The sequence below is a fragment of the Aulonocara stuartgranti genome (assembly GCF_965226115.1).
Source record: "Aulonocara stuartgranti genome assembly, chromosome: 5".
Taxonomy (NCBI): domain Eukaryota; kingdom Metazoa; phylum Chordata; class Actinopteri; order Cichliformes; family Cichlidae; genus Aulonocara; species Aulonocara stuartgranti.
The window spans coordinates 4,861,466-4,933,554 of record NC_138943.1 but is presented as its reverse complement, the minus strand read 5'-3'; the positions used below and the strand labels follow the sequence as shown (position 1 = coordinate 4,933,554).

At 39.6% G+C, this 72,089-nt stretch overlaps 3 protein-coding genes across 4 annotated transcripts; 1 reads left to right on the top strand and 2 right to left on the bottom strand.

Annotated features, from left to right (window-relative positions):
• Nucleotides 1–13,458: 13,458 nt before the first annotated feature.
• LOC309707122 (cytochrome c oxidase subunit NDUFA4) lies at nt 13,459–22,449 on the top strand. The gene is made up of 4 exons (XM_082534253.1): nt 13,459–13,678; nt 16,831–16,916; nt 19,268–19,331; nt 22,262–22,449. The coding sequence occupies exons 1-4, from the start codon at nt 13,637–13,639 to the stop codon at nt 22,316–22,318; spliced, it is 249 nt and encodes an 82-aa protein (XP_082390379.1). The 5' UTR covers nt 13,459–13,636; the 3' UTR covers nt 22,319–22,449.
• A 2,233-nt stretch (nt 22,450–24,682) lies between these two features.
• LOC309707121 (uncharacterized protein) lies at nt 24,683–37,894 on the bottom strand. Of its 2 annotated transcripts, XM_082534252.1 has the most exons (3): nt 36,166–36,186; nt 35,788–35,869; nt 24,683–25,112 (listed from the first exon to the last, which is right to left on the bottom strand). In XM_082534252.1, the coding sequence occupies exons 1-3, from the start codon at nt 36,179–36,181 to the stop codon at nt 24,845–24,847; spliced, it is 366 nt and encodes a 121-aa protein (XP_082390378.1). In that variant the 5' UTR covers nt 36,182–36,186; the 3' UTR covers nt 24,683–24,844. The 2 variants fall into 2 exon arrangements, 1 of the variants encoding a protein (XP_082390378.1); XR_014276918.1 differs by lacking the exon at nt 24,683–25,112 and having other exon boundaries at nt 35,786–35,869; nt 35,957–37,894.
• A 935-nt stretch (nt 37,895–38,829) lies between these two features.
• shmt2 (serine hydroxymethyltransferase 2 (mitochondrial)) lies at nt 38,830–67,899 on the bottom strand. The gene is made up of 12 exons (XM_082534242.1): nt 67,802–67,899; nt 57,865–58,056; nt 55,485–55,561; nt 52,755–52,955; nt 52,443–52,524; nt 49,527–49,649; nt 44,893–45,032; nt 44,608–44,770; nt 44,301–44,400; nt 40,968–41,123; nt 40,229–40,336; nt 38,830–39,969 (listed from the first exon to the last, which is right to left on the bottom strand). Exons 1-12 carry the CDS (start codon nt 67,832–67,834, stop codon nt 39,842–39,844), a joined length of 1,503 nt encoding a protein of 500 aa, XP_082390368.1. The 5' UTR covers nt 67,835–67,899; the 3' UTR covers nt 38,830–39,841.
• Between the last annotated feature and the right edge of the window lie 4,190 nt (nt 67,900–72,089).

Below are 72,089 nucleotides of genomic sequence, written 5' to 3'. Positions count from 1 at the left end.
ATTTTTGAACAGTGGTTAAAGGTTGGGTGTCTGCCAGGAAACCAAGCAATTTAAATAACCTTTATCAATTCTGCGAGGAAGAGCGGTCAAATATCCACAACCTTGTGTGGCTTTAATATGTATGCTGTATAATCATTCAACTCTGGAAAAATAACAGTTCAAATATAAATCATTAAACGCACTGTAAACGATGCACACTAGGTCCGACCACATCTAAGCGCTTTTCAGGACTCGTTAACACTTTACTTTATCAAGGTTGCTGTTCACAACAATACTCACGACTGCAGCTTTCCAGCTCACAGCCACCCATGCACCACCACCACGAAGACCCGATGACCCAGTTCACTGGTTTTAAGCTGGTGAGGCGTGATTGGGGATGCCACTCAGGTGCAGATGCCGCTTGGGTGCATCCGCCTACCCCGCAGCCACGCCGCAGACCACACCCCGGCACAAGCACCAAATTACAATGACATCCATCAGTCATGACTGTTTACTTCGGAATATGACACACACACACACACACACACACCTGTAAACATTAAGTAAAAGTGCTGATTAGGAATAAAATATTATATTTTTTAAATGTTGTCACTATGTTACTATACTTGACGCATGCTCAATATTCCAGGTAAATTAATCCCAGAATGTCGATTCTGTTCATCTGGATGTGGGATTGGGAGAAATGTTTCGTCCCTCATCAGCTCAGGTCAGGTGACTTCTTCAGTCTTAGCTGACTGCAGGTTTCCCCAACCTTATAAACAGGATACTTTTATAATGACTGAAAATGGCACCACTGACTAACAATGAGCTGTGAGTTTTCTTTTAATGATCGTGAAATTAATGTCCAAGAAAAAACAAACAAACATGCAGTCAGAACAGACTCAGCCTTTTGAAATATGCTGTTACTACTTGTGGACCCATGGACAGTTGGCATTTCACTGTGGAATTTAAAGGCGTCAACAGGACAACTTCACCAATCAATAACATGCAAATCAATGTATAACTTTTATGTAATGTGTTTTTTGTTTGATATTCTGTCTCTCTACATTACAATGAAACTACCATAAAAACGAGACATTGCTCACTTACAAAGAAATGAACAAACTTACAAATTTACAGGGGGTCAATTATTTTCCCCCTTGTAGCAATGTTTTGTGTTGGGCCTGTAATCATTAAAAATGTTTAATGATTTATAATTACTATTTTTTATTTTTACATTTCTAATTTTCCCCCAGAAGTTCCAAATTAAAAGAAGAAAACTAATAACATATAAGAAAGTGTCCATTCCATTTGGCTATTATATAAACTATTAATTCATTTGATTTATCTATATTATAATACATATCGTTATTGGGATTTGAACCTTTGATTGCAAGCCATAGCTCTATACGCTTCTCTGCTTGGCAATCCCACGACTGACCTCTGGTGGCAGTGCTGTGCACGACAAATTCTGTTGGCTCCTGTACTTTGATCTAAGGCGAGGGGTTGTATATTTTTAATGGTATTGAAAATAATTGTTTTTTCAATTAACCTCAACTACGCTTTTTGGGGTGGTTGTAACTCATGAGGTAGAGCAGGTCATCTGCTAATCAGAGGGTTGGTGTTTGATAAACGTGTGAGGTGCAAATATTAAGTGGCATGGACATTTCTCATACACTCAAGTACAAGTAACTCAAAATTGCATTTTAATTTATCCTGCATGCATTTATCCTAAGCAAAGAAGAGAAGATGAACCAATATAAAGAAAATACCGTTAGATGCCACTTTAGAAGAATGGACATAAAAGCAATGCTGATAACAACAACAAAGAAAAATAATCTGAGGTGTGCTTTCCATCAAACACTGATGTATGGCAGATCTCCGGGCGACCGGTTGTTGATGAGGAAAGAAACAAAGTTGCTTTGTCATACAAAGAAATATTAACTACAAGTAAACACGGGACAAGAAGACATTGATTTTACAATTCAAGCTTCAATCAAAGAGAATTATGGATGGCAATATTACTGTGATTTTCCTGTGCTGCTCATTAAACTTAACATCCATAGTGTACGTCTCCCTTCAGGGGATGTAGGAAAAGGATTTACTAGGTAGGTTAAATACAGTTCAATACTTCAGAAGTGAAGTCACATGACTGGGTAGACAGAGAGTGGGAGAAAGGAAGAGGAAGTAGGACAGTCAGAAAGGGAGAAAAGAAAGGAGGATTCACATAAATACAAGGATAGAGAGGAAGAGAGAGAAAGAAACTCCTTTATTATAGCCTCAACAGATAAACTATGCATCAAAGTGTAGCGTTTATTGAAAAACCATTTTTATGTGTGCTTTGAGGGCATGAAAATGAGAGCCCTATGGTTCAAACACATCAATACAACACTGCAGAAGCCGATGTATTTTCCCCCCCTTTTTCCTTTTTTTTCCCGCTTTTGCTGCAAGATTCCCAATCAGATCTTGTGGCTCCCTGCAGGCTTTTATGCCAGCCACAAATGGTGTGACTGCCAGACTGACAAACATGCAATCAGTCAGAGTGGAGAAGGAAAAAAAAAATCCAGCCTCTCTCTCACCCAGCCTCCTATCACAAAGGCACTTTTAATAAGCCCCATGAAAAAGAGCAAGTAATCCTTTGTAATGATTTCATTAAATGCCCTCATCACACCTGGAGATAATTCCATTATGATTGTGGCAATAAAATTAGGTTTTCATCAAGACCTGCAGACAGAAGGAGGGAAAGCTATTATTCCTCTCATATTCATATATGACGTTGCCTCTAATATTATGATATTAGGCTATTTGGCAGAATTTATGACGCTTCAGTCAATCCATAATGCTAGTGGAGAGTTTTCCCCTCTGACAAAAACTAGACACACTAAAAGTGCTTTATGTTGAATCTGCAGTAGAGGAAAAAAGAAAAAAAAACTTAAGTCTTATCAATCACATGAAATAGAGAAACTGCTGCATTTGTTGGTACTGCATATTTTCAACATTTTGAGAATATTTGGCAGTAAAGTCACATATCATTTCTTTTGCTTTTTCCTCCTTGTTCACCTCTGATTCAGGTGTTTTTGCCTTAACACCCTCAAAATAAGAGTTAAACACATGCTGTTGATGAAACTGCAAGCTAAAGCAAAATTTATCAAAATAAATGTTACAAACATCTTCTCTTTGGAAGTGTAAATGGAACAAGGGAAGTGAGGACACATCTGACACTTTTTCCTTCCTTTCGTTCATCGCCACATTATTGTGGTGGAGGGGTTTGTACGCCTGAGTGATCCCAGCAGCTATGTTGTCCAGGGCATTAGCCCCGGTAGGGTCTCCCATTGCAAAGTGTTTCCTGGTGAGGGGCTAGACAAAGTGGGATTCAGAAGACTCCAGTAAAGAAGAGACCAAAGAGCTGTGTTACCTGTCTGATTTCAGGGCTTTTGTTGGATCAATCCTGGCAGACGAAACTGGTTCTTTAGGCTTTGAATGTCACCTTTTTTGTTGGGGAAGGAGCCTGAAGAGCAAGTGCATACATAGATATAGTCCGATTCACCTTAACATACAGCTCAACCACTCTCCTGGAAAGAGGCTGGAGTGTATCCCACATTGTAGATACCCTAAGTAAAAGGAATAGATGGGTATATTTGTATCACCCTTGCTCTGTGTCTGTAGTTTGGGGCACAAACAAGTACCTCATCTACCCGCGCTTGTTCTGCTGGCACCAATCTGCTTCCATAAGGTGCCTGTTGTGGGAGCAACCCAAGACCCAAATGATGGACACAAGATGTGAAGGAAGCCATTAGGCTAAGGAAGTAATCTTACCAGGTACTGGCAGTAATTGAAGCAAAGACTCAGGTAAAGGTGGAGTTCAGCTTTCAGTTAGCCTTGAAGTGATTTTGGCAAACTGTCAGGTGACTCATAAGGAGCAGTCCTTCCTGCCCACACGCTATAAAGTGGGGAGTGAATGCTGCTGACCTCCACAGAAGACATAGTTAGGGGGGAAACCCAATGACACTCTCTGACACCCTGCCTATCTGCCCTATCACTGTGGCAGAGTGATAAAGGTGGTTTAAAAGAAAAAAGGTAAGACCCCTGGGGTGGATGCCCCACCTTTGCCAAAGCTCTGAAAGCTGTGTTGCTGTTTTGTTTGACATGCCTCAGTAGCATTGTGTGGAAGGGGCAGTGAACTCCCCCTTTTCTTTTAGAAGGTCCAGAAGGCTGTCGATTGTTCTTACACAAGCTGTAAATGTTATTATTGTCACGGTTCTGGGTCCGTTGGACCCAGTATTTTGAGTTTCTTATGTTTTGGTTTATTTTGCATTATGGATTAGTTATTCTCTGGTGATACTGTTTTGATTACAATTATATTCTGATTCTTTAGTTATCTGATGATGTTGATGATGATTATTTCTGGTTTAGGTTTTGTTATCTTGCCCTTATGTTTGGTTTAGGTTGCCTGTGCTTAGTCTTCTCTGCCCGTATGTCCCTCTGTTTGTCCATGACGTCATTATGCCTGTTTACGAGTCTGTCTCTGTCTGGCGTGTGCTTCCTGTTTTATTTTGTAGGTCTGTGCCCTTTGTCAGTGCGTTCAGCTTTGTGCTCTCCCTGTCTCGTCAGTGTAATCAACGTCAGCCGTGTCTCCCAGCTGTTTCCTCTTTGCTCCGTTCACCTCTTGTATTTAGTGTCTGTGTCTTCCCCTACTCGGTGTCGCATCGTTAACGTCTGTTTACCCTCGCTTCCTCCGTGTGCTCCGTTTGCCAGCCAGCCTTCCTGCCTACTCATTCCGTTCTTCCAGTTTAGTTAGTGTTTTTCTGTTCTGCTTCTTACCAGCAATAAAGCTGTGTGTTTTGAATTACTTCCGCCTCAGTGAGTCCTGCATTTTGGGTCCTCTCTTCCTGCCGGCCCACACTCAGACATGACAATTATGTCATCTAAATAGAAATAACACGCAACCCCCCCTATTAGAAATGTGCGATTTATTTATTTGTTATATTTTTAAATTCTTAAACACTTGATCTGTTTTTTGAGTGAGCAGAAAATCAGCATCACGAGGTGTGCACACACCAGAGCTTTTATAATCTGAGATATGAGCTGACATTCAGAGGTCTGGAGCCAGGTCAGTCCTGTGCAGGTAGAATAATTAGTCTTTTTTATTTTTTAAAAAAAATTGCTTTAAGAGCAGGATTTGTAAGCTACATAAAGATAATTAATTCAGATATGCTTTATGCAGCAGTTTCGTCTCCTAATTAATTAACTGCAAATAATAAGTTAATGATCAAGGCAATATTAAATAAATTCTACTGCTTAGAAGTATCAGACACATTAATGTTAATAAAATGAACAGTATGCAGGTATTTCAAATGCATTTTTTGGATGGATTTGGATAAACATCTAAAATCAAGAGTAAGAAAGCAAAGAAAAAGGGAGGGGGGGGGGGGGGGGGGAAGTTATTCCAAAGTGTACCAAACAGGACTTCACCATTGCCAATATTCTGTCAGCTGGCTGTGGGGAGGTAGAGTATAGTACAGTATGGGGTCTCTGCAGAACTATTATTATTACAAGGATTTTGGTACAGCAAAGAAAACGTGACAAAGGAGAAACAGTGAGGATACTGTGTGCTGTGTGGAGGAATGGGAAGCTATGTGTTTTTGGCATTCATGTCACAGCCCTTTTGAAAAATGCATCAAAGCAATTGCAGAACTCGAGGGACTCAGTTTGGGCACACAAAGTCGTGACCACCATCCAAACCTCAGTGGTAAGGATGGGGGGAGGAGGAGAGGGGTGCTGCTTATGGTTGAGGGTTTAAAATTCCTGCCGCTTAATATTAAAAACGAGCTCTCCACCATACCATGGCAACACAAATTCCCGTAATTTCTGTGGATGTGCCTCTTAAGTTCCAAGATGTGTGTACGTGTGTGCATGCACATGCCTGCTGTGCTATACAGTGTACTGAAACAATTTGTCAGTGGCAGTGGCTTGTATATTTTATGCCTCCTGAAAAACTTGGAAACAGATTGTGTTGTTTTTCATGCTTACATTCACACATGGCTATTAGCCGAAATGCCTTCTGCTTTAAGAAGAACTCTCTCTTCCACCTTCTGCTCGGAGAAATCACAAATAACGATGGCCCCAGTCTAACTATGACTTTCTTACATGTGCACTGACTGTTAGAAATTGAAATGAGATCACTCGCAGATGGATAATTCCCTGCAGATGTCGTACTCCCCACTTATCTTCTGCTTTGCAATTCTTGGCCAAGACTAAAAAGAAAAATAAGTTCATCTCTCTGTATGGTTAAAAAGAAGCAAAGATCATGCTGTTATAGTTACAGCTTCCATAAAAGTCACAAGTTGGATTTCAGTCAACATGTGGAGATAGGTCACATGTTAAAGTGACTGGAACTGAAGCCTCACTGGTTTCTTATCAATGCTGGTGTTTATCCCAAAAGATTATGATTTTTTTTTTTAGATGCAAAAAAAAAAAAAAAAAGAATTTTTTTTTGCTTCTGGCTTTATTGGACAATAAGTGTAGATGGACAAGAAAGCATTTCGAGAGTTGAGAAAGTCGAAGATCCACTCTCTCTGGGTCGGTGCTCGAGCCTGGACCGGTGCATTCTTGCCATACAGCACACAGCCACCGCCTCACCCACTGCACTAAACCAGCACCCCAGAACAGACTGTCATTTGTCCAACAGTCAAAACTCTGAGCTGCTGATTAACTTCCCCTCAATTAATCCAAAATTTGCTCGTATTTCAGATGCAAAGTCAATTAACAGAATCCTGTTGTGTCCTGAATGTTTTGACATTCCTGTACTGTAATCGTTTTATTAACTGCTGACCAGTAAGTCCATAACAAAATTTTAATTACTGATACATACTATCCCAAAAGTATAATATCCCAACCTGAGACAAACAGCAGTGATATGAACTGGGTTAAGCCTCAGTCACAAAGACCTATAGACTGGTCAACGATTGCCTGGCAACCACAGGTCATTTGGGAAAACTGTGTTTTCTCTGACTGGTTGTAAAGAGGTTTTGATAATGGCAAGGTGAAAAAAAAAAAAAAGGTGTTGCACCAAACAGTTTGCATGGACGACATGCAAATAAAGGTGACTGTGGTAACCCAGTAACCTAGTTTTTTGGAGCAGCATTGTATGCCTCTTTGTGACCAGTGTCATACTAGCAGCTGCCTGTAACCTCCCACAACCACTCTGAAACCAGTTGCAGAATGCACATTTTTCCCCGGGATGCCAAATGACTGCTGACCGCCACCTGTTCAAACTATCATGGAGTTAGAAACACCGTAGTTCATTGCAGCACTAAAACAGAGAGACTAATTAACCCTCAAATTCACTCTAAAATTTATACATATGATTAATTTTGAATTACTGAATAACTAACTTAACAACATAGCTAGGCTCCAGCCCTCCAACCCCCGATCCCAAATTGGATAAGCAGAAGAGAAATGATGGATTTGGATAGTGGAAAGAAACAGGAGTACCAGACAATTATAGAGCAGCAGAGTCCAAACACAGTCCTAAACACTGCACCAAAGAAGAGTAAGAAAAACTACAAAATGCAGACATGCGTCCAGGTTGAACTCAAGCCGCCATCACCACACCCTCCACCTCTGTTGGAAGTCTTAGCTGTTTGGCTCTGTTCTTTATGTTTACCTTGGTTTTCTTGATAATCCCACTGCAGAAACTCACAGTACTCCAACATGTTAAACTGCCACGGGGAGCTTTACACATCCATTGGTGTGCAGTATGCAGAGCTGCAGATGCACCTGTCAGGATCTGAATGTCAGTGACTTCTTACTGAACCTGAATAAAACAGAAAAAGCAAACAAAAATAATGTTAATCAAAAACAGTTTTGTGTTTTTAGAAAATATATTCAGTTGCCTGTGTTTGACATAACCAAGCTACTTTTTCAGCGTAGTAGATCCTCAAAGCCAGCAAATATAGATTTTACAGGTTTTTCTGAAAGACACCCCCCCTCCCCCCCGACAAAGAAACTGTAATCCTTAGCCCCCATAAGAAGTAATATTTGATGTGCATATTATGTTTTATCTAAGCACACAGGATTAGGTGCATGATTCTGACAGCCAAACATTCTTGGTTGATATCCAATTTAATTTCCCCAGATATGACACCGGAACATAAAGCATCTTACGGTGCACCATGTCTTTGTGTTGTTGTAGTGTGGAAAAGAACAGAAATTCTCTTTTGGGTTTCACACAACTATGTGACACTGCACCATGCTGAAAATCTAAAGTGTCAGGAATATTTACCCTTAGAAATTACAGCAGGAAAAAGTCACTGTTAATTACAATTATTCATGAGAGAGCTTTAAGGGGAAAAGAGTTGCAAAATGAAACTAGAAAGCTAAGATTATTATCACAGAGTACATTCAATGTCAATTATATGCATTAGAGAAGAGCGTCTGCCTCACTTTCCTATGTGTAAAATTCAATAGCGGCATTGCAGTACTAGAAATGGGTCAAATTTTTAAATAAACAGTGTCACAGTCAATCTCTGTTCAATAATGTGCTACAATCACAGGAAAGGAATCACTAACACAGCCATCTATTATTCGGACACTATCCTGCAGGGATCACATGTACGGGTCGCCACTTATTTGTACATGTTCAGGCTTATAGTTTGGAAAAGGCTCGCGCGTTCCCTGAACGTGTCACACTTGTGACTCATGACTGCCCTCTACACTCAGAAATGAAAGGAAAACATGTTGAAAATTTATAGGGGTTCTGAGTGTGTGCCAGGTCACCAGGTGGATTTCGAGCATGCGTCAAGTTACATGACCTTACTGCAGTATGGTGTGTATTTCTCCAAGTGTGTTTGTTTGTGAGAGGCAGCGGTGGAAAGAGCAAAGCACTGAGAAAAGTAGTGAGTTTCCAAATGTATTAAACCATGTGTAAAATGATGGGACAATTTATTACATGACAAACTTTCTTTTTTATTTGTTTTTGACATTGTAGATGTTCCACTTCAAATTTGAACAGATGCATGGCTTCATTTTTGCTCCAGGTTCATATCTAACCAGACTGATTGCACATATATACTTGTTTTAATATACATGATTCACATACATACACGGCTCGACGACAACATTATAACCATCTGATTAATGTTGAGTAGGACCCCTTTACTCCAAAGAAGCTTAGTGTGGTGTTTTTGGTTAATCCTTTAGGCCATGGGAGTTTGTAGGCTGGGTCAGTGTCTTGGTTCCTCCAACCATACCTAAGCTGATTGTGCGATACGGTGCAAGGCATTATCTCGCTGGGGGATTATCTGCAGTTACTGTCAGTGTGCAGCTATGCCGAAGTTTGGCGGTTTGTGGAAATGATTCATGTTTTTCACTTAACCTGTCAGTGTTTTTAATGTCATGGCCAGCCAGACAGTGTATATCTATATCTACTGCACATACTGCACAAAAGACAGTCTAACATCTATCTCACCACACATGGAGGAGTGGCACCTTGTGATTTGAGTGTAGTGGGTGGGTAGCCTGTAGATTTGCATCTCGGGCCTCAGTCACATGAGCAAGAACAATCAGCACCAATCTGGCAACCGCCAATCATGAGGAAAAAAAAAAAAAAAGCACATTCCCTGACTGATAGGGATGCGATTCTTGGAGATCACAGTCCATTGCCAGGTTGCAAAGAGCGTACTGTGTTCGCCTTGCTATGGTCGCTTGGAGATTTCTCATTTAAAAAACAAACAAACAAAAAAACGTTTGCTTTCAAAGAAAAAGTTCCAACTTTCGCTTTGAAGGTAAAATTCTCCATTTCCAGTTTGTGTTGCACTTTTCACAGTCCCTACAGTTCAGTTGCTGCAGAAAAGTTGGACTCTTCCATGGAAAATACACAGGAGCTTCCATCGTCTTTCAGCAACCATTTGCCAACTGGTCAAGAAATACATATTTTTCCCTCATGATGATTGGTTGCCACATGATTACCCATACCTCTAGTCCTCTATGACTGGGACTTTAACCTTTTATTTTTGCAACAAATAGACAGCAGATGTTATGAAGAACTTTATGGATATGTGCCAGTATTTTTCTCTACAAAAATAAATTTTTCTTTTTGCCATTTTTCTAGAAATACAGACACAAGATTCACATCCAGCATTGTGCAGGGTCAAAACTGGAGTCAGACCCATCCCACTGTATCCATTCTTACAAAGAAAATCTCATTAAAAGCCACCCTTTCTCTTAGCTACATATCACCAGTGAGAAACATTTGGATATTGCAGTCTGCCTCTTATTATAAACACTCGGCTTGCAATCTGTTAGGGGGAACAATGGAAGAGACTGATAAGGGAGGGGGAGTATGTATTGACTTTTTCTCTCACCTCTTTCGTCTTAATGCATCTCATTTTCCCCCCCAACATCTTTTTGTTCAACACCTTTCCTTCCCCATCAACCTTCATCAATCTCTCTATCCTTGCTGGGTGAAAAATTGCACCCATTACCTTTGTCATGTGGTATACAGAAATAGCATTCTTTTCCACTGACAAGCATCAGGTAAAACAACTTAGGGTGACTCACAAGACTCCAGGACGAAAGCACAAGAGCATAAATCAATCCCAGATATTTCACAACTTTGATGCAGTAAACATGTTAAAAGTTCAGGAAATGGGGGCAAATTATGCAGCGTCCAAGCCGAGCCGTGACACGTGGATGGAAGGATCTGTTATCCTTGTTTCTTTTAGATGCACTGATACAGAATTTCAGGACGAATTAAAACTATAATAACAACATCTGTATTCTTCCTCCAACCAGGTTCCAACTCTCATTCTGTTCTTGAGTTAATGAATAATGAACAGAAAAATGTTTTTGAATAGTGTGTTACAGTGTTCTTGACCTTTAACCACCAAATTATCATCAGGCCAGCCTTGAGTCCAAGTGGATGTTTGTCTCAAACATAATATAAATAAGAAAGAAAATCAGGATGGCTTTGAGGTCTCAGTTACCCTGACCCATGTCCACCACAAATCTACATTTGAAGAAATTCCCCTCAAGATAAATCACATTCACATAGATGAATGGGTGAAAAGACAGGTGAACAACCCTGTGGCTGGTGAAGTACGGCAGCTATAATATTTATCCTATAGGTTAATTAAAAGAGTTTTCCAATGCTCAGAAAACCTTCAATGCTGCAAGCATTCAGCTAATTCTGAGACAAAGGGCCCATCGAGCTCAATTTGAGTACTTGGACTTGAGTAAGAAAAATAAATAAATAATGGGGTGGTTTCCCAGACTGGTGTTAAATCAGAAGCCACTTAAACCAGCTTTCTTAGTTGTGGCTTGAAGTAGTATCATAAGAGGGCTGGACCAGTAAAGCTGCCCTTTCTGTCAGTATAAAGACATTTAACTAAACATTTAATTCCTGAGATATTTTAATATCAGAAAAAGAAGAAAAAAAGAATTTAAACAGAAAGTCTCAGTTTCTCTACAATGCAGGCCGATTCCGGCCCCCAGGCCTTATGTTTGACATCCGTTACCTAGACTTAACCTAGTCCTGGATTATTTAAACAGATTTCCTGAAGACAAATTGGAGCTACTCCAGGACTAAATTAAACCTCCAGGAGTTAAGTTTAATTTTAGATTAACGTCATTTGTCAAAGAAGATCAATGAGTTACTTGCACTATATTAATGACGATCAGTGAGCATCACCAGCCAGACAAATTCTTCCTGACATTTTTATGCAATTTGATTAAATGAGTTCTTATTCGTTAAAGATGCTGCATTGTCATTATCACAACAGCTGTTTTACCGTCAGCAGTGTGGATGCCAAGCTCCCGCGGCAGCAGTCTGATAATCCAGATGTATTAATGAGTTGCATACAGAGATGATTTTGTAGAATTAGTTAAAAGTAGAACATATTTCATATCAGATGACACAGGAGCAACTGAAAGTTTGCATTTTCTTTTTTTATTTTCAAAGTTGAAAGTTTTCATATACTTAGTGTAAGTGCGTATGATGCCTGATCTGATCATCATCGTCATCATCTGTTATGTTCTTCAAGGCTGCTGATTCTCTTTCCTTATTTGTAGGTCCTTCATCAGTTTTAGACTGTTCATGAATCAGCAGCAGTTTTTTTTAATTCATTGTTATATTCTTCCTCAACATATGTGCAGGACCTCTACTATCATGCCATCTCAGCGATTTCACAAAAAAGTAACAAGATGAAGCCAACAAATGTTACCTGAAATCAATGAATTCTTCCCATAGATTCTATAGATTTCGACAGTTTTTTCAGAGCAGAGCTTATCCGGTGCCATCGTTTTCATTGCCTTTACTGTTCCAAACGGTTTTAAGCTTTTAGAGTGTAACTCTGTCCAACCTCAGTCCAGCTCATTCAGATTAGCACAGGTGGTTTTAAGTCCAAGACTCCGTAGTCCAGGTTTTAGTAATCAGCAATTAACCTGTGTTTGGGAAAGCTACCTTTTAGGCCTGAATGAACTAATGTGTATCCAGGCCTACTGTTAACATATGAACAAAAACTCATGCTTGTCCTTTCAATTCTGTGTTGACCAGAAATACTATTTCAAAATAAATCATCTGGCAATTATGAATGTTTCTATCAAATTTCACCGAAATCAAAAAATTAATTATCCGGACATCTCAAACCAACCTCATGAGGGTGGTCTAAGTTAGAACTGATATAAAACAGTGCTGAGATGCTTCTTTATGTAGCATAGTGGTAGATCCACTGACCAACATATTAGTCTGGCATTACAATAATGACACTAATGTGGCTTAAAATGCAACCACTTTGCTGTATCGCATGATAAATAGCACCTTAAGTAGGTAATTGCAATGACCTGTACATTTTGCAGTGCACAGCATTTTGATGTTAATTAAATTAGGTCGGAAAATGCTGTTAAGAAACCTGTAAGGTCTGCAAGTGCTGCATCGCCGACTAATCAATTGCCATTATCATGTCCGGGACAAAGGTCTCGACCCGAGGGACGTGTTGGATTCTGCCGTTTCTCTCCTCTTCGCACAGAACAAGGTGCTCTGCAAAAGCAGCACAATTTTATGGCCACCGAGGGATGATTTTACAGTTTAAGAGTAACGGCTACCCATAAAAATAGTGGCTCATCGTTTCAGAAATGACAATACATTGTGAAACTAGCCAGCACAATGGCTGTATTGTTGGTGTGCTGTCTAAACATGAATCTATTATAGCAACACTACTGCTGCACCTTCAGGAGGAAATGTCTGGGTAAATGTCTCTATCTGTTGCATCAAAAAAAAAAAAAAGTGTTCAGAATCTGCAGTTTTGTTGTTGTACAACAAAACACTTTAGGACACAGAGTACTCAGTGAGCCTCAGTGGAAACATACAGTGTCCTCAACAGATGTCATTATGTGGATTAGGACTGTCTCTCCCGCTCTGCTCCCCTCCTCCCACTCGCCTCTGACCCTCTCATTTATCCAACACGAGGGCGGGTGGGGGGGTGGAGAGACGGGATAGACTGGCAACAGGTTTCGCCACACTGGCCAACATACTGTACTTAAGCTAGCAAGCACCTCTTTGTAATAATCTGCAGAGATAGAGAGTCTCTTATATGGATATCTTCATCAGCCTTTAACTGTCTTTTTTTTTGGTGGATTTGTTTGTGGAAGACTTATAAAGATGATTAAAACCATGTTTCAACATGCGAAGAAACATCCAGGGGTAGGTTCCGTCATTCATTTATCTTTTATATAGTCAGAGATTTATAAACAAGGCCTAAACAGCTGACTGTAATTTTAGACTGGTGTTTGCTAACAGTTGCACTTCTAAACTGCAAGTCACTGAAAAAGAGACACAAAACTGAAAACATGACAGTGAAGAATGATAGAAGAAGATACATTTGAAGCCAACCGTGTAAATGGCATGAATAATGTGCAACACTGCCTCGACGCCGCTGAGAGCAATATGTTACTGTGCAGCTTAAAGCGTGGCACTAGAATACCAATTTGCAACTACAACTTATGTCTTAAAAATGCAGTAAAATACTGTCTACAAGACATACTAATGTTATTAATTAGTAACTGAGTCCCTTTCAATTTCACAATGACAGCTCAGAGATTACAGAAAGCTTCAGAAAACTAATAAGTGGACCTTAAAGTCTGGATTCTTTTGTTACAACAATTATAACTCCTTTCCTGATCAACTTGTTTGAAACAAGTACTGTGGCAGTGTATAATTACGCTGGCATCTTAATTTGCTTTACCAACATAATAAAATGAAAGCAGAAGAAAGACACAGAAGCTGTCTTTTTTTCTGCTTCAAAGCTGTGCTGGGCTGACCCAAATTTGAGGATTGACGTTGTTGGCTTGGCAGTGCACCAGAAAAGTAATAAGGGCAGCGTCAGTATCGAACCCCAGCGAGCATAAAACATTTCCTATATCGGTCAGGCTGATGGTGAAAGGTGAAACCCTCTGCTGCGTGGCTCGACATGAAGAGATCAGCACCCGGGGATTGGACAGCTCCCGGCACACGACAGTCTTCATTATTTTCTTGGTGTTTGTTTGAGTGTCAGCGATCAAAGCTGACCTGCTTTGTTTGTGTTTATATGTGCTGCCGCTTCAGTGATGATCTAAGCGAGGCATCTGCAGTAAGATACAGTGTGTGTGCAGTGCACAGCGTGAACCTTTTTTCAAGGTTATGCCAAGTTCATCGAGATCTTACTTGGAGAAAAAGCAAACAAAAAACATGCAGCGTGGGCACACTGTGCAGTACACGAGTAAGACAACATGTGCTAGATACACAAGGAAAAAGTCTGTTTTAGTTGATGAAAACTGACTACAATCCTACTGACGCTCAGTTGTGATTAAAAAAAACAAAACTGGAAATACTCACTGGTTTCAGCTCGTTAGCTTACAAATGCAAATCAGCATCTTTAGGTTTCAGGCTATTGATGATCAAACAAGAAATATGGAGATAATTAAGATGAAACACATTTGACAACGTGTTGACAAGGATAATAAAGAAAGGTGAGAAATCATTTAATCTTAATTGATAACGCATGCAGACGACTAGTTTCATGTTAGTGCATAATTTCTTAATTATTATGATATTTGGTTAATTGGCACCTTGGATTCTGGGTGATATTTAACATGAATTAAGACAAAATATTAATAACACAAGCAGGAAAATAATCTGCAGATTACCATTTGTATTAACTAACTGCTGGCTGCAAAACTATTCAAACTTCATTTTGACACATGGACATGAGGACCAAAAGTCTATAAAAATGCTCTGAATGAAAACGAGAGCGTAGCCACGGTGATGTCACTCCTGATTTTGAATGACACCAATACTGTTAAACTATAAAGGCAGCTTATGTAGGGGAGAGCAGTGTGTCATGATTTATGAGAGGAATCATCATCAATTTGCAAATGCTGAACACACTTTAATGACCACTAAATCACTGTGAATTTTGCTTTCCGCAATAATTAGTTGATACAACAAAACACATCTTTCAGCTTTTCAAACTTTTTTTTGGGAGACCTGTAATTTTAATGTGGCTGTCTTCTGTTCTTTAAATGTTCTATAGGCTGTAAACAAAATAGGCGTGACAGTCAACACAAAATATATTTTTTGTGACATTTTTCATAGTGCATAGGTATAGTTTTTCCATTTCAAAAAGATTTATTTCTTACAGTTCTGTGAGATACATACTGGACTTGCAGGATAGAAAGAAAGTATCAATATGATACCGGCTGCCGGCTTTGGTATCAATTCTACTGATATTTGGATTTAAAACTTAAAACTAGTACCTGAAACCATGAAAGTCTTTACTGAGATCACAAATCGAGTCAGCACTGGATTCGTTTTCTCAGACTTTTATACAACGGCACTTCATTTTGAAACCAGAACTGTCAAATCCTGCTAACTAAAGCCCTTTTAAAGGAACTTCTGCAATAACTTCCCAAGTCTATCTATCATATAGTCTATGCTTTAAAGTAGAAAATATCAAAGTTTTATCATCACCAGACTTTCTCCTAATCAACAACAAGGCAAGTGGCAACGCAATCAGACAAGACAGATGTCGAGATACAGCTGAGCAGAGACATCCTTCAGTTCAACCTGATCAAACTGTCATCTCTCTACAGCTTGACTAGATCTGTGTGGGCTGCGAACAGCTGTTCGCCAGTGGTGTGACTCTCCCTCTCCATCTTGTATACACAGTATCACACAGTAATATTAGGAAAGTTATGCCTATGTAGTGCTGATAAATAGATGCGCCATGGTGAAGGGATTGTCACACCTAAGCTTTGGGTGTTTAGGATGACATCACATTTCCTCCCCCTTCCCCTTAATGTACTTTTTAAAATGTTTAAATCCCATCATCATCACCTCTCAGGATATCAGATAAATGTGTCTGCATAAACACATTCATGACTGTGCGTCTGAGAGCACCCACTGGGTGTGTAAGCTCATTTTTGTGCACATTTGTGTGAGTGTATGCGTTAGGTGTGCCTCCGCCTCAGTGTGTGTTTGTGTTTCTGTCACTCACTGTGACAGGTATAGCGTTATAGGAGGAGAGGCTGGCACACAGAGACGCGGCAGCTCTCTCTTCCACTGCGTCCTTGCCTGTTCAACCCAGGCTGACAGTGAGCTGCCTCACACATGGCCTGGGTCTCATGCATATGGAGGAGGGCAGGGAGAGGGAAAACAGGAATAACAACTACCAGTATATGTGTGTGTATTTCACACGGGCGTATGTTCATGGTACATATCACAGCCAACCACTTGATGGAATGTGTTTGTTTACCACCTTCTGTCTCTGTGCTCTGGGACTAATGCAACCCTCCTCTCCTCTACTGTCCTTTCCTCAGTTAATCCCTCAATTTTTCTTCATGACTCTGGGCATCACAGGGGCCTCTCTCTACCTGATCCGTCTGGCAAGAGGGCCGCATGTCACGTAAGTTTTCATATTGTTTGTCTGCACACCGTAGGATTCTTCCACTTTGCTATTGCTAGTGTGAGTTTACAGGTTTTGAAACGTTGGCTGATTAAAGCTTGATATCAAACTGCCTGGACGGTTTGGTTTCAATAGCTGGTCCCAGTTTTGATCTGGGTCTCTGCTGACATGACATACTCTATTTTAAAACATAAAATCAGAAAGATTTGGAGTCAGCAAGTGGATGGAATACATAAAACGCTATCACCTCTGAACCCCAATGTCACTTGTATAGATGTGTTAATTTCTAAAGTAAAAAGAACCAAATGTAACCCCTGCTTCTCTTTAAATGTTAATTCGCTACTACTTTCTGCTGCTGAACTCTCTTAAAGTCATTATGGATTTGGTAAGACCCCTAAAAAGTTCGAGAATAATTCAGTCAGCTAAGTATTCAAAAATTGGCAAAAATTGTGGCGATAACAACAAAGAGGTTCTTAACCACCAAGGATCTGAAAATTAGGTCCAAATTACTGCGACATAGTCAGACAGTCAGAGTCGATCTTCTACCAAAGCCAATGTTCCATATCACAATTTGAAATAAAGTGATAAAAGATCAGAAACAACATTTTTTCAGTTTTCAGTTTTACTTGTCATATGCAAGTTAGCACAGGGTCAACATCGCAATGAAATGTATTTGACGAGCAGAAGACAGTCACTCAGCAGAATGGTACAGTAGAAGAAAAAAACCAGGTACCATCTTTGCTCATGCTTCTCCAAATTTCATGACAATCAATTCAGTAGCTGAAATTTACTCCCGTCTCAGCTACTTGTTGAAGCCAAACTACGATTGACAATGTCTTCATGCTTTTAATTTTCACAGTCCAAAATCTGATAAATCCCACATGATCATTACAAAAATCAGTGTCTGAAGGGTAGACAAATAAAACAAATAATTTGTGTCACAGAGGAAACACTCCACAGCTGGAAGGAATAGTGGATTAAAATACCAGGATCAGAGTCATCTTCAAGCCTGATGAAGGACACAAGCCATCTGTTGGTCAAGTAAAACAGTTGTTCTACATACGACCAGTGTTGTTGGAGTTTTGACTTTTCCAACTAGTCACCATCAGCTTGCAACCATTGGAGAGCTGGTCAAACTTGGAATTACTTTGGTTTTAACAACTATGAAACCTGTAGGCCAACAGACCTAAAGAGCCCCTCCTCATGCAGCCTCTAAATTAACAAAGTTCAAAGACCAGAGTTCTTATTCTTTCACTTAGTCACAGCCACAAAAGACCCAAATTCAACTCTAACTGCCCAGTTCCTTCTAACATGAGTCTTAGACAATTAAAGTTCATGACACAACATGGCCTATTAAACAAAACAGAAGTTCTCACTTCAGCATCATTAAAATCCAGCCACACATGTTTAAACATGCTTTCCATGCAAGTTTAAAGTATCTTAGAACTTGAAGTGATTGAACAAAATTGTCTGAAATTACCTTAATCAAGACTACAAACTCTCTCAGCTGAATACAAAGGAGCATTTGCTAAAAAGCAAGTTCTTAAGCAGCGACTTTGTATGGTTAATGCCTATTTGCTGGATGGCTTGTGTTTATTTCCAACTTTAAAAACCAAAAGGATATTTTGCCGAGTGGTGCTGAAAACACAGAACTGTGAGTATGCACTGATTTCAATACGAGTATCAAAACAAGGCGTAAACACTAAGAATAAGACAATTTAATCAGGTAGCAGCATTAAACTGTCATGTTTTAGAACTGCACTAACCGCACTGAACTCGGTGACCGCTCACATACAGTAAATGTTCACTGCTCGTGTCCTACTTTGAGCTACACAAACCCACTTGTTCTGAGGGTCAGCCATAAAGCCTGACCTCATCACCAGCTGCAGACACTACTGTTGGTGGTAATGGAAAGCGAGGAGGGGAGATATGCTTTCTCTGCCATCGGTCTCTCTGTCTCTTTGTTTGTGCTTTGGCGGTGTGACGTGTTGCCGGAGGGGAGGAGGAGGAGGGATGGACAGTCACAGAAGAGTGCTGTGAAATCCAGACTTTGGTTAATGAACAGAGGAGAACTGCCAAGTCACTGGGATGAGTTCACCTTATCTCATAATCACTCTCTCTTCTCCCCCAACTTCTGTCTCCATTCGGCATCCACATATTTATCTTCTTTTGTCTCCGTCCTTCTGTTGCTCTGTCTTTCTTTCCCTTGTTATTTGTTGCATCGTGGTCTGTTACCCTTGTTTAAGTCTTTTTCTCTTTACCTGCCTTGCTTTATGCTTATGTTCTGTCTTTTTTCTCCTTTGTCCTGCTCCTCTTTATCCTGCATGCCATGAATCTCTGCACATTTGCAGCCTCTGGGATAAGAACAACAACCCGGAGCCCTGGAGCAAGCTCGACCCAACCTACCAATACAAGGTGACTATAATCCCATCACACACCAAGACCACATTTGCACCAATCATGCCAGAATAGTAATCTAGACAAGAATGGCATTGTTTCACTCATTCACTGAAAATCTCACATTTATCATCAGCTTAAAAATGACCAAAATAGATTCTGACAAATCAGTTCTGGCAAAATGTCAAATACATGACGCTGCTTCCTGGCTTTCTTCACATCTGCTCAAACAAAGGAAAACAAAGTGTCTCTCAAAAACAAATTAAAGCAGATGGAACCAGGAGCTTTTAGTGGTTGGTAATAATTTGCCTTACCTCTGAACAAGGCCAGAGCTCCAAACAAACTAAAGAAAATATAAACAAAACTGACCCAAAATAAAGCAGAAAAACAGCCACTTGACAGGACCCACTAAAGAACATTTGGATGATATTTTTCAGAGAAAAAGAGTGTTTTCTTGGGGCTTGAAGGCTGCGTTGCACGCTAGTGGAATGAAAGTCCCTGCAGACAAAAGGTCAGGACATGGCATGTTTAATTCTCGATAGGAAGGCAAAGGTCTCGCATCGAAATTCTACTGAAGTCCAAACAATGATCATAATGAGGAGGGTGAAGTGAGAAGGGATGAGGGGGGAGGTGAGGGTTTTAGTGGCAGACCAATCAAGAAAAATACATGTGGAGAAAATAATCACTGCCAGTGATTTCACGGCTGGAGGTCTGAGAAGCGTGCAGGACACACACATGCACTCGCACAGTATTTATTATCCATGGCATATGCAAACTAAGGGTCGACCGATTAGTTTTATCAGGGCCAACGCCAGTAGCAGTTAATAATCCAGAGAATGATAACTGATATTTGGAATTTAAATCAATTTGCAGTGAATGAACATTTCGGTGTTCGGTGAACAACACAAAATTTTATTGGTATTTACAGTAAAAACTGCAAACTTTTTTTATTCTGGACGAAGTTGTTAAGAATGGATTATGTTGCCAAAACTGTTTATTTTATCTGAGGAAAAGGTCTCGCTGCAAAGTCTATTTTATAGTTTTCTTATACTACATTAGCCACGTTTGCCAGATCATGCAGAGACAAAAAGGCAGTGCAGGATGTGTATGAGCAAAGAAAGATGGTGGTGAGATATGTGGTAGTGACAGATGGCTTCACATCAGGAATTAGGGGGTGGGATTACATCAGGTACTGGCTCTTAGCTAATTTTTGTTTGCAGTGGTGATGGACAGGTTGACAGATGAGGTCAGGTCAGAGTTCCCATGAACTATGATGTTTAAAGATGACCTCATGATTGTAGTGAGGGTAGGGAGCAGCTGGAAGAGAGTCTGGAGACATGAAGGTATGTGCTGGAAACAAGAGGAATTAAAGTCAGAAGATGCAAGATAGAATATGTGTGAGAATGAGAAGGAAACAGGTGTAACACTGAAAATGCAAGGAGCAGAGGTAGTGAAGGTGCATGAGTTTAAATACCTGTGGTCAACCATCCAAAGCAAAGGACAGCAGATGAGAGGTGAAGAAGAGAGTGCAGATGGGGTGGAGTGGGTGAAGAAGAGCATAAGGCTGGGATTTGGTACAGAAGGACAGCAGAAGTGAAAGGCAAGGTTTGGCGATGGAGATGGAGGAACTAACAAAGAGACAGGAGACCAAACTGGAGATGGGAGGTTTGACAAGATTAGGTGTGAGCACATCAGAAGGACAGGATGAGTGGTTTGGAGACAAAAATTACAGAGGCAAGGCTGAGATGGTTTGATCATGCGGAGCGGTGATGGTGGGTATATTAGACAAAGGATACTGAAGACGGAGCTTCGAGTCAGGAGAAAAAGAAAGACCACAGAGAAGATTGAAGATCCATGGATGTAATGAAGAGCAGAGGATTGGTGTGACAGAGGAGGATGCTAAAGATGTTGTGAGATGGAGGCAGATGCTTCACTGTAGCAAACCCTAAAGGAAGCAGTCGAAAGTAGAAGAAAAATCCAAGCAACAATGACAGCGTTGGGGTGCATGTAGCCCATGAACGAAAGTCAAGGGAGTTTCACACCCTTAATTTAAAAAAAATAAAATAAAAACAAAACAAACATATCCGCTTCTGATCACTCACCAGAACTGCTTCACAGAGCTTATCTTGCATAGTTCCCATTTCTGTATAGCTGTATATCTCAGATTTCTGTAAAGTTATTTATTTATAAATACAGAATATTTATTTCATATTCTGTATAGTTTTTCATATTTATATCCTGTTCATATCCTGTACATAGCTTGTACTCACTACAGCCTGTACATACTTATAGTTATAGAATATTCACAACATACCTCATACCGTGTATATTATAACATAATAGACCCATTTCTGTAATATACTTACATAACTATATTATTGCTAATATATATTGTAATATATCTATATCACTAAAGCACTTCTGGATGGATGCAAACTGCATTTCGTTGCCCTGTACCTGTGCATGTGCAATGACAATAAAGTTGAATTCTATTCTATTCTATTCTATTATCTGTGACGTAACCTGCAGTGCTCATTGGTTACACAGCACTCTGATTGGACAGTGGAATGGAGAGACATGTTTCTCAAGAGCACAGATTGGCTGTGATATACCCACCTCTCAAAGAACCATGCCTTTAAGTTGATTTACTTTATGTGGAACTCGGCCTCAAAACTTAAAGAAAAATGATTTGGCCAGGGCAATAATCTGCCAACCCCTACAGCAAACTGTTGTCCTAAAAGCATCAGTGGGATGAAAATATAAGAAAAAAAAATAGACAGAGGTCACAGTACATGGTAGTGTTTGTTTATACTAGAGGGTGAGAAGTTCTAGGCTTTTTTTGGTTTTTATATTCCCCTCTGTTTTTGTAAAATGCTATCCTAAAGACGACACTGATGAATTTAATTTAAGCAAAACAGATTTAAATGTATTCCTCCTTCCTTCCGCAGTTTGTGGCCATCAACACAGACTACAAGAACCTGAAAAAAGAGGGACCTGACTTCTAAAAGGTCCTCCAGGCAACTCCAGGGGCACCAAGTTTAGCAGGACCTCCTGCTGTTATCTCACTGATGTGAAACTTCTTTCTGATGCTCTCTAATATACACTGTGAACAAAAATAAATAAAGATCACATGAGACAGATGACTGGATTTTTAGTGTTGTCATAAAAAGTGTTGGTTTATCCAACTGACATACACAGCATTAAAAAAAATCTTTCAGTGGACTCTAAATATAAACATTAAGTTTTTTATTCTTAAACGGCTTAAATAATAAGCACGAATCAATCTGTGATAGTTTTATCATTTTTCTTTCTTGTAAGGGCACTTTAACTAGGAGGTCAAAGGTCAGGGTCTTACTCTGAAATTCATCTCTGAGGCTGGAAGTGATCCAGCCTATTTTCTCAAAGCTGCACATATCACACATTTGCAATGTTGATATGTGCAGCTTCATGACTTCTCACCCTACTCTGCATTACAACATAAACATGCTTGAGACATAAACAATTAAGCAAGTGTGTGTTTCATGCCTTCTAACCTTTCTAACACACTAACTTAATGATGTGATATAAAGTAAAGTAACATAATGCCAAGCTGTTATCTTCTTTTTTACCAAGTGCTTTGCATCATGCTTATTGTGTTTATGCAGATGTATTTCACATCATGAAATGGAATAACACACCAAAAAACACAGGATCAGCAACTTCCTACTACTTAAAACACACACACGCAAATAACAATAGGGAGCTTCTGTCAAACAAAGACCTTATGATGGCAACAAGAATTATTTATAATAATAATAAAAATAATAATAATAAACAGATGAGCAATTTACACTTTATTATGCACCAGGGTTTCATAGATGAGAAACAATGGAGCCAAAAGTAGATGGAAAAAACAAGAAACAGTGGACATGAGCGCCCTAAACCTGCATTCTTTCTAGTGGCCAGCAGGAGGAGAGGTCCGGGGTTAGTTATTTAGTTATTAAGCAGAAGATTTTAAGAACAGCATCCGCATATAGGAAAAATTTAACACAGAATTCCACTCACGCTGTTGGTGTTAATTAAACGGTTTGTAAAATTGTTACATACACTATAAGCTTCTAATATTTGTAGCTGACTTTTCTATTGAACTTTTTCATATTCTATAAAAACAAAAAAACAAAAAAACAACAACCTCCAGACAAAAAATAATATTAGGCTCATCACTTCACAAATCTGCGGCTGATTGGATAAGTAAGCCACACATGGACACATGCTGAGAAATGAACTTGCAGATAAAGAGGACAGAAATAGAATCAATCATGAGAGACTAATGTTTGTGTGGGTTACTGAGCTCTTAAACCAAGTTTCTGTCCCAGAAAGATGCCGTCCAAAGACACAAAACTGTTTGATCACTGCGTGTCTTTTAAAGACCAAAACCACATTTTTTTTCAAGGTATGGAGCAGGAAAAGGACACTCAGAAGCATTCGTTTCTACAAATATGTCTCCTGCTGGCACAATTCTCCCCTCTTGGAGAGTTCATTGAATGATGAATGTTGTGTGTCTGTGTGAGTCTACATGTGCGCGCGCCCTCGCTCAGTATCACTGGCCACCTGACAACATAAAATCCCGCTCTAATGGCACACAACCTGTCTCAATGACAGACCCCTGGGTTCTTCTAATACACTGCTTAATAGACAATCTATGTTCCAGACCCTGCATGGGTCCATTTATGTGAGTGTGTCTGTGTGTGTGCAGCTTTTAAACAGTAATATGCTTTCTCCAACAATGTGGTGACCTGCCCTGTGGGTATTGTCTGTTGCTGGGTATTGTGTGTGTGTTTGTGTCAGATGCACAAAACCTGCTGACAGGTAATCAGCTGGGCCAAAGTATCACACTGGGGCATAATCGCAAGGTCACACACACAGACACACACAGGGGGGACAGTTATTACCCAACCTGAACAGCTTCACAGGTCGCCGTGATTGCACTGCCTCTTTGCGGTAATATAAAACTAACACACAGAGGCGAGAGCAGCTCACTATGAAACAACTTACTAATTAGGAGTAAAAGCTTCCTTTTATAATCTATTCTGATGCCATTCACTCCCTCCTTATTTACTTCAAATATGACTTTTCAAAAACATCACCTGCACCCTGTTCCTTCACAAACATCATTTTTAAGCTCTCGTAGTCTAATAATACGCTTTCCTTGACTGCTTTTTAGCTATTTTCTAAACTCAACAGAAGTCAAGGCAACACTGCTATTTAAGGAGGACTATAGAGCTGAATTAGTATATTCATACGGCTTCAAAACTCAGTGTGTCACGGCCCAGCGGCACGAGGGAACAAAGATGGACACAGGTGCAGAAACCAACCCGGAAGCGAGACGGTAGGGAACAAATGATTTATTTCCGCCCACAGGCAAACAAAAGCAAAAGCAAAGCGGCGCCACCACACTCGTGGCGCGTAGGATTATTTACGATAAAGAGGGCGACCTAGACACCTCTAGGAGACGGCTGAACAGCAGAGGCAGCGGGGAGGTAGAAACAGGACTAGGCAGGGGCCGGGGCACTGGAATAAGAGGAGATCACGGTCAGTGGGATCCAGCAGACAATCAACGATCCTCCACAGTTGAATTGAGTTGCCTTACTTGGTTTCAGGTGGAGGTGACAGGTGGGGCGGAAGCCCGGAAGCGGTCGAAGCGTGGGGAGGCAGGCAAGTGAGTGGTGGGCCGGCAGGCCACGTCGTGTTAGCAGCAGGCGGCCCAGGTCCAGGAAGGCGGGAGTGAGGGAGACAAGATCTCCACTCCAGGTGCTACCTCTGAGGACAAGAAAAACAAGTAAGACATCACACAGCGTCTGACAGAGTTATGATGCTCCACTCGACTGACATGGGGATAGCAGATACTCAGGCGATGAATGGTTGAGAGCGCAGGTCTGATATACTGCTGGCATGATTGCTCACAGGTGGTCAGCCAGGGAGGAGCAACCGAACTCCGCCCAAAGGAGGAGGGGCCACTGTCGGAGACCTGCAGGTGCCCACCCAGACCATGACACCGTGTCAACAAACCCAGGCAATCCTTTTCCATAACTGCAAACATGAATGCAGACATGCAGCCCCAATCAGACTTCAGAAGGCAATGAACTATGGCAGCGTGTGATTAAGATCTCTGCTTCACAAACACAGGTAGTGCTGCTTTTCCATTACATAAGTTGATGTGAGAGCTCTCATCAGCGAAGCAGAATGAGACAGACTTATGAAGACCATCTCCTCCTCGATTAAATCGTCTCTGAGCAGATATTTTTAGAAGAGGATTAATTTTAATGGCTGAGATAAGAAGTAAGTTGTGGGTGGAGAAGGGACAAATAAATAAGTAAATAGGACATGCCGCAAAACAGGAGGCATCGGTGGTGGTGGTGGAGGGTAATGTGGCAGTTGTTGCGAGGCCCTGGGCAGATCCACTGATCTAGCAGAGATAGAGAGGCCTTTCATGTTTTCTCCCAGAGCTGGAGTGATGTAAAAATCAAAGAGAAAACCAATGTTTGTCTTTAACGCCTCTCCCTCATGACCTTTCATAAAGGAACAGGTTGTCAGTTTAAATGCTGCATTTCTACTTTTTTTAGTTTCTAAAAAAAAAATGGCCAAAAGGTGAATAGAAAAAGGATATAAATTAGATTAAAATTAAATGGGTTATGTAATTCCGATTTTTATTAAATTTAACTACAGACAGACCTTTTTATAGCAGAGATCTTTACCAATACTCGAATGCATCCAACTTTATAACAAGTATCATATTGTCTGCAATCATACCAGCATAATTGTTATGTAATAATATCATTATTATAGTAATACCATCCGTTTTTGCTCCCCAGTGTGCACAACAACAATCAAACCCAGGCATGTCTGAGAGTAAGAGCCTCATAACAGCCTTTGATGACAATTTAGGACCTAAAAAGGAGCCACTTCAACAACCTCTAACAAATCTCAGTACTTCAGGTCTCCACCCAGCAGTCCTCGTAAAATGTGAAAATATGTTGATGGTGTCATCAAACTGCGCCTGTTTTGGAAGACTGTTGCGACGTCGGTCATATGCACCTGCAGTTGAATGTTAGCTGTTTTAATTTTTTCAGAAATCTCTCAGTCAGAACATGCTATATCATGTTTAGGTGGAAGCTAGCAAGCTAACTTCCTGCTAACTTTGGATGCCTGGATGTTAAACTTAATTGTTACATCTTGTAAAGCAGCAAAGCTGACCATTTTATTAAAGATTAAAGAATTTAGACAGTTTTTAACTCTCAGTGATGCCACAGTGTTCGTTAGACTTTGGGAGCTGAAGCAAATGGAGTTTTGGACCCAGATTACTTCCCGAGGCTCCTGACTACGGTAGCCATAATGATCCGAAACCCCATCAAGCGGTGCAGCCATTCGTAGCGTACCAAAGTTGTACTAAAAGATTTGACAGATTTTTTTTAGCATAAGGTGCACCAAATTATAAGGTGCACTGTCGATCTTTGAGAAAATCAAAGAATTTTAAGTGCGCCTTATGGTGTGAAAAATACGGTTTACAGAAGAAAATAATAATAATAATAATGGATACTTTATTGATCCCCATGGGGAAATTACTTGTTTTTCTCTGCATTTGACCCATTCACTCAGTGAAGCAGTGGGCAGCCCACTAAGCAGGCGCCCGGGGAGCAGTGTGTAGGGACGGTACCTTGCTCAGGGGTACCTCAGGGTAGCCGTTAAGTGGATTCGAACCGCCGACCTTCCGATCATGGGGCGACCACTTTACCTACTGAGCTATCCCTGAATATATCACAATATATATTGTTACTGCACATGCTTCAAATTACATTGCAATATGGATTTTAGGCCATATCGCCCAGCCCTACCCACATGCAAACAAAAAACACCACTTGAAACCTCAATAAGATGTTCTGATTGCTCTAATCAGAGCTGCACAGATACAGATGAAGATCCACTTCAAGAACTGAATGTTTATTTCCAGGTGTCATTGACTTTAATGTTGTGACTGATGAATTTATACAGAGTTTTTATACAGCCTATACTGAGTTTTCATATGACTATCATCAGTAAATAGAAGGAGAAAAAAGTTGTATTTATCAACTTCACAAAACAATACCAGTAAGATCGAGTATTATTAAATAAACTGTAAGTGTTTATAGAGACACAATGTTTTGAAATAATTTTGTCTAAAGGCAAAGAAAGCTTCCCTGCAAAAATCAACAAAAACAGGATTTTATTTTAATGTAAAGGAACCAATACAGTTAAACCTTTAAGCATTTTATTCACACGCATCAGCTGGTGATATATACACATGATTTTGTATTCCAGTCTTTCATATGTTATAAGAACATCGCCTACAATGATGCGTTATTGAGAAGTGTGCAGAGCTGACCTTTATAACATCACAAAACCACAACACAGTCGAGCTGCTTGTGAACAAAGCTGAAAAGAAAAAGCAGAAAATGGCACATCCCACCAAAAATACAACAATGCACAGGTAACATCCGCTCTATATGAAACTCTGAATATGCCAGCAGCAACTTTATAATGTGGTGTATGAGAATAGCTCCCACTGTGTGAAAAGCAGGACAAAGAATTATGCTGCATTGGCAGTCTGGCTCCTTGAATCCCTCTTCACTTTAGGAATGAGAACAGCTTCCACTGCGGTAAGGGTGAAAACAAAAACAAAAACAGGTTTCAATTACTGGCTCCCTGCTGCAGGTGTGGGAAAATATTTGTTTATTTAAGGTCAAGGTAAAAAGGAGAAAATCTGTGTGTAAATCAAGTGTAACTGGCTCACTTAGAGAGCACTCACTGCCACACGGACACACGAACAGAGGTTACATGAAGAGGAAGTCATAGACAATAACTCTCTGCCTTGCTTTTTAGACTAGCTCAACTGATCCTTTGTATCTGTTTTCTGAAAAAAATAACACAGTTTTACTCTTAATTAATAGAGCACCAATTCAGTGCACTCACTGTATTGTCATCAGGGTCATTCAGTGTCAATTGACCAAATGCTTACAGCTTGACCATCTCTGATTTCGTTGATCTTGATGCTTTGATGTACAGTAAGATAGTGAAATAAAATTATAGTAAATGCATTTCATCTCTTGTGGTGTTTTATTATTTCTGCAGCAAAAGACTGTTACTTTATGGTAGATCTGAGAGGTCAAACAGACTGCAAATTAAGAACGCACTAGCAAATCAAAATACATAAAAGATGCTGAATAAAACAACAAAAGTAGAAAAAAGGCTCACAAAACACAACAGAAGTGCTTCTACGGACACAATAATGTGATGGACCAGTGTGGAAGTGACAAAAATCAAAAAAATGCAAAGGATTGCCCTGAGACACGCTTATAAGAAGCAGAAGGTTCTTTAACTTTTGTGGGTTTTTTCTATTTCTGTTGTGTTTTTGCTTCCTGTATATTGCAGTACATTTAGCCTCTCAGGGTCACCATAGTACAAGTGCATATATAATTTAGCCAAGTCCAAAATACATATTACAAAATAATCTGGACAAGGCAGGAAGTAGGAACTTATGAACTAGGTTCACACAAGGGAACCTGGAACTCACAGAGAACAGGGCAAGAGCGACGCAACCTAGAGGGACAATGCGACAAAGGGCAAGGGAAAGATGAGACAAAATATACACACACAGGATAATGTGGGGACAGACCACAGATGGAACGTAGAACAGAACCAAAAAACAGAACAATGAGTCCAAGTCCAAACAAACAGAAAGACTGGTAAGTCAGGAGGACAATTTCCTGAGGTGAAGCCAATCAGGAGGCCAGCTGGGTGGCCAACGACTGAGATGGAGGCTTTTGTTATTGCCTGTAAACAAAAATATAAATAACTCAAATATTCATATTGGGAAAGTGACACAGAACACTTTCATAAGTTCTGATACTACCAGACACCAAATCTATCAATGAAAGTGAAATTTAAGTTGTTAGATGCAATTTTTTTAATTACAATGTTTTTGCAGGATACTCTTTCCCCCCCACCAATTTCCTAGGTTAATGTCTTTGTAATATTCAAATCAGATGAACGGTCTCAAAGTACCATTTTATGGTACTGGGTACACGTCATATATGGTAATCTGTGCTACACATTTCAACAGCTTTTCAAAAATTCTAGTGTAGGCTGTACTGTCAAATTTTCAAGCAAATTCAAGCTCCCACAATTTTATGCAGAATTTCAATTACACTTTTGAAATTCCATAGTCCTAAAGTCACAGTTTGGCCTAAAACACTTCAATGACATACCTTTAGTAGGTTGTACTAACTAATATGGAATGACCCATTATTATAATTGGCTATAGGTTAACAACTGTATAAGTTGTTTTTTTTATGTTGTTACTATATCATATGACTATCATTTGTAAGTGGACACAGCAGAAGTCAAAAAGAAAAACAGATCACAAAGCGTATAAAAATGTACTTTAAGAAGTGATTTGAAGGAAGTCAATGATTATGCAGCTTCATTTCCTTTGGTATGCTGTACCAAAGTCTAGGGGCCCTGATGGCCTAATCCTTGAAACACCCTGAAGGGCCAAACCTAATTACCTAAGGCCTCGAATTAGCTCAAAGGAATCAACTTTTATTCCATTTAGCTTGGGGCCAAACTCATATGTATGAGCAGAAATTTGTGCCATCAGAAACTGAATTTGAAAAAGTTAAATTTGAATTGCTTGGATTGAATCTGAATTGTAACTTGAATAAGTGCTTTTAAAAAACTGAATACGAATTAGCCTAATTTGAAATTCAATTTATTGGTTTGAAAATGATCATCACTAAATTGAAATTGAATTTTATTTTTGAAAATGAATTCATTTGCTTTGAAACTGTATTTCATCCTTTAAAAATTTAGCTCTCAAATAATTTCAGATTCACTTCTCACCATTCAGTTTCAAACGTAGTTCCAAAATTCAGTTTTTTGGGACTTACATCCGGTTCCGGTTCAAGAGTAATGAGCGCAGATTAATAGAACTACGTTTTACTAGAGGACCGAAAGTGTTACTGACGGGAATCTACAGTGTCTTGAGCTGAATTAAGACTTCAGAAGTCATTCGTCATGTCGAATGACCAGCGGATAAACTCTCAAGTTGGTAATAAATGTATTACATGTATAAGAACAAGCGTCATGTTAACAAATGATACCGCACAGTAACTTTTATGCTTATTGTAGCTGTTAGCTAAAAATGCTAATTTTGCGTAGTTTCCCCTGAATTCATCTTTGACAAACAAATATGATCAACTGTTTCTAGTAGAATTCCAAAGTTGTCATCTTGGACCCTCTCAGAGCCCTGTATGCTTGCAGAGACCCCTACAGTAGGGAAACATGCAAAACGGTGTCCAAACCTTTGTATTTTAGCTTTATTTATGTCTTACACAGCATCCCAACTCTTTAGCTAACTTAATAACTTTAGCTAAAGTGAATAGTTAGTCTAATTCATTAGTGCAGCATTACTGGATCACCTCTGTTTGAAGTGATATAATATGATATACAACTATCACTGAAACAGCAAACTTTGTAAGTTTATCTCTTTATAAGAGATCAGGAAAATAGCAGAGAAGGACTCAGTAGAGCAGGAGCTGGTTGATATGATGCCATCTGTAAAAAAACAAAAAAAAAACAAAAAAAAACAAAAACACAAAGGAAGAAAAAAAAAAAGCAGAGATGACCTGTAGCTATGATTCTCTTGTAATTGTTACTCGTAGCACTGATCAAAAAAAGTTGTCTCAGGTTACTTTAAAAAGGGGTGTCTGATATGACGACAGGTTGTTTCCACTCATGTCTAAATCTGTGTTTCACGTTTGTTAGGTACAGCTGGCAGAAAGATAAACTCCATGCTATGCAGGACTTTGTTAGGTTGTGCATTGTTGGTGCAGGGGATTCGATAAAGGGTCACGTTTGACTATGATTATCAGCACTAGCAGCAGCAGCATTTGAGGTAGCATGAAAGGATTAGGAGCCGGATTAGGATTACTGTACAGACCAGCATCATCCATGTGCTCTGATGTGATGCCACTGACACTATGAGAAGCACTCATGGAATAATTACAACGCATTAGTGTGGCTTGGATGTATAAATATGACTTGTAACATGGTTACATCCAGACAGACAGACAGCTCCTCCTGTTTATATTTAGATCATTTTATGGTCGTATCAACTTCTGCCAGGTTTAATCATGACAGGTGTTGAAGTGACAAAGGTACATTCATGCATACTGTGAGGCACACTCATACCGTCTCTCTCTCTCTCTCACACACACACACACACACACACACGCATGCACGCACGCACACACACACAGCTCCACAGACATGACAGGCTGAAGATGCATTTCTAATTAATTGCTGACACTGTCATTTATCCCTCTCCTCATTAAAAGGACATGATTTATTGTCAGATCAGCTACCAAGGGAATTAAATTTTATCATCCTTTCATTTTAAACTGTGTGCGTGTCTCGGTGTGTGTGTGTGTATGTGTGTCTCAGTGTGTGTTTGCTTCTGTTTTTACAGCAGAGGGCAGATCAGAGGGAGTTTTAAGGCTATGATATATGACCGGCATTATGAGGAAATGTACCAGATGGGTAATACTGTGTACGATTATGACAATTACAACTGAAGAGTACTTTTTCATTGCACTTTTTCTTGCTTGTGAACCCATTCCTTTTACAGAGTGATTTTATGATCTGTTCTGCTGGTAAAACATATAACTCATCTGCTGTGCTTCTACAGAACGGAACAATGAAAATATTGTGGTAACTCCTGCAAGGGATTAAGAGCAAGCTGCGTTACGTAAGACGTCCAACAAAAAACAAATACTTTTTTTTTAAGGACGGAACCATTAGTGCTGACTGAAAGGTTTCTCACCAAGTTGTTTGTATGTGCGTGTGCGCGCGTGTGCATGTGTAAAGCAGTTTCCAAAACCTACTATGCAGGTGTGCAGTGTTGTTTTCAGTATTTTCTGATGTAAAACTGAGTTAAATTTTGGTTGCAGAAGAATAGTTACTGGTGTCAGTAGTCACACACATCACTCTTTATGTAGCTGTAATGCACAGCAGGTAACCTCGGCTTTGTAGGCATTAAGTAATAACAAACTCATAGAAGAAAAATACCATGACCACAGAATGAAGACCACCTGAGTGGATACCAACAAAATTAATATTCCCAAACTATACCTGAATATATTTATAACTGCAGGTATGAATTACTGTCACTCATTGAATTCGAGACCCCATAAATTGGCAGATTAAGGTTTTCTGAGTACTCCGGCAAAAGTGACCAACACTCTGCTGTCTCATTAACTGCAGACCCCCAAACGTCTAGCGTTAACCTCAACACAAAACCTCTGTACTCTGAGCTTTGTGTCATGGGCTTCCATGTTGGAGCAGTTCCTGTAAGTACAATGTTTCTATACTGCTTTTCTACTCTGAGCACTAGAAACTGACAGTACATTACTATAGTCATATTTTGTCACACACATCATCTGGAGACAAGTAAGGTACAGGCGCAATTTGCTTTTCATGATTCCTACAAATCAGTCTGCTTGTTAAAAGCACCTGCCTAATATTTGGCAGGTCAGCTTTCTGCTTCAAAAATAACTTGCTGGCATGGCATAGACTTGCCAAGACTTGTGAAGAGCAACATGAACATGTATCAGCATAAATGCCAGGAAAAAAGGTTTCCCACCTGAACGGCAAACCCAGAGCCTCTTGCAGCCATCTTAGACTGAAAAAACCCAAACAAAGCTTTATTCATTATCCCACCTCTAAAGACACGTCGTTATCACAAAATAATCAATGCTACTTTTTCACCTCTCACTGGTTTTATTGTCGTGGCTGGCTGATACACAAAAAAAATGTTCAGATTTTCCAAAAAAACCCATTTCAAATTGTTTAACTTACATATTTAACTTACATATTCAACAATGCACATAAGCTGTTATCGTTTAAATTCAAAGTAAAGGAAAGTATGACATAAATGTACCCTTAGTCAATTCTATTTTGTCATGGTTCAGTAGTGTGGATCCTAATGCACGATTCAACAAGATCACAGTTTTTGTGGGCCAATCGTGGCTCAAGATGATGAATGGATGTGTAAAGCGCTTTGGGGTCCTTAGGGACTAGTAAAGCGCTATACAAATACAGGCCATTTTTACCATTTTTGTGCTGGTATTCCAAAGGAAAAAACCCCCAAAAGCATCTGAGGAACAACTTAGAGAAAAACAGGGCAATGGAATACACTACCATGGGAAGAACAGCAGAGACTTCTAAAATAAATACACACCAGGTAATATATGGGGGGGGACACAGCTGTAACAAATCACGTCAATCAACTAAGCAGAGAAGCTAAAACTCAGAACGAAGTACATGAAACACAGGACTATCAAAATAAAACAGGAACTAACACATACCCTGAGACCCAGACTAAGACTTATGAACTTGATACAGATGATAAACAAGCACAGTGACCAGATAGAAGTAACAGAATGAAAGAGGAAACCAGACAACCATGCAAACAGGAGACAGAGAGACCAGACAGAAAGGGGGGCATGACTGGGAACACAGAAAGGGATCACAAAAGACGATAACTAAATATTGCATAACCAAAAAGATAAACTAGAATACAAACAGAGGATATAATAAATGGCAAAGAAATATAGAAGCCTGACTAAAATTGCAAAAGAGCCAAATTAAAACAAGTGACCCTCAAAACCACAAGGATTCACTAAATCCACAGAGAAACACAAAGCCTTGGGTTCAAGACCCAGAAACCATGACACATTTTACACGAGTGAATTTAAAGAAGTGTTTCTTGTTACGCATTGAAACCAACTTGAATGTGCCACCTCATGCTCAGACATGTAAATCCACAGATTTAATATGCATATCTACACATCACATAACATGCATAGCTGAAATATCAGGGACTCTGACTTGATCAGTCCTGCAAGCAGGAACCTGGCACAACACATGTTCACGCAAACAAAAGACTCCTCCACAAAAATACAATCCCGGCGCCAGCTTTAATGCATCTCTGTAAATCCTGCTGAGGTCAAATGGTCTGTGATGACTCGCTGCACAAGGACCAGTCCACAGCTCCGAAAAGATTCAGACACATCTAAACACTGCCACAGGTGTTCTTATTAATTTAATTAAAATGACAATAAAAATGTCTTCATAGATATGACATGAATAATCAACACAAAACAGCTGATAACCTAACAGTGGACAGTGGCAAAGGCTGAATGAACACTGGTTCCACTGAAATATTTTTTCTTGTCCTACTCCTGAAATTAAGTGAAATATGTGAATGTTTGCATTTAATATTCACTTTTCAATGCCAATATTTTCTGACACTGATAGCAAGCCTATAGGAAACCTCCAAAACAACAGCACCCTGTCTACAGGGAAATGCTAAACAACTCAGCCCAACACTGGCACAAAAATAGTGTCACAATACGGCTGTGTGCAGGCAAGAGTAGGACCCAAACGCAAACTCACAGAGTCAAAAGGTAAACTCAAAAAACACAGCTTTATTGCTGGCGTGAAGTGGGACACGAAAAACAATACAAAATAAACTAAACTGGGAAAACTAAAGCACAAGGAGCCACAGGGAAAAATCACACAGCTATGAGGGAGGACGCAACACTGACAAAGAGAAACATGGGGCTTAAATACACTGAGGGATAACGAGGGGGAATGAGCCACAGGAGGAGAGCATAGCTGAGAGTAATTAAGCAGGACGAGGCAAGGGGAGCAAAACTAGAAACATTAACATAGAACAGACTGTGAAAGTAAAACAGGAAACACACTGACGGAACTCAAGACATGTGAACTTAACAGACTGGGGGAGACAGAACATAGGGACCTGAAACATGGAACAGAAAGGCACAGTAGATCAACATGAACATAACAACGCCACAGGGGAAGAGTAAAACTGAACACGATGAACACAGAAACACCAGACCTCTTCACAATAAAACAGGAAACATAATGAGACGTAGACATGACAACCCGAACTTCACAATGTAAGACACAGACATGAAACACATGAAGAGCAGGGGAGATTTACCATAGTTGGAAACACGAGGGGAAAATAATAAGAACTAGAAACACTTAAGCATGATAACAAATGAACTTAGGAACCTGAAGGGCTTACATAAACTAAAACATCAAAATGAACTAAAACTCAAAACACTGGGTCATAAGACCCAGGATCGTGACAAATAGTCCCAAATGCCATTCTACTTTATGCAAATTAGCCAACTGGTATCGTCATACAAACAGCTCAGCAAGAGAAAACAACCTCATGCAAACGTTTAAAAAAATAGATGGATTCTATTGCATGCAGTGGTTAGATGTTACAATATAAGGCAGTAGCAGTAAATAGAGAGAAGACTTCAGCCTCTGTTGGACATATTAGCACAAGCAGCAAACAAAAACCTACCTGTGGATGCAGCCAACTGACATTAGCAGATGAACCTTTTTCGTAGAGTGGGAAAGGCGTGAGTTGTCCGGTGCAACTCTTCCTATTGGAAACGAGCAAAGGAAAAGTATTTATGTTTATGAAAGTAACTATTATAAAACCAAAAACAACTTTTAGCAAGTTTGCTTACTTTCATGGTAAATGAGTGCCAGGTATTCACACCCACTGTTAAGCAGTCAGCAGGTAAGAGAACAGCCGAACGGTGGGCGGGGCATAACAATTTAAGTATAAAAAAAAAGAGCATTGAGGCACGGGCAGTGTGCCACATGAAGGAACCAGCTCTAAAAATGTCCTTTTAGCAAATTGCAGTTCATTTTCCAGCCACTATGATAGACTCACCTGCTAGTGCAAACATTTTCTTGGCAGCAACGATTGTATTGGGGCAGGGATAGCTCAGTAGGTAAAGTGGTCGCCCCATGATCGGAAGGTCGGCGGTTCGAATCCACTTAACGGCTACCCTGAGGTACCCCTGAGCAAGGTACCGTCCCTACACACTGCTCCCCGGGCGCCTGTTTAGTGGGCTGCCCACTGCTTCACTGAGTGAATGGGTCAAATGCAGAGAAAAAACAAGTAATTTCCCCATGGGGATCAATAAAGTATCCATTATTATTTAGGCACGTTGACATGGTCAAGATAATCTGCTGCCGTTCTGACCAAGCTGACTTTGAATGTGGTTGTTTGTTCCAGAAGGGCCGGACTGAGTGTTTTGGGAACAACTGATCTACTCTGATTTTCTAACACAACCATATCTGGGATTTAAAAGAAATATATCCAGTAGGGGTGGGCGATATAAACGATATACGATAGACAGGATATAAATTTGACCAACGATAGAGATTTTGATCTATCGCGATAGCGCATGTTGATGATGTCATCAAGCTGCGCCTGTTTTGGTCGAAAGCATCGCAGCGGCTACAATCAAATTATGCCGGTGAACAGATGTTAACAGAGATGAAGCACTTTTGAAATATGGGGAAAGCCAAAAACTGCGCTTCCTCCACTTCTATAACATTGATTCATTAATATTGAATTCTCTCTCAGCTCTTCTATTCCCATATTGTTGCAGTATATTAATAACTAACCTCTTATTGTGGATGAATAATCTCAGTTGTTCTCCTGACTGAAGTTTGCCCCGTGTATAGCATCCTGCTATGCGATTGCATTTGTCCCTAACCACCAGAATCCCTCACGTTAACTTTTATCATCGAGTGGAAAAAAAGTTGGCGTTCATCCTCCAGCTTCACTGTGCTAATGTTATGCTAACATAGCTGTGTTGCTAGCAATCACGTAGCACAACATTATATACCAGGTAGTCCAACTTCATTAACCCTGCAAACGCCACTGCTGTTTAGTTGTCTGTCTTCATTTATGTTGGAAGTGGTAGCAGAGCTGTACGTTTTAATTAGTTTCAAAAATCTCTCAGAACATGGTATGTCATGTTTAGGTGGAAACTAGCGAGCTAACTTCCTGTTAACTTGTAACTCCGTTAAATTTAATAACTTCTGTTTTCATGGATGTTAAACTTAATTGTTGCACCTGGTAAAGCAGCAACGCTGATGATTTTATTAAAGATGAAATAATTTAGACCGTTTTTAACTCTCAGTGTTCGTTTGACTTTGGGACCTGAAGTCGATGGAGTTTTGGACCCAGATTACTCCGCGAAGCTCCTCACCACAGCAGCCGTAATGCTCTGACAATCCATCAAGCAGTGCAGCTTACCAAAGTTGTACTAAAACATTTTTAACAGATTTTTGCACGCCAAGATCGGTTCGAGGTCAGTAAGCACAACCAGAATTCATACATAAGGCACACTCTCGATTTTTGAGAAAATTAAAGGATTTTAAGTGTGCCTTATAGTGTGGAAAATATGTTATACAGAAGAAAAGAATATATCGCGATATATATCGTTACCGCTCGTGCTTCAAATTATACCATGATATGGATTTTAGGCCATATCGCCCAGCCCTAATATCCAAATACCTCAAAAAAAAAAAAAAAAGGCTACATTTCACTGTGTGTTATACTTGTATAACTATGCATGTGACAAATAAAGAACCTTGAACCTTGAACAGTGAACGGCAGTTCTCTGAGTTTTGATTGTTAATGTACTGACAATGAAGTACAACTTTTTCAAACTCTATCTTCTCTATATCATGGTCAACATGTTGACCAAGGATGGTTAACAGGAGAAAACCTTTCTGGTACAATGATAAATCACAGAAACTCATTTACTTGCTAATGCTAGCTGGAGCTTGCAAGGAAGCGCAGATCGTAACTGATCTCAGAGCTGTGAAAGCAGGGCCAGTGGCAGCATGCCTGCTGTCTTGGTTTCCCTTAGTTTACTGTCAAAGACATGAATGTTATCTACAATGGCCATGCGCAAACCACCAGTCACCCTGTTCCAATCAGTGTTAAGGTGAGACGGGCACACCTTCAGAGACACCTTGCTATGAGATTGAAATAAGCGTAGCTTTGAGGGGCAAAAAAACAAGTGAACAGATGCACATATTAAATGAGATGAGTTTTTAATTCATGGTTTGTCCTGAAGAAATATTACTGTGAGGTGTACCAACCAAATGGCCAGTGAGTGTAACAGGCTGACTTGTGGAAAACCAACCAAACTGCAAAAAAATGTTATAAGGAAAAACTTTTTCATACTTATTTTATAAACCAACACTTTTTTGTAAAACGGTTTGTAAAAAGTTTTCTTCTTGAAAACCAGAAATGAGGTATCATGAAATTAAAAAATTCAAGTGTAATTATATGAGTATGCATGTAAGTGGAGCTGTAGAAAATCTGTACTGTTTAGGAAACTTTCATCTGCAAACTCTGCCAGGTAAATGCCACCAACAATGTTATGTCAATATCAAATAGATGCATGCATTCACATTTTTTTTCTATATATTTTGACTAAATTAGTTTTTCAAAGCTTAAGATTTCTGTTTTAATCCTCTGCAAATACGTTAAACATAACAATATAACAGAATTACACAACACAGACCATACTTTCATTACTGGGGTTTATTAGAATGGCACTACTAAAATGAACACAAACATGAAAAAGATTGGTTCAAACCAGCAGTTGTCAGTTAAAAAAAAAAATCAGAGACTTCTGAACACTATAGTAAAATATGTTTTGACTGAGTTGTGATGTAGACAGTTTATTCGCATTTGTTGAAACCATGTGCACTGTGGAGGAGCAGAATGAGCACATGAGAACAGAAAGGGCCTCCAGCAGGCCACTAGTGTGAATGTCTCTGACCAAAGATTAAGAGACAGACTTCATGAAGGTGGCTGGGGCCTGACATCCTCCAGTGCGCCCTGTGCGTATTACCTGGCACCTTTTAGCATTCGCCATAGAATACCAGAATTGTCACTAGCCTTGTGCTTTTCAGTGATGAGAGCAGGTACACACATTAAAGGGTAAATGGTAAACTGACTGGAACTTATATAGCACTTTTTTTTTCTATGCTCTTTCTATTTAACATTCACACGCATTCATACTCTGATAGAGAGCAATTTGGTGTTCGTATCTTGCAAAAGCCTGCCCAGCCAAAGATATTTGGCATGCACACTGGAGCAGATAGGGATCGAAACACCAACCTTCCAGTTAGTAGGTGACTGTGAGTAAACATATCCAGTATGATTTTTCTTTTTCATTGAGATCACAGACACTATGACACCGACTTTTGCTAATTATTTCTTCCACACACTTTTGTTAAGAAATCATGTGAAGAAGAAAATCTTCACACACACAATAGAAAATATGTTGTTCTGCTCTAGAAAATCTGTCACATTTGATTGTTTCTTTAACTCAAAATGGAAGCTATGTTTCTACCCAAACAGATGACTCGTGACTGCAAAGCAGTATAAAAATTGTTTCCCGTATATGATTGAAAAAGTGAATTGAAGCCATTTCAGTTCACAGGCTCCAGCCACATTTCACTCCATCCACACTTCTGCCCTGCCGGCTCTCTGCCATCTGGCTGTGATAGACCCGTGAGTCCACAGTGGGCTAATGGTCGGAGAACCCTGGCATGGGAAAGGGCCTGGCAAAAGCTTCAACACGGTGGCGCAGATCTGCGATGCGAGCCACCGTTTCTGGGTCCTGAAGAAGGAAGTTCTTGAAGTCCTGGAGCTTTCCTGCAAACAACAACAGAAAAGAGAAATGCTCAGATGTTTATTCTTAGCTTCCTCTGTTTCACTACCACTGGGCATTTTGTCTTCTCTCATGCAGCAATTTTAAAGACCGTGCACTATATTTGACTTTATAAATTCACTAATGCTATTACAGTTAATAATGAACAGTTTCAAACTGTGCTTTGGTAAAAAGAATTTCAACATGTTTTAGGCATCCACTGAGCTACAGATTAATCTGCCCCCCTCCTCACAGCAGGCTCACCTGTCTTTTTCGTGACATCCAAGGCAATCTTCAAACCCTCATCCATGAACTCGACAACTTGCACAAAGTCAGCTTCTTTGAACTGTCTCGAGGTCAGGGCTGGAGCACCTGACAGAGAAGAACACATCACTCAGGTTGAAATAGACTATGAACTATATACTTCCTTTTGTACTTTTCCAGTTTTACGTTTTTTAAATTCTTGTTCTTGCTTTTTTTCTGCTAATTTTGCCATATAGTTTTTAAAAATTGTATAGACTTGGAGCTTCTTAAAAGGTCAGTAATTAATCTATACAGATTCGACTACACAAATACTAATGGCTGCCACAGTGCAGGACAAAAGAGAAAGTAATAAGTGCAGTGCATTGGATTACAGGTACGAAATATTGCCTTAAGATAATGCTAAAAATGAGGGAGTGTAGATGAGAAGCTCTTGAACTTCCTGAAAGATGATTAAAAAGCCAAACAAGTTTAATTAATCATGAACAGCTCAGTGCTTGTGGCTTAATTTGTGGCTGACTAATTTCCATATGCAGAACTACATTTTTAAAAAAGCAACACAGATTAATTGAAGAAGGTGGTGAATGTAAAATAAATCTGACAAAAAAAACTTTATAACATTGCTGGACAACTGATCGGTTTCTTTTAACATTCAAAATGAATATACAGGGAAGCGCATGGTTTCACAACACCCCTGGTGTGTGTTCGGCCAAACACAGTGTGATGTGAAGCTGCTTCTTACCTAGTCTGAGGCCACCAGGCGCCAGGGCGCTCTTGTCTCCAGGGCAGGTAGTCTTATTGGTGGAGATTGACGCAAGCTCAAGTAACCTCTCAGTCCGAGCCCCGTCAACACCCCTGGGCCGCAGGTCCACGAGGACCAGGTGGGTGTCGGTCCCACCTGGAATTTTTAATGAGGACAGAAGCATGTTGTTTTGTAGACACACAAACCTCGCTGTGAAGCATTTGATCACAGCACCTTGTCACACCAATGTATGAAACACAGATATTAGATTTAGCTTAAGAAGGAGTACTGCTTGACATTTTCTCCTCTTTTATGTGCTTATCTGATTCATGCTATTTATACATTTCACAACGCTGAAACCAAAAAAGCCAAATTAGATTTTGTTCATTTAATAAGATTTAAGTGTGAAGGAGACAAATAGATCATTTATTTAGATCCCCGTTAGCTTCCACAAGAGTAAATGCACATGTTCCTGGAATACAGGCCGTCAAAATGCACTTTTTTAAGCAGGACACGTAAAAGTCTAACCAATAATAGTGACAACCACCAAAGGTATTATAAATATCTTTATTCTAGACATAATAAACCAAAAAACCCACAATAATCCGAGCTGCTGGATGACTGTGTGAGGCAGTTTTTTGTTTTCCTTTTGTTTTCTTTCTTTTTTTTAAGTGAGGACTCACTAAATTGCTGATTTTGGGACATGAGTGGATAATTATGTGTTCAGAGTATCAATGGAAGTACCTGATAATGTTGCTTTCTTTAAAAACATGGATAAGTCATTACACAACCTGTCAGCTAGTTTACCTTGCCTGGGCTGCAGGATTTGCTCATTAGTTCACAAATTTGTTGGTTATGGACAAGATGACTTTTATACTGATGCTTTTTTATCTTGGTGCTCCTTACATCAACTATACAAAGGCAGCTCTCCACAGCACTTCATTTAATAGTTAAACATTATGAAAATCTATCAGAGTAGCCCATGTGCAACTGTGTGTAATTCTACTACTCTGGAATTATCATTTACAAGTTCATAATGTACAGAGTTCAATTTTCAAGATGGCTGACCATTAAAATAGAGAACTCTACAACATAAATCTCAAAAATCACCCCCAAAGAGAATGACAGTGAGGAGATTAATGGGATAGAGTAAATCACAGGCCAAGCGTGTTCTGGACTGCGTTTTCTTTTTCTTTTTTTTGCTTGTTTGTTTTCTTAAGCACACATTATGTCTGAAGATTGCTGCTAATTAGACAACATTTAGGAACTGACAGCATTATTTATAACCTGTGGTGGAACAAGAACATTTTAGGCCTCTTCCCACTTTGGTAATGACGCTCTCCATTAGCTGAGACTATGGAAGGTAGTTGTACAGTGTACCTCCTAGTAATTAGATCGTATGAACTTATTCTAGCTTTGTACTGAGAAAATGCAACTGGGAGATGTTAACTAATTAGATTCCACTTCCAGTTTACAAAGGTTTTAAGAGTCATCCAAACGTTATAAGATACGATATTATTGGTCTCTGTGATAGTTTGTCACCTGAAGGGAACTTAATCAGGAAAGTCAGACAGGAATTGTCTTTAAAACATTTCAAACAACTGTTTCCAGATGAAAATATTATACCTAAACAGCATTATTTACTGCATCTTCCTTCTCAGATTAAGGCTCTTGGTCCTACAGTGAGGCATATGTGTATGCGTTTTGAGTCAAAACATTGTTTCTTCAAGCAGTGGGCTCTGAAAAGTAGTTTTAAGAATATTTGTAAATCTCTTGTGAAGCACAACCAACTTTATGAATGTAGTCAGAACGTGCATGAGAAACATCCCATTTTTTCAAGTGAAGTCGACATGGGTCCAGCCAAAGAGGTGAAAAATGTTCATTATGTAGAAGGCAAGATTAAAGACTTCATTGAGCAAGTTGAACATGTAGTTTCTGTACAGTGGATTATGCTACATGGAAATATACATTCATGTGAAAAATCTTTGGTTATTTCTGATGTCATAAATGATGCTCCAGAGTTTGCACTTGTTAAAAACATCTATATTGTAAATGCATCTGTGTATTGTTTTGAATGCCAGCCTCTCTCTACAGTTGGGTGGAATGATCAATATTTAGCTTATGAGGTAGAAGTTCCCTGTCTAGCTCAGGCAAATATTTTTGTGGATGCTGGAAATCTTGTTGATTATACAGCATACCACTATGTAAACTTTAATAACAGCAAGTACATTCCAGCGAAGTATGATCTAACTGACATCATCAAACATTATTCTTGAGTCTTTTGTGAATATGTGGGCTGAAATAAGGTTTTTAAAGACTGGCAAAAAAATTGTTCTATTTACTTTTTATTTTACTTTTGGCGCAATCTGTTCAGTGAGGGAAACAATTTCAGTGTTTTGCCTCCTTTTCAATGTCACATTGATATGGTTTGACTGGTATGTAAGAAAAATAAATACACTGTGCTTAAGATACTAAGACTCATAATAATGCAATGTTGGGCATGATATTAACCTGCAGTTCTCAATAAAGTAGATTTGATGTCCTGATTCAAGTTAGGTCTATTTCTTGAAACAAGATGATACATCTTTTACAAATAACACAGCAGCTTAAAACGTTTATGAAATTCCAAAAAAGCTTGTTTCGTGTGAGATATGACTCAAAACAATATGTTTTCTAGAGTTTTTCACTTAACAAGATATCCAAGATGCACTGTCTAAAAACAAGTTCCTATATCTCACTGAAACGTTACTCTTTAGCTGATTATGGCTTATTTTAAGTGTGATTAGATATTTTGACTTGAAATAAGACAAATATACTTGGTAAGATTTTGAGTTTTTGCAGTGTAACAGTTGAAACTAAGTCAACCAACATTTATATAGGGTTTGTAAAAGCACTGAATTTGTGTTTTACTGGTACGGTCTTTCACTCTTTCCAGTTATTTGGCTAAAACATTTACTAAGGGATTAAAGAAGGGTGTATGTACACACTGCAGAGTAAGCACAGGACAAGTCTGTATTTTTAGAGTATCAATTGAAGGCTATACATCAAAAAACAGCTGAGGCCAGCGTATTGGATTCAGTACAAGATTCAAGCATTTGCTCACAACCGCAAAGTGACCACTTTCATCTGATTTTATTTTCTTGACTGACAAGGCAGGCGCAGCAACATTAGCCTATTTGCACATCATGAATTTAAATGGATTTGTGCTTTTTTTCTTGCTGTGTAATTTGCATTTTGTTACAGGACATTTTATGTGAATTTTCAGTGTTAAATGCTCTGTGCTGAGTCTGTGACTTGGAAAATAAAGAATTGAGTAAATACACACTAGATTACCTGATACCAGAGTGTAGCCTTTGCTGAGAAGAGCTGCAGCCATAGCCTTGGCATTCTTTAGCACCTGGTCAACATACTTCTTAAACAGGGGAGACTGTGCCTGGACACACAGAACCAAAACCATACAGTAAGTTTATCATTTGGCTATCAAAAATAGATACAGACATCAAGAAACTGTATGATGTAACTGCATCATGTCTAGAGTTTTATTAACAAAAACTAATGTTATATGCATCTTGTGACAGAACAGATTACTTCCCCTCTGCTGACTGAAGTTTATGCAACATGTTCTTAAGGTTGTGCAGACCTGTCTGAGTGCCACTGCTACAGCACCAATGGCATGGTTATGAGGTCCACCCTGCAGGGAGGGGAAGACGGAAAAGTTGACCCTGTCCTCGAGGTCGTACATGATTTCCTTTCCCTTTTTGTCAACTGAGCGAACACCCTTCCGATAGAAGATGAGACCAGCCCTGGACAGAACAGAATCTTTTACTGATGAAGCACTTTTACTATTCTCTAAAAACCAAACCAGGTTTGCTTCTCAGTAATTTGATTTTTGTTCCCACCCGTGTCTCTTACAGTTTGACCTTACCTTGCTCCACGGAGGGACTTGTGCGTGGTGGAGGTGACCAGGTCAGCATGTTCAAAGGGCGAGGGGATGGCTTTGGCTGCCACCAGGCCACTAATATGAGCCATGTCAGCAAGCAGGTAGGCATTGATGTTGGTGCACAGCTGGAAGAAAAAGAGGCAGGATGAGGGAACAGTTATAAAATTAAGACCAACATGTATACACATGTGGCAGGAAAGTTCCATTTTTTTTCAATACAAGATCAATATGACAAAGACCAAAGAATTGATTGTGGACTTTATGAGGATCAGGAAACATGTGACCCCTGTTTCAATACTGGAGGTCGATGTGATAATTGTGGAGAACTATAAATACCTGAGAGTACACACCGACAATAAACTGGATTGGGTTAAAAACACCACTGCGCTCTACAAGAAGGGCCAGAGTCGTCTGTATTTTCTGAGGCGGCTGACGTCTTTGAAGATCTGTCAGAAATGCTCAGAATTTTCTATGTCTGTTGTGGCTGCTGCCATCCTCTATGCTGTTGCATGGTGGGGCAGCAGGTTGAGGGTCGCAGATGCCAACAAATTCAATAAACTGATCTGAAAGGACAATAATGTTGTGGGGATGGAGCTGGACTCCCTTAAGGTGGTGTCGGAGAGCCGAATTTTGTTGAAAGTAAGGACAATGCTGGGCAATACCTCCCGCCCACTCATCTGTGCTGACCAGTCACAGGAGCAGTGTTAAGTGAGAGACTAAGATCACCCAAATGCACCACTGAAAGACACAGGGAATCAGTCTCACTTTACAACTCCTCCATCTAATACACAGTGCAATAGTTATACCCTTAATATTTGCACACCCTCTACTGTGAAAATAACAAAAATAACAAAGTTTTACCTAATAAAGTTTCACCTACTAACCGGAAGGTTGGTGGTTCGATCCCAGGTCTGCTCCAGTTGGGCAAGATACTAACCTCCATGTTTTCTACGATCAGAGTATGAATACTCCATTGGTGTATGAATGCGTGTGTGAATGTTACAAAGGAAGCACTTAGTAACTCGAAATTTAAACGCAAATTAATAGTAGGTTGGTCCTGTCAGAGAAGAGTGTTTTTTAGATGTGATATCAAAGGACCATGAGAGCACCATGATAGCAAAAACAATGTATGTGCCACTATGAAATATGACAGAAATATGTTGGGCTCTGTTCTAAATTTTTCGGACTCAGTGAAACACTTCTGAACTGCAGGAGAGGGAACCAAAGCTTTGGTACTGCCCTTGCATCTACTGCACATGTAGAGGCAATCTGCGCATGCCAAATACTGTATGCATTGGCTTTGGAAATAAACAAACATTCATTGCAGTAATGATCATAGTTATGCACGGTTGCTTTGGCAGTAGTTAAAGCAAAAAGTTGCCTGCCGTTAATACTTGTACCTCACATGTGTCTGACTCCTTTTATAATACTGCACTGTGAAATGGACACTCCGAATGCAACAACAGATACAGTGCTGGTCCCCCAAAAGGTTTCCAACCTTTCAGTTACTAAATCAATGTAATAGTCAATTTTAAATTTAAACAAGCTCTTGATTCGTGCCAGGTAAGTAAATCCCAAAAAGTTGATTCTGTTCATCTGGATGTAGCGTTTTCAGTGAGAGAAACATTAATCACTCATCCAAGGAGTCACTTGGATGAGTGATGAGCTATAACAGAAACAACAAAAACTGATTATGAAGTAGGAAAACCTTAAATTTATGGAATTCACATAGTAGTATATGCCCCGTTTTTGGGAAGGCACCATGAGATTGCTTTGTCTGTTCATATTCCCAAAGACCAGGCCCAAACAGCTGATAAGTTACACACCCACGCACATCTATGAAGTTAAAACTGGTCCAATTATTTTGTTTGAAACAACGTTCAAACACAGCCAATGTCCAAAGAACAACTTTGAAACACCTTCATAAAAGAAAACTAGGAGAAGATCTGGCATGTCTTATGCGAAATGTAGAGAAATTATGGGGCACTCAAGACTCTTGCACAATATAAGAGTTTAAAGAGTCTAAAGAATAAATCAAAATATTAAATTTCAACCTAACAAATAAAATGAAGGACATGCTCAAAAATCAAACCGAGGTCTGTAGAAGTAACGACCCAGCAAACAACAGGCTAAATAAAAAATAAAGTTCTACCAGTCTCAGAAATAACCTTCACATGCGGTTTGGTATCTATGAAGAAGCTTGTGTGCTTGTATTATTTTCTGTATTGAATTTTCTTTTTAATTTGATCTATTTATTAAATTAGATTGAAATGGATGAGTGAAGAACTGCTTACTGAAAACAGTTTTGGCGATTTGCTGTGTAAAATGTCTGAATGGTCGAACTGACTGTAAAGTTTCATCCATGGATTTTACATTTTTTAAAATTGAACTTTTTATACTTTAATGGGTGAAATGTTTAAAACAAAAACTAACATAAAATGTGAAATTCCATTCAGTTTTATTTATACAGCCCAAATTAAACCAGTGGCCTCAATGCACACAAATCTATTTAATACTTCAATTTCTTGTCTCCATTTATTTATTTATACTATTTGTGCTTTATGTGTTCTAGTTCTAATGTACATATTAACCGGCATCTGTTTGTGGACAGCAGAGACAGAATTTCATTGTACAGAGAAATGCTTACTTTGTACACGACAATAAACGCTTTGAATCTTGAATGTTTATATTATTAGGCAAAGACCCTACAATAATACTGAGAAAATCATCTATAGCTAACTATCCAAGTCCTTTTTTAAGACAATTTCCTTAAGCATTAATAAAGTATCCTGAATCGGGTGCAGTTCCCTGTGCTTCACAAAGACTTTAAATTAAAATCACTGAGCCTCCAGGATTAGCCTGAAAACTATGAGGTGAAAATACCTTCTCTTTTCCATCTGGATTAGATTTGCAGTGTAAGGTTTTTGGCCTTTCTTAGACACTGTCCCCTGCTTTAAGGTGACACAGTCCTGAGTTCAGAAAAAAAGTTCAAAAGAGAGCCGAAGCTATGATGTCCCATCTGGACAAGCCTCTGTTCCACTAGCTTCTGTTACTTAGCGAAATCTTACTTAGCATTTCTTTCATGGGCCTTTTTTTTTTTTGGGGGGGGGGGGGGGGGGGGGGGTCTTCCTGGGGTTTACTTTTTATGTTTTGGAACAAATCAGTGCTCACCATGTTTAAAAATTGTAAACACTTATGATTTGCTCTTATGATAAGCTCACTGCAGCTCCTTTCAATTAATATTTTTAAATTCCTACTGATCTCTGCCATCTGTAAAGTTCTCTGCTCACAGTGCTCAGTTGGACTTTACTGCAGACATATTAAATATGACCCCTAAACTCACCGTGGACTCTGCCAGGCGGTTACGTCTTTTCCAAAAATAAGTGATTTAATGAAGACACCCAAGCCCTGATAAAGCTCAAACTTAGCACTTCAGCTTTAGTGAGTTTTTGACACTGCTCAAATATAGATAAATTACATTGTGTATGCATATAAAATGTTTTTCAGATACAATGTCTTGGCACTACATTTACATTTACCCCCCCACAGTTAAGATTTGAGGACTAACTCCATCTGTTAACGGTACCCATGTTCTCTAAGGAAAGACATTTCAAATGAGAGCTGGTGTAATTACATCCTTCAGCAGTCTTCAGAGGCCTGAAATATTATAACGCAATTCAATAAATCCTTGCTGTCTCTTGCCAGCATTTATTGAAAAAGGCACAAACAATAAATAGCTCGCTAACATGCAAATGACTCGCTGGCGAATGATCAGAGCAGTAAACAATCTTTTTAGTGCTCCAATTAATATGCATTATCGTGACAATCTCTCTTCCTCTCATATCTGAACTGGATCTACACGTTTATTAGATTAAAAGGAAAGAGGGTAAAGAACACAAGAGGGTGAAGCGCGGCAGTTGATGAATACCGATAGTAAAAGAAAAAAAAAAAACACACAAAAAATGAACAACTCTACAATCTAGGTAGCTCACCCCCGCCTAAAATGTGAAGTCTGCCTAACAGATTCGGCCATAAAACAGAGAACAGTTGCACAGAGACATGCCAGGGGGAAAATATGGCCCCTCTTCAGGCCTAGTGGCAAAGTAGTTATGGTGCTTAATAAAAACACAGCTCTGTAATGGTGGGACACTCCATCTGATGGTACTAGCTAAAGTGGAGCTCTGCAACAAAGGGAAACAGTCATGGAGTGAATGAAGTGAATCAGCGGGTGGGTATAACAAAACAGATAAAGGGGCCTCTTGTGCACCGTCAAAGAGAACAGTGAAGTGTGTGGTTAAAAGTTGCTACTGAGTACTTGTGACTCAGTGTGAGTTGAGTAGTCAACAGAAGAAGAAAGCAGCTGTGTGTAAAGTGTGTAATGACCCTGAAATTAGTGTGTTTGGAAAATGTTGAAGCTTCAAAGTGAATGCTCTTTATTTAGAGCAGACGAGTCTCCATTTCTGTCGGACGAAATTAGCAAAGACACGGTTTGAAGTAATGCTGGCGAGATGTGACCTGTCGGTATGGGAAGCTGGTGTGTTTGGCATTACAATGCAAAGAACGGAAAAAGACGGGGTGAACATGGGGTGAGCTGTGAATGCAGAGAGTTCTCCGTGCACCTTCTTGATGCGGGCATAGTCAATGAGCCGGGCATAGGCACTGGTGCCAGCGATGATGAGCTTGGGCCGGAACAGCTTGGCCGTCATCTCCATCTGGTCGTAGTCTATAAGTCCTGTTGCAATCTGCAGAAAGGGAGACAGATTGAGGAAACAGAGAAGATAAAGGAAGAGTGTGAAAGAATAAAGAGAAAGTGGAAGAAGAATGTGAGAATATTAGAGGGAATGTAAGGGTCAGGAGAAAAAAGGAATATGTAAAGATCAAAAAACTGTCAGATATCTGAGTATCAAGAGCAAACATATCTACACGGAAGAGAGATTTTTTCCATTTGAAGCTCATTCGAAGCAGCTGTATTTGAAGTACTTTGGCTACCTTAAAAGGGGAAGGAATTTATCTAAAGGAGGCATTTATACCTATCATATCATGGAAGAAGATGGAGCAATTGCAGTAATGCACCCCTACTTATCCTAATTTAACCATTCAGGGACCTGCTATGCTGGTGCAATGAACCTGAACAGATTCAGGTTGGTTTCGAGACTCTCTCTGCCCCCTTTTATTAAAATGAACAATGTAAGAAACACATTAGACAATCCATTTTTTCCAGTAAATGCAATTTGAAGTCACATGAAATGGAGCCAGGCTCACCCTGTCCAGTGACCGATATGTCTGATGCCTCATAGTGAAGTTTTGCCCCTCTAGTCCACCTTTAAGCGTCAGAAAAGAGAAGCAGTGAAAGACACCAGAATGCAGCCGAAAAACAAAGTGAGGGACAAAAACAATGGTGAATAAGGCAGACAGAGACACGAAAAAGAAGAGAGAAAAGGAGGAAGGAAAGCTTTATTTAGACAGCCTGATAATCTCCCATCTCCAGAGCACATCTATGGATGCCCCCTCACTCCATCAACCTGCTCATTGTGAAGACAGAGCCAGTAGTGCTGGCCAGCTTGTCGATTTCCCATTATCTTTCTCACAGAGGGGTCCTGCTTGCCCATACATCAGCAGGTCTGGACACACAGACTCTCATGACCATCCATCAGCTGCTACCAATACTGCAACTATGACCCCAGAAATAAAATATTCTACACTAAATATAGTCGAGTGATCAAAACTTTATGTTAATTTTAAAAAATCACTTGTTAAATCTGATGCAACCTAACTTAACAGATGCTGGTGCAGGTGGAAAATACTTTGAATGTGTTACAAGTATAGCAGTAAGACTACATGGTCGCCGTATATTGACTATAAACTTGCGAACTGCCCTGTGTCAGCAAACAGCTGCCAGCAAGTGTCTGTTGCGTTAAAGTTTTGTGAAGTTAGACACTAAATCCCTAGCCACACTGCCTCATGTCTTCCCTCTGGGGCAGGGAAACAAACAGGATTTTCTAAAAGGCTATTATTGTCTTTACATTTCTTGCTCTTGTTTTGTGTTTCTTTCAATGAATAAGTTAATGATTTTAAACAAAAAGAGTAACACTGTAAAAAGATTCAAATATAGTTTAGTTATCCCAGGTGTTCACATTTGATGAACACAAGCTGACCAACACTGTCAGCATAACTGCCAATATTATGACAGCAATCTAAGACATGGCTTATTGCTCAGTATACATTTACTGTAATGTGGCAGTAGTCATTATTACATTATTATTTTTAAGTTTAAATTCTATTATAAGAAGAACTAGCAAAAAAGCTGCGTGTGTCGGCCTTGTGCAATGTGTTTACATCTAACTCTAACATACTGAAAGCTTGACTGTCTTAACATTTGCTGGCTTATTGGCTTTTGGAAGACTTCTCACACTGACATTCGTAAGACATCAAAAATACATCAGTATATCTCCCAGTTTTCATACTCTACCTCCAAAAAGCGAATCGTACTACACTGGTATAAACAGTAGGGCTGTGCGATATGATCAAAATGTCATATCCCGATATGACATTTCTTATCCCAATAACAATATATATCACAAAATAGTGCATTTTCTGTAAATTCTGTGAATCTCGGGGAACTCGACTTGTGTGAAGCGTTTTCAGCTGGGCGTCGTGTACCTGGAGTCGAGTGTTTTGACTGATGCATTAAACTATACATTTTTAGACATAACTTGTACTGGCTGTCATTTTCTTTGTATTTATTACACGGTGTGCTGTGGGGAAAAGCCTGTTCTAATGTTTGAGTCTAAGGTGTATTTTGAACACCTGATGGCTCTTTTTTGCTTCTCATCCGTTAACTCTCTCCATACTCGTTCACGTGATTCTTGCGTAGGTGGTTGAAGAGGTTTGCCTGCTCTGTGTTTTCTGGTCCGTGTCAGACTTTTCATAACCAAACCCTGTCCATGCTACAGAGGTAGCCCCTCGTTTAGGAATAAGGTCCTCGATTTGTTTTGACTGGTCCTTCTGTTTGGAGCTACCTGGTTCTGCCTCATCTTCACTGGCCATGTTGGCATTCTCTGTGCCCGCATCCACGTGGTGACTGTAAGCACCATTTATAGTTACCTTATGTTTTTATTTCAGGTAATTTGTTTGACGCATATTCTGAAATTTGATGTTTGAGAATAATGTATATCATTTCAGTGTATTTTGAAAAGTTGAGCTTTATTGTGAAAGGTTTATGTAGAAAATAAACAAGCAGACGGCGGAACCACACAATGATTTTACCGTTGCTAATGAAAGTACGTGTAAAAACAGTCGCTTGTCCGTCCATAGTGTGGTTATTTTAAATCGCCACTACAGTGACCATCAAAATGATGAAAAAATATTGCCGTAAACAGCTTATTTTGCGACACCACAAAACAAACGATAGCATAATATGAAACGATGTTTTCATATCCGATATGTATATTCATATCATCCCATATGTATCATCCTATCAAACAGCCCTAATCAACAGGTGTCAGTAGATATTAGTAGAAGGTTTTTCTACTTACATTTAGCTTGTAAGGCATTGTCTCAAAGTAGATTGAGGTTGCAGAGATTCTTTTCACATCAGACATGTAGCCGTGAGACAGACTGGAGTGAGAAAAAACAATATATACATAAAGAATAAAACATGGAAGTTCAAAGACTCTGTTTGTAAACCTTTTCACAAAATTTTATTCAATATGAATATCAGATTTGTAGGAAACTAAAACAGGGCAGTAACACACTACAGTTGACCAACAACTTGGGTGGCTTTAAAAGTGTGTGGATGAAGAAAAAACAGGACCAACAATGAAAATAAAGCAACAGTGAATACTAACTGTCCACCATCAGATACGTCCAGGCCCATGATACGATCGTGGGGATTGAGTACAGCGGTGAAAGTGGCAAAGTTGGCAGGAGAGCCAGAGTACAGTTCGACGTTGACGCCCCACAGAGCTGGATCCAGGTCAAAGGCCTCCAGAGCTCGCTTCTGACAGAGCAGCTCAATTTGGTCAACCACTCCTCCTCCACCATGAGACCTGTAATGGAAAATTTGTTTCAATTCATCTAATGTCCGTGTACTATTGGTATGTCATTGTGACTTCCTGGTACAAAGACGAGTGCTTGAGGATGGGAAAAGAACTAAGTGCAAGCTGAGTTCACATGCATGACATGCGATGTTCCCTCTAAGCTGCGCACGTGCGCAATTGCGCACTGCTGACACGGTCTCTGTGCACAGAAAATCTTCGTTGCGCACAAAAAAAATCTAACCTGAATTGAAATTAAAATTAAAATTTCAACAATTCTGTTTTGCAGTGTTAGTCAGTGAGTGACTGGCTGCTCCTGTATGGGATTAGAACGATGCCACCTTATCCCATAGTCCAGCCAATGATGCGATTCACATTCGTATATACGCAGCTAATCAACGTGGTTGACAGGCTATGACAGCGTCCTTATGTGCCGACACCGGTGTTTTACCTGGCAAAGCGGCGTGGCTGATGTGGAGTGAAGCCACGTTAATGACAACGTGTACAACCATTGGAGATGTGAGCAGGACAGACGGAACAATTGATGGAAAAAGTGTGGACTTTATACCAGTTTTTAAATTGTGTTGATCGGCCACGTAAAACCAGAGTTATGATAAAAATATATGAAATGCTTGGTTTTCTTCCTGAATACTATTGTTGTTTATATTTACTGCGGGAAGAAACGTTCTATAAGAAAAAACGCTCTGCCTGTGAGCAAAAACAAAACCAAAAACACCCCCACCCTTTCCTATTGGTCGAAAAAAGTACAGCCTGCGGGCTGATGTTCTCCTTTATCTCATAGTGGAAAGAAATAATTTTTGGAGTGGCACTCCAAAAATATTTGTATTGCATTAAATTTGATGCAGAACAGCTGATTGTTCTGTAAATAGTTTGAAATGTTTATTAAAAAAAAACGCCTTGGCTGCATTTAAAAAAAATAGCTGCAAAAAACTTTGTTTGCCAAACTGAGATACTTTTTTAAAAAAGTAACTATATAATTAATTGTCCAACATTGGTCATTATATACTGTATTTTGCAGTCAGAGAGTTACAGGACTCTCTCCCAGACCACAGACTCATAATACAAGTCAGAGCTTTATAAAAAAAAGAAAAAAGAAGAAAGATATGTTTTCAAAATTGGAATTCAAGTTATTTTTACTCCCAATAGTGTTAACAAACTACACAGGTCAATGACTACATTTTTGTTTTACATTTTCATTGTAAGTGGGCTAAAGCAGTTAATTAAAAGTAGTCTAACATAAATATAAATGCTGTAATTTGATTATCTTAATAAACCATGTAACTTGGATGGATTCAATGCTGGTGGGACCACAGTACACACGTCTGATGTCGCTCACAGTGGTCCAAGGGACCGCTCAGGGAGTTTGTGTGTTCGCTCAGACACATGGAAAATTAGAGGGAACATTGATGACATGCTTTATCTGTATTCACTATGTCGTTGGTCCCTTAAACCAGGGATAGTTCATTTTTGGCCAGCAGAACAATGCCGTGAACACAACGGACAAGCCAGTGTGGTGAACTTCTGTTAACTGCATTCCATGCAAATACAAAATGAAATTATCATTCATCAGATTAGCTATACCAGTCTGTTCAGTCCATTAAATCTATTTTTGTTACAGCCAGCCCCTCATGGGAACTGCCTATATAGCCAACAGCAATCACCAGCTACTTGCCATCTATTTGTCTGTTGCTTGGGATTGAGCAGGTAGGACATATTGGTAAAAACCAACACTATGACAGGTATACATTATGGACACAAATGTTCTCCATAGTCTAGAGTCATCAGTACAAGCAAACCCTCTAAGTAAAGCACTAATTTTGCATTGTCATTTGGTACATCGCTGTAAAACTGTTTAGACTACGGCCCCTTTAACATATTTTCACACATTTTCCACAAACAGTAAATTTAGTCAAGAAAGATCTACACCAACCTAGACCCAAAACTTCCACAGCAGATGTGAGGCATCTCTGGTGAAAATCAAACCTTTTCAGTGGAATTACAGATGAAGGTGCAACAGATGGCTACTTTACAAACCACTCATTCAATGAGATCATCCTTTTGTTACATTACATTAAAAGTGGGAGAAAAAAACAACAGATGAGTGGGATGTCGGGAGGGAAAAAAACAAAAATTAAAAACACAGTCAGTGGGAGAGAGATTTGTGGTAGGATTGTATTCCAGGAATCAAAGGCATCAAATGAGATGAATTTCAAAACATGTCATCTTTCTGGTTGCTGCTGATAAATGCGACTTATCTGAAGGAAATAACAGAACTAAACTGAAAATAGAAAACATGCAACTATCAGCCCGGCACTAAATTCTTCAAATATAACCCCTCAGGAATTTTCTTTGGAAAGGCAGAGGCTGTGGATTATGTACCTGGTAAGAAATTACTATCATGGGTAAACAAGACTACACAGTATAGATCGGTGTGTGTTTGTGCACGTCTGTAACAAATATCCTCAAGCACATAATATTAATAGTGAAAACAAACAGAGGTGTGGCTGAATAAAAACGTACTTTATGACAGGGTTGCGTGAATATTTGTTGGTAAGACAGGAGCCGAGAACTTCCTGAGCTGCTCGGCTGCAGAAATTCTGCAATGAGAACACACAGGCGGACACACACAGATCAATGGCACGAGTAGACAGAAGGGACAAGGACAGCAAATTAAAGTCTGTTAAGTGATAGTGAGAAATCCCCCTCCGGCAAGAGGCAATCATTACAGTATTGAACCTCTGGACTTCCATAGACTAACACTCTGCACTTTCCAATGATTATCCCCTTGCAGCTGGAGGATACAAGATAATGCAATAAATGTTTCTACACATGCTGAATTACATCAGGATCGTTGAGACGCACTGAGAAACAAATTTTAGTCATTATTGTTAGAGGAAAAAAAGCATACTGTTTCCTTTGTATCTTTTCAGTTTGCTCAAGATGAAATTTATTGGCTGGACTCATTGACTGATGATGTTAGTAGATGCATTCCTTTGCCTTTTTTTAAATCTGCAATTACTGCAATACAGTAGAGCTTGACCAAAATCTTAAAATCTGAGTGATGCAGCCCCGACTGTGTAACATGTCTCTCTTGTATATCGTCACACTGGTCAGTAACAGCATCTGACATAAAATGAACACAGACAAATAAAGTCTGAATGCTGCCTCTCTGAGTGGGGTGGTGGTCGTGGTGTGTTGTTATGCAAATGCTTCACCTGTGAGCCAAGAGGAGATCAAGGCAGATAACAGCTCCAGTAACAGCTTTCTACTGCATCCGTCTGTCATGCCAACTACTGTGCATATATTAGAAAGGAAACGCATTTGCTTCTTAGTGTCAGTGTGTGTGTGTGTGTGTGTGTGTGCAAAACTGTACGTCTTCTCATCGGAGGAATGTATGTCTGAGCTGTACTGTGATGTGACTTGCAGAGTGAGCTGGGGAGGAGGCAGAATGAAGACATCAGCTTTATCTCACACTAGAGTGGTCAGGCTTTGTGTTGAGAGGGGGCTGACATACTCCACTGAACAACTACTGTGGCGAAGAAGGAACAGGAGGAGAGAGAAGGAACAGCAGAAAATAAAACCTTGTCTGCTCTTCTGAATAGTAAAATTTTTCATTTCACACCATCCAGCCTTGGAATGAAAACAAAGAGCTGCCCAAATCTTTCTGATAACTGAGCTAGTCTCGCTCACAACAAGCAGAGTTTCTTGTAAGTGTTTTTACTATTAAAGAAGTTGAGTTTGAATGACTTCCAGCCTACTGTGTACAGTTCCTCAGTGAGTGAATAATGAATTAACAGGAAGCTTGATATGAATTTATTCCTGTCAGAGATCATGACATCAGTTTATGAGCTGTATGTGTGAGACAAAAGTTCAGTTTTAGAAGCCTCAAAGGCCAATGGAAATATTTAAAACAGGACATTTGGAGGTATACAACATTAATGCAGACAGCAAGAGGATTCAAGAATAAATAACTTGGCAGAGTGTGAATTTCAAATGCTATACCCACGATCATGTGTTGGATTTGGTGTGCACATCTATCACAAGACCTCAAAGGCTTTTCCCTCACTTTTCCAGCCAGCAGTAACATGTAGAATAACTAGAATAAATATCCCAAAGTCGGCGCATTCATTCATTAATGAGAGGGGATTAGTTATTCTCAGACAGTTGCACTGCTAACATGTCAGGGAGAGGCTATCAGCTCTCTGAGACACCGAATAACTGCTTACATTGACCATCTTTGCTTAAAAAAAGAAAGACAATTGAATCAATACAAAAAAGTGGAACGAGTGTCTGACTGACTAAACCCTTTTAAAAATACGTTTTTTTTAAACAAGTGAGTCTGTCGCCTTACAACTCCGTGACAACAGTTTTAAAGGACTGTGAAAAATTCAAGCGCCTATTCTCAACTGAGTGTTTTAAGGTAATCATTAGTTATATATTTCAAATAACCATCCGCTTCAATCAAAATGACGAGAGGAAACAAAACCATTTATAGATTAACATAAAAGGTGTGCGCTGACGTATTCTGACTTTCAATGTAGGTTTCTATATAGATTTACTAGCAAGTTGCACCAGTTCAAACTGGGTTTTAGTATAAACAAAAATTCTTTCATATTTACAAAGAGATTACAGTGTGTAAGAGATGGGAACTCAGAGATTTTTGCAACTGACCCTGCTGCATTTACATTTCTGAGAGTTCCTTTCTCAGAGAACAAACTGATTTACTAATGTTTGCCAAATGCAATTTACTGCCAGTTGCGCTGATGTTGAATGATATTTTTTCACACTTGATATTTAAACAAACTCATGTCTATGATTGGAAAACTAACTGCAACCACAAGCGAAATTTGGAGATTGCGCTCACATGCTATTTTGCGCCACTTAATCTGGCTCCTAGTACCTCAGATGCAATGAGCTCCAAACCACGGCACTGCCTGTCCTTCTCCTTCTGCAGCAGATTCCACATCTCGGGGTCATCCTGAGCCAGGCTCTCCTGACCCGTCCAAGGACGATCTTCATCCGCTGCACGGGTGGCAGCGTGAGACTGGTGGGCACGTGCACTGAGACAAACAGGGACTCGCTGGCACAGCGGCTGTGGGTGGAAGACGAGTTGGGAATATGAGGAAAGAAAATACAGAAAGGAAAAGGTTTGATTTAGAGTTTGTCAGCTTTACACAGATATCGCAGTTACAGTAGAAATGTTTTCTAAAACTGTGTCATTGCACCAAACTGGGTCATGAGTTGCCAGAGTGTGAGATTGTGTCCATCATCCTGCAGCTAACAGATGGTTGTATTGGATTTCCAGGTACAACTATTGTATATTTCCCACCTAATCATGTCGTTCTCTTTGTAGCCTGCTGAAAGCTTATCATCTCAAAGTTGAGAAATCAAATTAGTTTGACTTGGTAGCCACAGATCATGGTGCAGTTAAAGTCCCTGTCATCTCCTAAAGTTGCTGAATTTTCATGGACATTTGTCAGTTTTTGGTCACCATGCTGCTGCTAGCTGTCCTATTACAAAGAACATCAATTCTCTAGTCTTTATTTGATCATTTCATATATTTAAAGTGTGATTCTAATTTGTCCTGTACAAAAAGGAGACATTTGCCTCCTTTCAACTACTGCGCTTCCCTTACACTCTAATGCAGCCTGGTATAATTAGAAGCTGGCGTGTTTTCGTGATATCAATAATCAGCATGGTTGTTCAATTATGCCTCTATCAGCACTTCTATAAACTGGGACCGACTTTTACAGCCTCAGTGTACCAGAAGGAGGCATATAGAGAACAGATTCAGCACTTCCTGCTTATCTAATCTGGACTGGGGCTGGCGAGTTCTTCCTCTGCTGCAATGCTTGATCGTGTGAGAGTGCAGACTCCATACAATTTTCACTGGCTCTTTTCTAAAGTGAATCCTGATCCCACTTTTCTTTGTTAGTATGACACACCACCGACACGGTGCTTGGACCATCAGAAAACCTCTGAATACACACAAAAAAAGGTTTGTGTTCTATTTAAGTGGATTCCCATTATAACTCTCAATCAAAAAAGAAGCACTGTGTGGGAGAGCTGTAAGGTTAAATAAAATGTTGACAGGTTGATTGCACTCAAAACAAATTGGCTCATTCTCTTCATTTAATCAGCAATATGATGATGATGACTCTGTGCTGAGATCAATCGCCCCACTACAAACCTATAGTTATCATCTGTACAGGTGTGCTGGGGCGTGAGGGACAGCCTCCTTTTAATAGCGCCATTAAAAAGCAATTAACACAATACTTAGGACTCTTTAAGGACACCCATATGAAAAACATGTAATTATGCTTATTCCATGCAGTGTGAATTAAGTTTGGCTTTTTACTCATTTGAAATGGCTTTATAATATTTACCAGTGTTGTTTTTCACAGGCTTTAAGATATATGTATATTCTCATTCTAAATAATCTCTACAACATAAAGAGGTCTAGCTATAGTATAATTCAATACACTCTTTAAAAAATAAAATAAAATACCCTAAAGATAGTTTATCACCTTCATTGTGGTTGTCTACTTCTTCCTCTGCTCCCCAGTGTGGCAAAAGAGACAACGGTGACACGCCAGGGGAGCCAACTGGCACACTAATGACTGATTTCTAATAGTCTCTACCCTGGCCTTCTGTCACCAGTAGCATTTATGATGGTGGAGATTTCCCTCCCCAGGATCCTGGAAAAGACAGGGCCTGGGAGACAGGTCGAGCTGCCTCTGAGGACACATTTCTCGCCAAAAAAAAATCACACGGGTCATTAAACCTTGACGGGAACTGTCCTTTGCTGTCTCTTTTTCGACTGTGGCACACCAACGCCAGGAAACGCAGTGGCAGAAAAAACCCAAACTGAGTGGCTACAGGGTTACTGAAGACTGAAAAACAGACAAGGCTGCCTCTCCTTTCTCCTCTTCACCTTCATCCTTTCCCCGCACTATCCTGTCACCCTACGCCGCTAAGCACTCTCAACCAAGTAACATTTGTGTGGCATTTTTGTTAGTTCCTCTTGTCATCGATGTGAATTTCACAGTGTCCAAATGGGAAAGCTCTGAGCTTAAACAGCCAAAAGACAGGTTACTCCCTGTTGTGTTTCTTTCTGTTTCCCTGCTTCATTTCTCAGCCTTGATCATTATGGGAGATTAATTAATAAACACAAAACAAACTGATCCAAGAGAAGCGAGAGCCAAGATACAAGCACCAAATATGTCACAGCGGGACTATTTTTAGGCGACAGATTACGCTGTCGTTTGAAGGTGAACTTGATGAAAACTCTGCTGTGAGAAAAGGGGCGGGATAGGCCGCGTCAACCTGGGTGCTGAGCACAAAATAATGACAGAGTCACAGATGCACTACATCTGCGTGACAATGATAAGGTAATTGTTGGCATTCTGCCTTCCCTGTCAAACATCTGTGCTCAAAGTACAATTGCGAAACAGAAGAAAAGGGAAGGAAGAAAATCATTTCATTAATCCTACTTCTGTATTGTTTTTGCCCGTTTCCTGAAGCAGCTCCTGAGGAGAGTCAATTTTACAGATGACTGCTGTCCATCAGCAGCTATACCAAACAACAATCAACCCAGAAAAACACACACTAACACACACACACACACATGGGATTAGAGTGGTGAAAGTAGGTTGCAACGATTCGATTATAAAAAAAAAAATCCTCAACGCAAATTTTTTGCCCTGGGTTTTCCAACAAAAAACTGATAACACAACAGTAGCAGTGAAGATGACGCTGTTGTAGTTTAATGTAGAGTTTGTCCACACACACACACACACACACGTCGAAGAACAAAGAGGCGGAGCCGTACTGAGAAGCAGAACCCGATACTGTAATCACCATTAAAAGCATTTCTGTTAAAAACCCGGGGAGGAGTCCTGCATCGAACAACCTGTTTTACAGGATCCAGTATGTTGAAAAAAAGTTTTTGTAGCTGCTCCTATCCACCGCAGCAAAAAACTGCAAGACATTATTGACAATGTTGGTCACTAATAACCAGAGAAGTCTGGGACCAACAGACTTAAAAACTCCTTTGTCCCACACGCCATTAAACTCTTTAACTCCTCGCTGGAGGGGAGGCAGAGGGGAAACAGGAGGACAAAGGGGGCGGGGACAACTAAGCAGTAGTTTTTGCACAAACCAAACACTAAATAAGAACTGATCACTGTGCGCACGATCTGATATCCTTGTGTTGGTGTTGGAATAACTATCTATCTATCTATCCATCCCATTTTTCTATTGCAGTGATATACTCAGCGAACAGGGGTGAGTTTAAAGGAGGGCATGGGATGTACTAGATCATATTTATTTCAAAGCTTTAGTAACATTACTTTGCTTTTATATTGATTAAATTATATTAATATTTGAAAATATAAAAATAAAACCTTTTTTCAACCCGCAGGCCAGTAAAAATATACATAAGCTAGCAGAAGTCACTGACCCAGTGCTGTTTGACGCTGAATAATTATAAACATGAATTATTAAAATCTACACCATCAGAATGTCTGCTTTCCGCAGCAGGAAACGTTGCATCGAAGCATAGTGCAAACCTCAGACAATGCTGATTTCTTCACTTCATTCCAGCTACAGCTTGTTCCTCTAAAGGCTTAACACCACACCTTCTCCTTTATTCATTACAACATTTAATAACTCAGACACACCAGACTGCCTAAAACTAAATCTGAGCCCTGGCTGAACGACATGACCCAAGCTGTCAGGCGCGACTGCCGTCGAGCTGAGCGCAAGTGGAAAAAGGACAAACTACAAGTGTCATTCCAGATGCTGAAGGACTGTTGGCGTCAATATCAAAGAACTGTAAAAGATGCCAAAAGAAAACACTTATCTGACATTATTTTGTCAAACTGTCACAACCCGCGTGTTTTATTTAAAACTATTAACTCTGTTCTTAATGCACCATATACTGACTGTATCAAGCCCTCATCAGAAGCCTGTGAAAATTTTTTACACTTTTTTATTGAGAAGGTCTCCTCCACAAGGGCTCAAATCTCTCCTTGTGCTCATGACCTCTCAGTCTCTGTTTCCTGCTCTGCTGTCTTTGACAGGTTTGAGCCTGTGACTCTGTCCTTTTTAAAGGAGACTGTTGGTCATCTTAAGCCTACAGGGTCTCCAAATGATGCTGTCCCTCCTCGACTTTTAAAAGAGGTGTTACCTACAGTTGGTCCTTTGGTTCTCGAACTGGTAAACCATAGTCTTATGTCAGGTGTTGTCCCTAAAGATTTTAAACATGCAGTAGTCAAACCCCTGATTAAAAAACCTTGCAAATTAGCTGGCCTATCTCCAAACTACCTTTTCTTTCCAAAATTCTTGAAAAGGTAGTTTACAGCCAAATAATGACCTTCCTGGAAAAGCAAAATGTGTTAGAGGTTTTCCAATCTGGTTTTAAACCCTTTCATAGCACTGAATCAGCCCTTTTAAAAGTTTTTAATGACATATTTTTAGCGACTGATGCTGGGGACTGTGTTGTTCTTGTGCTTTTAGATTTGACAGCTGTGTTTGATACCGTGGATTATGCCATTTTATTCTCTCATTTGGAGCACTGGGTGGGCATTAGGGGCACAGCACTGGAGTGGTTCAGGTCCTACTTGGCGGGGCGAACTTTTTGTGTCAGCCTCGGTGACTATGTGTCGTCCTCCGCTCCCCTCTTGTGTGGTGTCCCACAGGGCTCAGTTCTAGGCCCCCTCCTCTTCTCTTTATATCTGCTTCCTCTTGGTTCTGTACTGAGAAAGCACGGCATTGCTTTCCACTTTTATGCTGATGACTGTCAGATCTATGTCCCTCTAAAGAAAAAAGACAGATACCTTACACAGCCATTACTTCAGTGTCTCGATGACATTAAGGCTTGGATGTCTAAAATTCAATGATAAAAAGGTGATGGTTTTTGGTAGCCCCACTGAGACCCCCAATGTGTATGTAGATTCCCTGGCCCAGTATGTTAAGCCAACTGTCACAAACCTGGGGGTCAAAGTGGACTGTGATCTGAAGTTTAACAATCAAATTAAGGCAGTGGTAAAATCTAGCTTCTTTCAGCTGGCAAAAATAAAGCCAATTCTTTCACGGCAGCACTTTGAGACAGTGATCCACGCCTTTGTTAGCACTCGGCTGGATTACTGTAATGCACTTTATATTGGGGTCAGTGCATCATATATTAGTAATCTACAGAGGGTGCAAAATGCCGCAGCTCGTCTTTTAACTGGCACTCGAAAGTTTGAGCACATTTCCCCTGTTTTAGCTTCACTTCACTGGCTGCCCATTTCTTTTAGGATTCATTTTTAAATTCTTTTATTTACTTTTAAAGCTCTCAATGGCCTAGCTCCATCTTATCTCCATGAGCTGCTACAGCCTTATACACCCACCCGCTCTCTCAGGTCAGCTGATCAGCTGCTCCTGAAGATACCCAGGACTGGGCGTAAACTTAGAGGAGATCGTGCTTTTGCTGGAGCAGCTCCAAAACTGTGGAACGAGCTTCCTTTAGAGATTAGACAGGCCACTTCTTTATCTGTTTTTAAGTCACTCTTGAAAACCCACCTCTTTACCCTGGCCTTTGACACCACGTGAGATGTTGGTTTTTGTTTTTATTTTAGTTGCTTTTAGGTGATTCGATGCTGTTTTATCTTGTTTTGGTTTTAACATAGGGCTGTTTTAATTGTATGTTTTCTGTTTTATTTATTTATTTTGCTGTTTTCCGTTATTCTATTGTTTTAACTTATTTTCTATACAGCACTTTGTTCCTGTGCTGGGTATTTTAAAGTGCTTTATAAATAAAATTGGATTGGATTGGACACACGCACAAGTCCCCCCCCCCCCCCCCCCAAAAAAAAGAAAATAAATAAAAAAAATCTATGTACATATCTAGGAAATAAAGCACTGCCAGAACTCTTTGTTTTGCCTTTGACTAATGTAAGGAAGTCTTCCAAAAAGACAGGATAAGGTTATTTTATTTGACCTCTTAGTTCAGGTTGTATGTAAGCCTCATTTTAGGACATTACTGTACTTATGATAATTTAGTCATTTATGCATTTAGGAAATATTTTATTTAAAATATATAACTTCAGTGACAGTGTTTAGCTTTTTTAGGCCACATGCTGTATGCAGTTGAATTATCAAAATAAAATGGAAACCAATGAGCAGTTCATTCCCAAAAGAGCTGTCTTTTTTTTCCTTTTCTTAATATTTACTATAGCTCATCAACAAAACAGAAGTGTTTCTTATTCGATCATGTAATTAACTCAGAGAATAATCGATCCTCGATCACTAAACTAATCGATAGCTGCAGTCCTGGGTGAGCCCACAGAAGAACACAACAGATATTTAAGGTTGCAGAGAAGAAGTGTCAACAGCGCAGCAGCATCCGTCAGTTTGACACAGCGTTGCCTCTTCCTCTGTCACTGACTAATAGCAGGGCTGCCCATTACAAATTGCCCTGTGATACACTCTGGATGACACTAGACTGGAAATCTAGACTAAAATCTGGACGGGGTGAGGAGGCGTAAAGGGACAGAGGCACAGTCAAGACGACTACACTCCATTCGGATCAAAGGATTGTCAGGGTGACAATCAGAGACTTAAGCGATACTGGCAACAAAGGCAATCTTCAGGAGGCGTAGGCAGTGGAACGGCACATTTATACTGTAATCTTTGCACTGCACTTCTTAAAGATGGTTTCCTAGTGCTTCAGACACATGCTGTGGATGCTAACACTTTTGGGTTCAAGGCTGGCTCAAAGCCTTTCGTCCATGAAACCCCGCTCATAAACTCTATCAGGTCTACAGTGTGAAATATGTTTTTGTTCAAGTCATCCTAGCTTTTAAATCTTTTAAATCATTTTTTGGACAGCTAAAAGCTACTTTGGACCTTATCAGTGCAGCTAATCCTGTCCAACAACATAATCCGATTAATGTAAATCTGTCAAAATGAAAAGCTATGCACTAGTTGTGATTCTACCGAAATTACAAGGAGAGAATGTCAACTTTAAAATGTTTTCTTCAGTTAATTCAAAATAAATACAAATAAATTAAAAAAAGGTTGTATTGCAATTGTAGTAGACCTGACTAAACATATATGTTTAGTGAATGGGAGTCAGTGCGCCCAGGGCAGCTGTGGCTACAATGTAGCTGCCATCACCAGTGTGTGAATGTGTGTGTGAATGGGTGAAAGACTGAATGTAGTGTAAAGCGCTTTGGGGTCCTTAGGGACTAAGTAAAGCGCTATACAAATACAGGCCATTTACCATTTACAATCAACACAACATGCTGAAGTTCAAACTGAGCACCAGAACGAGGCAGAAAGGTGATTTAAATGACTTTGAGCTTGGCTTGGTTGTTGGTGCCAGATGGGCTCGTCTGAGTGTTTCAGAAACTGCTGATCCAATGGGATTTTCCCACACAAATGTCTCTAGAGTTTACAAAGAATGTTTTTTCTTAAAGTTTCTTTTGGTAAATTGATGTCAGTTTCTTGGTTACATCACTGATAGGATGACCTTCCTACTGGTCAAGTTGTTAAAGGCCTTCGGCCATATCAGTAAATCTGTAGGAGGCCACATCTCTTACTGACAACTAAAGATTTTCAAGTGTTCAGCAAAGCAAACCCAAAAAGTTTAGATGTTTGAGCTACGTTTAGTTCAACATGACCTCTAGCTCTCACAAAAACCATTGGTTATAAAAAAAAGTTTGATGTACACGATTCACTCTACAGTCTGTGCGAACAGAAAGCACTCTCCAATGTTTTCACAAACAATCTTATTATTGTCTCTACACCTCACGTCTCACTTTGCAAAAAACTGAACTGATGAAAATCAAATCTGAAAATAATGTTAATTATAAAATTCAAATTCCATATCTGTCACTCACAGGTTGCTCTTTCAAAGATGTGATCATTTAAATTTGGGAAAATGTTGTGTTTTTTTTAAAAAGCTCAATCTGGAGTGTGCCTGTCCTTATTATACCCAGAAACAAGGTTTGATGCCAATGTGCAAATCCGGGTAACATCCTCTTTTATGTCTGGGGGAGACGTGATAGGAAGTAATAGGAGTGGTCCTGGTGCCTAGGAGGCAGGAGAGAAGAAATCAGAATAATCGACTAATCCAAAAGTAACTAAATATTAGGATTTAAGCACAATCTAATGGAAGATGTTTGCCTGCAAAATTACTGCATGTATTTAAGAGCCATTTGAAATTGTTAAACACATTCTTCAATAATCCAACTGTACTTCAGATCATGAGTTTTCTAAATGTAACTAACATTTACAGCGAACAGCAGCTGTAGCTTTGTTTCCTTGTAAATTAATTGGTGACGAATGTTGTTAAGCAATCCACAGGCAAGTTCTCACATGTCATGTAACTCCTATCACACAATGAGGCACTCTTTGGTATTTTTTGGCATCCTAATATTTCAGAATCAGGGCTTTACTTGACTTCATACTCTGTGTAAATAATCATTCTGTACATACGATAACTTTTTAATCCTACAACTGTTTATAACTTGCATAGTTCCCATTTCTGTATAACTGTATATCTCAGATTTCTGTATAGTTTTTTTTAATTTCATATTTATATCCTGTTCATAGCCTGTACATAGCTTGTACTCACTACAGCCTGTACATACTTATAGTTATAGAATATTCACAACATACTTCATACCGTGTACATTATAACATACCATAATAGACCCATTTTCTGTAATATACTCACATATCTATATTATTGCTAATATATATTGTAATATATCTATATCACTAAAGCACTTCTGGATGGATGCAAACTGCATTTCGTTGCCCTGTACCTGTGCATGTGCAATGACAATAAAGTTGAATTCTATTCTATTCTATAAACCCTTTGTCAGCAGGAATGGCAATCAATAAACATCTAAAATATTTACAGTTATTTATTATCAGACTAAATAATCTAAGACTGTACTTACATTAACTGCATTTGCATTAAACTGTACCTGACTCCAACCTAACCATGCCACTTCTTCTCCACTTTTTCCAGCACTTTTTCCCATGCAAACAAAACTTTACAAAGCTAGGTCATTAGAGCTTAACTTATATGAGAGATCGTTTTTCATGCGTAGATATAATTGTTAGGTCCCAACAGTTCCGACTTGCCACACAAACTTTAAATACACTGTTTTGGTTGGGTTTTTTTGTTTTTTCATTTTTAAAGCATGCTGATATGAATCTAATACTCCAGAATAAATAAAAACAAAGCCAAATCTGGTTTGCAACAAAGTTTGACTTCCTAATGAGTTGTTGTCCTTCTTTTTTAATTTTTAAAACCTCACTTGTTTTATATACTTACTTTATAAGAGTATGTTTTAATCCAAAGGTAGACAGTACACAGTTCAGTATGATTTCATCCAGTCTTTTTTTTTTTTTTTTTTACAAAGTGATCATCTGTCGAGCTAGCACAAAAACATACAAATACAAGTATAACACGCAGCATGATAACACATCCCGGTTCCAAGTATTTGGACTGAATATCATGTTATCTTTAATGAAGGTTCTTGTGCAACCATTATTAATTTACACGTAAAAAATAATAATAATGAATTCACTTTTTATGCTTGTAAGCTGTGGCAGTCGCTGTGGCATCATCACGTGGACCCAGCTGCATTCACCAAACTTAACCTCTGGCAACCTCAAGTTTCCATGAATGCAGTGCATAAAGGGCAGACAGAAAACAGCCAGCGGTTTATTGCTGAGCATTTCTATTTATTAAATATAAACACTACAGTTTACTTAAGCAGCAGTAAGAAACATTACCTCAGGGGCAAAATAGCACAGAAATATATTACAGTTACCCGTGTGAGTCGTCTCAGAGCGAATAGCCGCATATTTCCAGGTAGACCTGACGAGGAAGCAGCACAGCAGCGCCCACACCCCTGACAGAAACGAAGGGCTGGTTGAAAAAAAAACAAAAAGTGTAGTCACTTTCGTCCTACCGAAGGGTTCGATGGGAAATGTAGGCACACTGCAGTGAAGAAAACACAAAAACTAGCTGTGTGCCTACAGTGCTCATATACAGAAGTGCCCAGAGTGCGTGGTCGCACTACAGTCCAGCTCCTAAAGCATGAAGTAATTATTTAATAATCAGATAAGATAAGATAAGATAAGATAAGATAAGATAAGATAAGATAAGATAAGATAAGATAAGATGCCTTAATTAATGTCAAATTACAACAGAAATAAACATTGAACACAACCTATGAATTAGGGCTGCACAATTAATCGTTAGAAAATTGCAATCTCAATCCATACTCATTTCGAAATGACAACGATTAAAAAAATAAGAAAAAAAAAGATGACGTATGTACCGGATTTTCTTCCGGGACATGTGACCAGCATGAAAACAAGCGCCCACTCTTCAAACAACAAATGACTCAACAAATGACAAGGGCGGAGGCTTATACCACGTGATACAGAAGTCAGCTGGCAGGGAAAAAACAACGGAGAGCACGTGAGAGATAACGAAGCTGTAAAGGCCAAGAAAGTGACAGGAGAAAATCCGTCCCGGTCAACCACCCAAACATCAATAACGGGAACCTTATACAGTATGTCTGTGAAGGTTCTCAGTCTTCATCCGAGAAGCTTCTCGGATGAGAGGTGAAACGTCTTCAAGCAACTTAAAGAAGTCCAGACGCTTTTCTTTGCAAGCTCCTTTGACAACCTTATACAGCGCTTCCCCATACCTGTCGAACTCCCGCAGGCGCAAAGAAATTACGGAGGTTATCACTTATCACCTGACCGAAGATAACACTGTTCAAAACGAGGGATTTAGGAAAATGATCAACACCCTAGACCAGTGGTTCCCAAACTTTTTGCTGGGCCCCCTTTGTTTTACAAGGAAAATGTTCGCGCCCCCCCCCCCTCCCGCGCGTGCACGCGCACAAACACATCCTCCAACCACACCCTTATTTTGCTCCATTTCGGTTTATTTCACACCTCAAACATTCAGTAAACAATTAAGCAAATACAAGTAATCTGCAATAAATTACAGGTAGTAATAAAATAAACTTATAATTCTTTTATGCTACATCCACACCTACATGAGTATTTTTGACAACTCAGCTGTTTCGTCCACGTAAACGGCGTTTCGAATCACCGAAAGCGGAGATTTTTTAAAACTCCTTTTTTGCGTTTACCTGTGGATGAGGAATACAGAGTTCGTTGCAACGTCAAAGGTTTGTGCCTTTTTCCACATCATGCTGTGCGCCACGTTATTGTTTACATGAGATGAATTGCAGAATGGCAGATAGAGACAGAATACCGTTTCTGTTAATCTGACTATCTTCAGTTTTTACAGGCTTACATACACACATGCAGTTACTGTCCCTCTATTTAGAAAGCCAGAGGCGTCACCTTGTGATTATTTTACCTGTAGTTGTTTTTTTTCCTGTGTAACAATATTCAACATTGCTATCAATAAAAATGGTAAATGGCCTGTATTTGTATAGCGCTTTTCTAGTCCCTGGACCCCAAAGCGCTTTACACAACCTGTCATCCACCCATTCACACACTGGTGATGGCAAGCTACATTGTAGCCACAGCTGCTCTGGGGCGCACTGACAGAGGCGAGGCTGCCGGACACTGGCGCCAACGGGTGAAGTGTCTTGCCCAAGGACACAACAACCGAGACTGTCCAAACCAGGGCTCAAACCGGCAACCTTCCGATTACAAGGTGAACTCCCAACTCTTGAGCCATGATCGCCCCTATACATTTTCAAAAAGTGTCTCTCTGTGCAAAATGGGTTCAAAAACATAAACAACTGTGGGATACTGTTGGTCCGTGATTTAGACAGGGGGAATTTTCTCCCCCTTTTCATACTGCGCCCCCCCGCCCCCCCCCCTGCAATGGCTCTGCGCCCCCCCTAGGGGGCGGGCCCCACACTTTGGGAAGGTCTGCCCTAGACAAACGCTACACAGTGCCGTCCGGCAACTATTTAAAAAATGTTGCACTACCTGCTCTAAACACGCAGTGTCGAGCAACGGTGGGGATGGGATTATAAGCAGTACAACATTTTTTTATGTTCAGTTTCAACTGTTACGAAGTTGATATGCAGTTAATAAGTGCAAGAAATATTTATGATTCTCATTTTATGCAAAATCATGCAGCCCTACTATGAATATAAACAAGCACAACAAGCATATAATTTAATATAGTAAAATGCAAAACATAATATGAAAAAAAACCCCTTAAAAACTAAAGAAAAGAAAGGGACACAGTGCTCTGTGCTCATCACAGCTGAACCAGCAATACTGGCTGGTTGCTACATTTTATATATGACTTTTAAAAGAGAATTTCCCTGGAAATATACATGTATGGCATGCACTACATGGCACTACTATCTCTATAAAATGTGGGTAAATTTAATTCAGTGTGTCAGGTATAATCTTTCCAGTTTTTCTCTTGCCTCTTATATTTTATTCTATAAAACTACTTCAGGCAAACAATTGGTTAAAAATTGTGAAACATGATTAATTAATAATTCATTGTTAATCATAGGTAATATATATCAAGTTAGTTAAGTTTAAGTTCATGTAATAAATTGGTCATTGTCATGTACAAGTCCAATCCTTTTAAGGTTAAACTTTAATTTTTAATTTGTGATTTACAGTCTCTGATCTTAACCTCAGTGATTATAGGCCGATCTCCAACCTTCCTTGTCTCTAAAAAATTCTTATAACAGCAGTCGTAAAACAGCTAACTGATAATCTGCAGAGGACTGCTTTTACTGAGTTTCACTGAGGTTTCAGAGCTCATCACAGCACAGAAACAGCTGTAGTGAAAGTTACAATTTATCTTCTCATGGCCTCTGACAGTGGACTCATCTCTGTGCTTGTCCTGCTAGACCTCAGTGCAGCGTTCGATACTGTTGACCATAACATTCTATTAAAGTGATTAGAGCACGCTGTGGGTATTACAGGTACTGCACTGCAGTGGTTTGAATCATATCCATCCAATAGAGTTTGTTCATGTAAATGGAGAGACTTCTTCACACACTAAGGTTAATTATGGGGTTCCACAGGGTTCCATGCAAGGACCAACTCTGATTATACATGTTTCCCTTAGGCAGTATCATTTGAAGGCATAGCATACATTTTCATTGCTATGCAGATAATACCCTGCTTTTATATCTACGAAGCCATTGGTGAACACACACCAATCAGTTAAACTGCAGAAATATCTTAAAGACATAAAGACCTGGATGACCTCTAATTTCCTGCTTGTAAATTCAAATATTGTACTCGGCCTTGAAAATTGTAGAAATACGGCATCTAATCACATGTGTACTCTGGATGGCATTACCTTGGCCTCCAGTAACACCGTGAGGAACCTTGCAGTCATTTTTGACCAGGATATGTCCTTCAATGCACATATTAAACAAATATAGGACTGCTTTCTTCCATTCGCGCAACATCTCTAAAGTTTGAATCATCCTTTCTCAGAGTGATGCTGAAAAACTAGTTCATGCATTTATCACTTCTAGCCTAGACTACTGTAATTCATTATTATCAGGCGGTCCTAAGATTCTTTTAAAAGCCTTCAGTTGATCCAAAATGCTACGTAAAGAACGAGCATATTTTGCCAATATTTTTTTCTCTAGCTCTCTTCATTGGCTCCCTGTTAAATCCAGAATCGAATCTAAACTCCCTTTCCTCACGTACAAGGTCTTGAATAATCAGGCCTCATATTAAATTACTGACCAAATAGTAACTCAATAGAGCTCTTCACTCTCAAACTGCTGGTTTACTGGTGTCTCCTAGGATATTTAAAGGTTGAATGGGAGGTAGCTTCTGTGGAACCTGCTTACAGTTTGGATTCAGGACACAGAGACAAGGGTAAACCAAGGCAGGCAGGTTGGTCTGAACTAGGAAGCAGGATTTCACAAATTTAGCACACTCCTGGGTTACCCCTAGATTTTCTGATGACTGTCTATAATTAGAAATCATCAAATGAATATGTAATTTAGCTTGACCCTTAAATGACCCTTAGAATCTGAACTCTTTTTACCCTAAGGAAAAAAATGCCACCTTCCAAAAACTGCAGTAAAATTATGGTAATTTTTTTTCCATTTTAAAAGACCCATA

Coding starts and splice junctions, on each gene's coding strand:
- LOC309707122 (XM_082534253.1), top strand. CDS start 13,637: ATGATTAAAACCATGTTTCAACATGCGAAGAAACATCCAGGG. Junction 16,917..19,267: donor GCAAGAGGGCCGCATGTCAC/GTAAGTTTTCAT, acceptor GCACATTTGCAG/CCTCTGGGATAAGAACAACA. Junction 19,332..22,261: donor ACCCAACCTACCAATACAAG/GTGACTATAATC, acceptor TTCCTTCCGCAG/TTTGTGGCCATCAACACAGA.
- shmt2 (XM_082534242.1), bottom strand. CDS start 67,834: ATGCGGCTATTCGCTCTGAGACGACTCACACGG. Junction 49,650..52,442: donor CAATGCCTTACAAGCTAAAT/GTAAGTAGAAAA, acceptor CCCTTTCTGCAG/ATTGCAACAGGACTTATAGA. Junction 44,401..44,607: donor TAGCAGTGGCACTCAGACAG/GTCTGCACAACC, acceptor CTGTGTGTCCAG/GCACAGTCTCCCCTGTTTAA.
- LOC309707121 (XM_082534252.1), bottom strand. Junction 25,113..35,787: donor TCAGTTGGCTGCATCCACAG/GTAGGTTTTTGT, acceptor TCTTGTCCTCAG/AGGTAGCACCTGGAGTGGAG.